Source organism: Papaver somniferum, unplaced genomic scaffold (genome assembly GCF_003573695.1).
Source record: "Papaver somniferum cultivar HN1 unplaced genomic scaffold, ASM357369v1 unplaced-scaffold_11, whole genome shotgun sequence".
NCBI lineage: Eukaryota > Viridiplantae > Streptophyta > Magnoliopsida > Ranunculales > Papaveraceae > Papaver > Papaver somniferum.
In genome coordinates this window covers 591,175-663,263 of record NW_020619936.1, presented here as the reverse complement: position 1 = coordinate 663,263, position 72,089 = coordinate 591,175, and the positions used below count along the sequence as shown (strand labels likewise).

General features: G+C 38.1%; 5 protein-coding genes, 1 long non-coding RNA gene and 1 pseudogene across 7 annotated transcripts in view; 6 read left to right on the top strand and 1 right to left on the bottom strand.

The window, feature by feature from the left end:
- The window catches only part of LOC113328547 (L-type lectin-domain containing receptor kinase IX.1-like), a 13,900-nt gene extending 6,168 nt beyond the window's left edge, over window positions 1-7,732 (top strand). The window contains exons 3-4 of the mRNA XM_026575627.1: window positions 132-190; window positions 6,918-7,732. Coding sequence (XP_026431412.1) covers window positions 132-190; window positions 6,918-7,611 — 753 coding nt within the window. The 3' untranslated portion in view covers window positions 7,612-7,732. The remainder of the gene's footprint in view (window positions 1-131; window positions 191-6,917) is intronic.
- A 4,284-nt stretch (window positions 7,733-12,016) lies between these two features.
- Window positions 12,017-14,247, top strand: LOC113328592 (L-type lectin-domain containing receptor kinase IX.1-like). Its single transcript, XM_026575662.1, has one exon. It carries the CDS (start codon window positions 12,098-12,100, stop codon window positions 14,069-14,071), a length of 1,974 nt encoding a protein of 657 aa, XP_026431447.1. The 5' UTR covers window positions 12,017-12,097; the 3' UTR covers window positions 14,072-14,247.
- A 791-nt stretch (window positions 14,248-15,038) lies between these two features.
- LOC113328546 lies at window positions 15,039-16,940 on the top strand (annotated as a pseudogene).
- Window positions 16,941-23,765: 6,825 nt separating this feature from the next.
- On the top strand, window positions 23,766-24,800 carry LOC113328545. Its single transcript, XM_026575625.1, has one exon. The coding sequence runs from the start codon at window positions 23,766-23,768 to the stop codon at window positions 24,798-24,800; it is 1,035 nt and encodes a 344-aa protein (XP_026431410.1).
- An 8,346-nt stretch (window positions 24,801-33,146) lies between these two features.
- LOC113328543 lies at window positions 33,147-34,103 on the top strand. Its single transcript, XM_026575624.1, has one exon. The coding sequence runs from the start codon at window positions 33,147-33,149 to the stop codon at window positions 34,101-34,103; it is 957 nt and encodes a 318-aa protein (XP_026431409.1).
- A 30,581-nt stretch (window positions 34,104-64,684) lies between these two features.
- Window positions 64,685-67,834, bottom strand: LOC113328505 (kinesin-like protein KIN-7A). 2 transcript variants are annotated; one of them, XR_003349448.1, is made up of 6 exons: window positions 67,298-67,834; window positions 66,981-67,062; window positions 66,825-66,891; window positions 66,306-66,369; window positions 65,747-65,818; window positions 64,685-64,767 (listed from the first exon to the last, which is right to left on the bottom strand). XR_003349448.1 is itself a non-coding variant. In XM_026575586.1 (5 exons), the coding sequence occupies exons 2-5, from the start codon at window positions 67,039-67,041 to the stop codon at window positions 65,786-65,788; spliced, it is 225 nt and encodes a 74-aa protein (XP_026431371.1). In that variant the 5' UTR covers window positions 67,042-67,062; window positions 67,298-67,834; the 3' UTR covers window positions 65,718-65,785. The 2 variants fall into 2 exon arrangements, 1 of the variants encoding a protein (XP_026431371.1); XM_026575586.1 differs by lacking the exon at window positions 64,685-64,767 and having other exon boundaries at window positions 65,718-65,818.
- A 3,475-nt stretch (window positions 67,835-71,309) lies between these two features.
- Window positions 71,310-72,089, top strand: part of LOC113328507 — a 7,407-nt gene continuing 6,627 nt past the window's right edge. The window contains exon 1 of the long non-coding RNA XR_003349449.1: window positions 71,310-71,525. This is a non-coding gene — a long non-coding RNA (uncharacterized LOC113328507). The remainder of the gene's footprint in view (window positions 71,526-72,089) is intronic.

Sequence of the window (72,089 nt, the reverse complement as noted above, 5' to 3'; positions counted from 1 at the left end):
CTTATGTTAGAAATGAATACTATACAGGCCATCTCTTATTGTGAGTTAGAACAGAAATTTCAGTTGCACTTGCAAAATTAAGCAATTGTTGTTATTGTATGTGTCTAACATTGTTTAATTGAATGATGCAGGTACTGCTATTAGTTACCGTTGCAGTTGTTGGATCTGGTGACAATAATGTAGTTAATGGGTAGTGGTGGTGTTGTTTTGATGATGGAGAAACTGGTTCTAGTGATGTGTCAGGTGGACTGGTTGGTATTGCAATGGAATGATGCGGGAGACGACATTACAGATGTGCAGGTGATGGCAATTGTGGTTGGCATGAGGCAGAGATGAAGGATCTGCAATGTTTCACGCACTCTGTTTTTTGCTCTGTTTCACGCACTCTGTTTTTTGCTCTGTTTTAATTCGTAAAACAGAGCAATTAAGTACTCTGTTTTTTTTTCTCTGTTTTTATTTGATCTGCAATGAAATATTCTGTTTTTATTTGATTACTTTGTTTTTCTTCAGTCCAGTAGCTATTTGAAGAAGATAGGGACATATTTGTCTCTTCGAGTTAATAAATAAAAAAGATTCTGGGTCAAATATCCATTTTGACTAAATGAACAGTATTTTTCTGTTTTTTGGCTATATGAACAGTATCTAAACCTAAGAATATATTTCACCCAGGATTTGTTGCAATTGGTATTTTGGTATTTTTGACCAATTTTGTGTTTTAGAAAACAAAAAATTCACTGAGCATATCCTATCTATAGTCAAGTGATCCATTGACTTCGAAGAAATTCTCATTCCTTGTTACCAATTAGAATGTTTTTGTATGTCATACTTCTTATCCGTTCTCAGATGTTATCTTTAAGAAATTATTTTCTGACTTGTATGATAATACTATAATAATTTTAAAAGCATTAGTTAAAGGGAGATGTGCATATCAATCAATATCATTAGAAATTAATAACGAAAAAAATGTCATTGGTTACAATTGCTGGACCGACGGTTCTGCAGAGTTTCTTAGGATTTTCTGCGAGCGTGCTAAGTTAGTTCTCTATTCATATCGGAATTTTAGCTTATAAATAGAAAGGAAGAACAATTAGATTCCTCAAACCAAATCTCTCTGATCTGGTTTTTTAGCTACACTTTAGCATTAATATCTCTCCTTCTTCCGAATCTCCCGTGTTCTGGCATAGTCCACTGCCATGTCATTATACGTAAACTTCTGCAACTCTTTCTTAATTTTTCTCTGCTTTCTCATTCCTACAATTAACTCAATCTCCTTTAACATACCTCGCTTTGAACCTCGAGCCAGAAACCTCAGACCTCGTGAGAAAGATTATGTTTCTTTTTTTATTGATTCCCATACTTGTCTCTCATTATTTTTCTTTAAAAAATAATCTGTTAAGAATACTTATGAATATTTTATTTTATCACGTGATCTTATTTTTCCTTCCTAATTAAAGGTCTTATTATACCACCTCTTATCATTGCGACAAAATCGCAGGACGTCCTTGCATTTTCATGCAAAAACTCATTGATCTTGCCTTAACTTTTTCTTTTGTATTATTGCCTCTTCAGGAATGTTGCGACAATATGACAGGCCTAAATATTCTTGCGAAAATAAAGACCCATGACATTGCCGTCTTGCGACGAAATCGCAGGACATCTTCGCACTTTTATGCGAAAACCCATTGATCTCGTCTTATCTTTTTCTTTTGTATTATTGCCTCTTCAGGATTGTTGCACAAATATGACAAGCCTTAATACCCTTGCGAATAAAAAGCCTCATGACATTTGCGTCTTAAGACACTTATCAGCTCCCTAATGGAGGGTGTCTCCCTTATCTCCCCCTGGTTGTCCCTTCAAGGAGGCGTACTTCTACCATACAAGGTTAGCTCCTCCCATCCGGTCTTAAAAACAACCATTTGTTTTCGCAGCATCTTATCCCTTTTACCTATAGGGCTTATGGTTACGAGACTGCACCCTAAGAGGGGTTTTCTTCAGGCCGAGTGCAATATAAGCCAAGACTTCTCAAGAATGGCAAGGTGCGCTTCAAACGCCTCTGGCACTCTTGACTCAACCGTGTACCTCGGCTCCTTGATCAGATCTTCACTCCTTGGGAGATTCCTTATTACCTTAGTCGCCCAACCTAAGTCATATGCTTAAGCTGAGAATCCAAGGTGCCACTCCCGGATGGGCTTTATTGACCCCAAATCTCCATGACTCAGGTTCCGGTGGCGGTGTAGCCTTTCCCTGATCCATGCAACAGGTACCCCCTTATATGACGTACTTTAGGTCTTACATTTGCCTCTTGCGAAATTTTATTCGCGAACTAGGGTATACGCTAGAGCTGGCAAACAAGTTGAAACCCGCGGGTTGACCCGTGCCCGGACCGTAAAAACCCGAACCCGGACCGGCTGGTTACAAAACAAGCCGGGTTCGGGTTGGAGAAATGGTGACCCGTCAATAAACGGGTTAACCCGGACCGGACCGTACAATCACGGGTTAACCCGTTAACCCGCAGTTCATTTTTGTCGGGTGTCACTAACTCACATACGTGTCTCCTATCCTGGCTATCTGTCATGCAGCCATGGTATAAAAAGAAAAAAACCCTAGTTGCTTCGTCTTCTTAGTCCGCAAGCGGCAGCCTCACTTCACAGACGAAGTTCTTTCTTCTTCTGCGTCTTCTACTACTTCGATCTTGAAGGATTTGAGAGTCGTTTGACTGTTGAGTATTCTCTAGTTCTCTGTGTAAGCAAGCGGGGCTCGTGGGAGAAAGACTGAAAGTGAAAGAGGGGAACTGGAAAATCTATAAACCCCTTTTCTCATACCCTATTTCTCTTCGTATCTTCAAAAATCAAAATCCCCTTTCTTCAAATTTGATTTCAATTCTCATCAGGTAATGTTATGGTTTTCGAAAGTTGATTTATTTTTGTTTTGTTTTCAATTTTTTGGATGTTAGGGTTTGAATTTAATTTTTTTTTTTGAATGTAGAAGTCCTTCAGGTGCAGATTAATCTTCAGGTCATTTGAATTTCTCCATCACTTTGATTCTATTTGAATTGTTAGAGCCTTAGAGGTTAATTTCTTGATAGATTGTCCAATAACTCCTTTCTTCAATTTCTCTGCTAAGGTTTCAATTGAAGTTCCTTTCTTTTTGATATTGTGTGGATTTTGTGGAAGACCTCCAGCCTCCAGGTGCAGTAATTTCTCAAAGATCTTCAGGTTACAGGTATAAGCAACTTCACAAATCTTTCTCTGGAGACTTCTTGTCTTACTCTTGAAGGGTATTTTTCTTTGTTCAACTTCAAGACTTCACTGTTAGTCTGTTACTAAATCAACTGAAATGATTCTGATTACTGATGAAGTATTAGACTACTAATGATCAGTAAGTATAATTTATGAAATTGTAATTGTGTTCCTTCAGAAAATATAATTTATGAAAATGTAATTGTGTTTTTTGTAAATATAATTTATAATTTATAAGAGTATTGTTAAGTTTTGGTGTGAAATTGTGAATGTGGCCGGAAATGGATCAGAAATCGGCTTCCGGCGAGTTGAATCACCAGAAACGGGCTAACCCGTGAACCTGCAGGTTTTACCCGTTACGGGCACGGGTTGAACAAATGACTACCCGTGAATAATATCAACCCGCAGGTTTTGACCCGTGTTAACCCGAACCTGTGTAACCCGTTACGGGCCAGCCCCGACCCGCCCGTTTGCCAGCTCTAGTATACGCCATAAAGGTTCGCCCCTTTCTTTTATGTCACTGTTCTTTGATTATCCCTGCGAAAGTTTCGCACATCATGATCTTGTTTTGATATGAATAATCTTGCAATTATTCTTTCAGAATCCATAATTTCTCAAAGCTTCTTACGGATAATATTTTTTTAAGTACAACCTGTTCCATGGTCTGTCAAGTCTATGACCAACATCTCTACCTTCTGGATCCATTAATGTATAAGCTCCTGTCCCAACTATCTCCTTAATGATGTAAGGTCCATCCCATTTTTTCGCTAACTTTCCACCATTTTCTCGCTGATATATTGGCGTCTCTCGCAGAACTAAATCTCCTGGTTGAAATTCGCGTACTTGGACACGTTTATTATATTCTCGGGCTAATCTTCGATGTTAATTCTCAATATGTTGTAAAGCTTTTTCTCTTCTTTCTTCATTCATCAAGTTTGTTTAAGATCAAACCCGCACTGAGATTTTTCTCCCAAGCTTCTCTCTTTGTTGTCGGCTTGTGTTCCACACTATGTTTAGATCTTAGTATCTCTTCCTTTATTCTTTACAGCCATACTAATCTAATCTTAGAACCCTTCTATTTATCTCGTTATGCTTCTCTCCAATAATCTTGTAAATGTGTAAGTTCCGACTGCTACCAACCGACAAGACTTAAATACATCGCTTATACTTCCTTGACACTCACAAATTTTTCTTTGAATCTTTAGTAGCTAAGAAATTTGAATCTTTAGTAGCTAAGAAAAGTATGATTTCGACATATAAAATTAAACTAGGTATTTCTTATTTTCCATTTGTTTTGTTTTTTTAGTTAGCTAGATATTTGTCATTGTGAAAAAAGAGTCTAATTTTGTATTTTAAAAAATAAGTACATATCTAAATTATCCAGAATCTTCGAAATTTTAAGGTAATGAAATTCTCACTAAGAGTATAAGATTCTGATTACTTCAATCAAGAAAGATGTTGATTTATTGTCTGTTGCACCATCATTTAAAAAATGGTTAACTCCATTCCATCATTGAAAAATAATACTACTAGCTACTTTCTTTGTATTGGAACTTGAGAAGTATTTGGTGCTAGGGCCTAGTAATAGTACTCTAGGGTAGCTTCTTCAAAGAAATTCTCATGCTTAGCTAGACGCATGGTGCAATTCTAAGAGCATATATGTTTCCTGCTGACTCGGGGTCTGGATCTGATTCGACCCCTGACTCGGTCCGAGTCGATGTCAGATCGTTTGGTTTCTATGTTGAGACAAATTTGACTCGCGATCTGAGTCAGACCGAACCCCTGACTCGGACTCGTTTGAGCCATGTAATAAAATTCTCCTGACTCATGGGAACAAACCACTGACTCATATTTTTGAGTCAGATGAGTTGTATCTGACTCAAAAAAAAAACAAAATTATTGAGTCAGATCCAGATGAGTCAAATGATTTCAGTCAGATCCGGACGAGTCATGTGAGTCGAGAAAACAAACATGTTCTAAGTTAAGTTACAAGGAGAGCTGCACCATATATCTACTTTAGCAAGGAATGAGATGATACGCAAGTCCTCAAATAGGATATATCTGGATTTCTTCTAGCTAGGAGAGGATGTTGGTCAATATGAAGAGTTGCACCATATGTTCTAAGTTACAAGAAGAGTTGCACCATATATCTACTTCAGCAACATGATTATATGGTCACCCAATATAATCATGTTGAGCATCTCCTTCATAACAAAATGGGAGTGCTAGAACATGTTTTATATATGATATTTCATATTTGACTTCTGTGTTCATGTCTTCTAGCTAGGAGACGATGTTGGACTTCTGTTAGACTATTCCCTGGCCATTGGCTCATCGGTAATCAATTTTTAACACCCACTAGAGTTCCTTGATGATTTCATGTCTAGAAAATAAATGGCTAAGATTTCCATTTAATTACGTATACACTTATAAGTGCACATTGACTGAATAAGTGCCAGACTCTAGCTGGAGATATTGTTGGCAAGACAAACAGTTTGAAATACACTTGAACACAGAACAGAAAACCAGTGGCAGCTACTTTGCATAAGTTTCATATTGGGATGATTTAGTTACACTGTACAATTTTATGCATCGTGATGGCCATTAGAAACTAAAACTCAAGATCACAGCATGATGACATTATGGACAGCAAGCGGCACCATTAAATTAGTAACAACGAAAAACATAAATAGATCATGTTTAATTAGCCAAGTTTACAAATATTCCAAGAATCCCAGTTCACAGTTCTATGTTATCTGGCTAGTTTGCAAGCGATTTTGTTGTGTAAATTCAGCTCCTATGTAAACTTCGATGTGAATTACTAATAGTATTGCTTTACCTATTTTGCTACTATAGCATGAAACCTATAATCGAGCGATACAACCAGTCTAAGGAGGACCAACATCATCCAATGATGAATGCAACTTCAGAAGGCAAGGTACTCTTACAGAAGCGCCTTCAACCCGTTATTTCCTTCCAGCTTTTCCTGTTAGAAATGAAGGCATACTGGATTTCATGTTCATTTATGTATTATATATATGTTAGGCCAACTCATATTAACAGAAAACTTGACATTTTAGCCATAGGAAATATGTTAGGCCAACTCAGAAAACTATGCATTCATACTAGTAACTAGATTTCATCCTGACAGACCATATTCTTGCAATATACGAACATCAATCTCACTCCATGCAAAGATGTATTAATACCCTACTCATTTTGCTTGCAGTTCTGGAAAAGGGAGGCAGCGACCTTGAGGAATCAATTACATCGGTATGTAATTTTTACTTATAATTTAGACTGCTATATGAATAAATACAGAAAAAAGAAATGCAAACTAGAAAAAAAAAAAAGATGCAAAGATTTCCATGTGAATTGTGTCGATATCTTAATCTCTATAAGTACGATTAAGTGAGAAGAGAATAGGTTCCCTGAAAAGATTTACTATGTCCACGTAAATATTTACTTAGAAGTTAGAAACAAAACTATGTATGACAAACGCTAAGATCTTACAAGTCCTACAAGTATTCCTTAGCCTTAGGACTAATAAAAGATAAACATTAAGCATAAAATAAAGGTCATAAAACAAAAGACCTTATGAGAAAAGATATATGTAAACTAATGTTGTTTTGCAGGGATAATAAAGATCTGCAAAATTCATATACTTGTTTCTTACAGTCTAGATTCTCATCTGTTCGGCCGAAGAACCCCTCTTACGTGGGCTGTCAGATACAAAATAGCACTCGGGTTGGCCTCGGCACTGCTCTACCTTCATGAAGAAGGAGAGCAATGCGTAGTCCATCGCGATATCAAATCAAGCAACATAATGTTGGATTCATATTTCAATGCAAAGCTCGGTGATTTTGGTCTAGCTCGTCTTATGGATCATGAACTAGGTCTTCAATCCACAGGTCTAGCTGGGACATTAGGCTATTTAGCACCAGAATACATAAGCTCGGGCAAAGCTAGTAAAGAATCTGACGCCTTTAGCTTTGGGGTAGTGGCTTTAGAAATAGCTTGTGGGAGAAAATCAATGGATTATATGGAAGAGGTTGCTGATGTTGGGTTAGTAGAATGGGTCTGGGATTTATACGGGAGAGATGCGGTGTTGGCTGCGATAGACCATAAACTGAACCTGGAGTTCGATGCAAACCAAGCCGAATGTTTGATGGTTGTTGGGTTATGGTGTGCACACCCTGATCGAAGTTTCAGACCTTCAATCAGACAAGCAATTCAGGTACTTAACATGGAAGCAAGTATTCCAACTCTGCTTACAAAAATGCCGGTTCCCTCATATCATGTACCAGAACTGGAGATTATTTCAAGTGAACGAAATTCTATCACTGCTGCAAGCATTGACATAGGTCGCTAAACTCTGAATTTCAGCTTGTTAACTGAATTTGTCCTTGTTGTTGATTGTGTTAGTGTTCATTTGCTTTTTATGGTTGTTGTATTATTGTTATGCATGATACAGTATAGAATTTGTCCTTTGTTGAGTTCTTCCGGATGATTCTAAGCAAAATTTTACCTACTGCTCAGTATGCTTAAGTTAGAACTGTTTGTTCTATTATTTGAACTCTTTTTGAAGTACTTCTATTGAGGGCAGCAAGTCCCCTTATTGTTCTAAATCCACCATTGTGGTATGAACTCCAGATAAAGAAGGGCTACTAAAAAAGATCTATTGTTACGGAGAACACAATCTCATGCTTGTTATTGAAATGCGTGATTCTTAATAAAACAATAAAATTATGAGGTTTTGGAGGCGCACTTAATCTACAGTAGTTAGTGATTTTTTTTACCGGTTTGGTTGTTTGGGATTATGAGACACTGGATGGAATATGTTATTTTTAGCTTGTGTGAGCATTCTGATTCTAAACAAGACCACGTCCAAGAAAGAAAAAGCAAAATCCTAAATAGTTTGGAACCGTTTTTTTGGGGACCATGGTTTATTTGGGAGAACATGATTTTATTTTGGGTAAGACATTAGAAGTAAATGTAGGTCACTCCTTATCTAGAATATTTATATTAATATCTAAATTATCCTCCTGATTAATTTTGAGAAATGATTAGTTAGTGTTAATAATAGTTAGTGTAATGATCAGTGGGATGATTAAGTTAAAGATAATTAGTGAGATTAAAACATCACATGAGTTTTTTTTTTTAAAAGAAGTAGAATTAGAGAAGATGAACAAGGAAAACATGAAAAACGATGGATTTTACCAACCACAACGTCACAGGGGGAAGGGTATTTGGGTACCCATGTACGCTTCAAAGTTGGATAATGTTGGTTGAATTGCTCCAGATTTTCAAAAAACTGTAAATTTTTAGAGTAGATTTGGGCTTGTTCGGTTACCTTATGTGAAGAACAGGTTACCGAACTCATCTGAAAGTGTAGTTTGGTTAATTTTTCCAAACACGCAGGTTACCGAACTCGCTCTTTAATGGAGGTTTTTACTCGTTCGGTAAACAAATATGTTATCGAACTTTGTTTATAGGATTTACAGAGTAATGTTCGGTTGGTTCGCAAACTTTGACCCAATAACATATCAAACCGAACTCCACATGTATGCAATTAGTGAAGAGTTTGGTTTGTCAAGATTTTTTGCGAACAAACCGAACATAGTGTGACAAGTTCGGTTAAATTGAAACAAAACATAGTAGGAAAAATAGGACAGTTTGGTTACATTGGATTTTTTTTTCTTTTTGTAATATGTGTAGAGTTCGGTTACTAGATAGTTTTAGAAATTTTTGCGAACCAACCGAACAAAGTAGGAAAAGTTCGATTAAATCATAACTCAGCATAGTGTGAAAAATAACACAGTTCAGTTACATTGTTTTTCTTTTTTTGTATTATGGGTGGAGTTCGGTTACTAACTAGTTTTAGAATTTTTTGGGGACCAACCGAACACAATATATTGGTTTTCAATGAGGAGTTCGGTTAAAACTATTTTTTTCGAACCAACCAAACTCGGAGTTCGGTTACGAAAAATTAAATTCGTGATAACCGAAGTGTTCTTTGTGTTCTTGGTTTCAGAATGTTCGGTTACAAAACTAGTTTTTTTAAAAGTATTCCTAACCGAACGTGCCACTTTAACTTCCATTTAAACCATATTTTGATGATTTCTACTCAATTTTCCCAATCAAAAAATGAATTAAAAAGATTGATGGATTTTTCAATCCAACGAGGAACGTCAAGGAAAGAGAGAAGAAGAAGAGAATAATTTTTTTTTTTTCAAAAATAAAAAATTTCGATTCCCCTCCTGTTTTTGTTTTTGATTTTGATTTTCGTTAATAAATTCATTTAGATTAGTTGTATATGATTAGATTTATAATATTATTAAGTTAGTTTTAATTTAAATTAAAGTAAAGTAAAGAGTAAATGTGTATTTACCTAATTTTAGGACACCCCTTTTAAGTATAGGGAGGTTGGCCTAATAAGATCATCGTCCCCCAAAAAAAATCATGGTGCCTAAAAAATGGATCATAGTTTGTATTTGATGGGACTATGTCTCCACTTTCCAGATTCCTAATTTAGAGCAAGTGTAGTATGGGCAAATGGGATGATTTGTCGATTTTCACCACAATGTTGGACTGGGAGAAGCAAAATCCTCAAATAAACAGGTTTGACCATCGCGTCTCAGGTTGAGCTGAGCGTCTCAGGTTGAGCTGAGCGTCTCAACATGAGACGACCGCATTACTTTGAGTTGGTCGATTTTAATTGGGCCGATCTTCGTCTCACACTGAGACGAGCGACCTAGACTGAGTCGAAATCAGCGACTCTCGTTTAACTTCTCTCGTTCTACTCCTTATAAATTCAACCAATTTCAACTCCAAATTCACATCTCCAACTTCTAAACCCATACATATATTCTTATAATTTTACTTCAACTATGTTTTCAAACTCAAAATCTATCGGGAAAAACTTCCCGATAAAAATGTTCCCAGAGTTCGAGTTCGTGGTCCTACGTATAGTTAAGAAAAGGATTTAGTTATTTCCACAACTTATGCTTTTCAAACAAGAGATAATATCCATAATGGTAGGATTTTCCGCAAACAACTTTTTGGCAAAATGTTTTGGCAAAGCTCGCTGCACAAACGAGAAATCTGAGAAACCGTGATGCTCATGGACTGTCTACTTTTTTTCAAAAAGTTTACTCATGTTGTGAACCAATTTATTGGTCTGCTAATGAAAACGGTCCGAAATAGATTTAACAGTGAAACTAAAAATGAAGTAATCCAAATAACTCTCGCGGTATGGTAGCACACTAATGGTAAACCTTATCGTTTCTCAGCTTGTTTCAACATCCTTTGAGATCTTCACAGGTTCAACCTATTCTGCCATCTAGAAGCTCCACCAGCAGCTCCGTGAATGAGGATGTTAACTACCTTGGTTTTATGGTTTAGTGGTAATTGAGTTTAATTTAATTTTATTTAGTCTAAGTTAATTACCTCGGTTAAGGTTAATTTACTGTCGAACCCTACCTGATCTGCTTTCCACAAAACAAAAATCCAATTTTCGTTTGCCATTGGAAAAATAAATCTATTGAACAATAGTGTATAGAGTTCCATGGAATAATTATTGATTTGCTCCCCGAATTTGGGAATATGGAAAGTTTGTGGAGATTTGATTCCCGACTGGGGAATGCTGATGAACATTAATTCGAATGCTCATTCCCCAGTATGTTGATATACAATTCTTGTAAGATTAATTGTGTTTTATGAGTTCACAATTTAAAATTGTTGCGATCACATAATGTTTGCAACTAATTACTTACGACGATCTTTATTAGGAGATACGAATATCTTTGATATATGGTTAAGAAATATGTTAGTTAGGAAAGATATTATTTTGTGTAATTCCGTTTTGGGTTTGTCTACCTATTTAGTCAGCCGGTTTGCATAACCAAGTTTTTGATAATACAAAATCTTTATCTTCTCTACTTTGTCGTTACTTTGTCGTTACAATCTTGGATGAAATCATTTTGTTGTTCTTCTCATAAGCTTTCATATACCCAGAGCATTTAGGTTTGTTTCATGGTGAATTTTGTGAAAGAAAATTTTAGTTACTGAAATAGTTGTACAATTTTGGACTTCCAGTGGAGAATGGAATGTATGTTATACCCCTTTCACTGCCTCAAGTCTCAAGAGACGCATTCCGCTTACACGGAATTTATACTTTCTACCTGCTTCAGAATGAATGAGATTAAACCTGCGAACCACCACATAGAGATTCCTGGTACTGTATAATATAATCATTTTCTGTTATAACGACTCAGCATATTTCTGGTACCAGGTCTCTTATCAGCGGTGGAAACAAAACGTATATACGAGGATCTAACTTAGGGTTAAGCCTTAAAAAATGAAAGCTTGGGTCGTTTAACGAAAAACTAATGGTCGAGTATATATCAACAGTTAAGTGGAAAAATTCTTATTCCTTATCGTATATCAGAATCTTATCTCTTCTTAGTGGTTAGCTTTAAGAAATTTTTTTCTGGTTAATATCATAATAATATATTACTTTAAAAAGATTACTAAAATGGAGATGTGCGTAGCACACAATGTCATTAGATGCTGACAAAAAAAATATATCATCGGTTTTGATAATTTTATGTTTTTATGTCTGACTTTTGTGGAAACAATTGCCGGCCAAGGTTTTGCAGAGTCTTTTGTGCAATGTCTGCCAATGTGCTAAGTTAGTTGTCAATTTATATCCAACTTATAGCGCTTATAAATAGATAGAGACAACAAGTTAGATTCTTCAAACTGATCGGGTTTTCAGTTCCACTTTAGCATTCATTTTGCAATCATTTCTCTTCTTCCCATCTCTTCCAAGTCTCCAGTGTTCTTGCAACATTGCCATGTCATTATACAAAAACTCGCGTAACTCTTTCTTTATTCTTCTCTTCCTTCTGGTTCCTCCAATAAACTCAATCTACTTTAACAAATCTCGCTTTGAACCCCAGGACAGTGAAATCATACTGGAAGGTGATGCCGCTACTGCCATAGGTACCATTGAATTGATCAACAGAAATAGTTACACTTGTCGTGTTGGCCGAGCTACTTATTTCGATCAGGTACCCTTGTGGGACTCGGTCACCGGAGAAGTCACACACTTTGTCACTCATTTCACCTTTTCCGTTGAAAAAACAACACCGAAATATGGTGCTGGACTTGCCTTCTTTATTGCTCCTGTTGGTTATCCAATCCCTCCGAATTCACCAGGTGGATTTCTTGGCCTTTTTAACACAACAACAACTGATGATACTTCTCGCAATCAAATCATCCATGTGGAATTTGATTCCTTTCCAAATGAAGAGTGGGAACCAGATTTTACACATGTTGGGATTAATAATAATTCCATCAAGTCTGCTGTTTCAACTTTTTGGAAGGCTAGCTTGCATAGCCAGGAAACTGGTAGCGCGTGGATCACGTACAATGCTACTGCTAAGAATCTCAGCGTATACTGGACATATGATAATAATCCTGTTTATCAAGGAGAATCTCTTCTATCATACCAAGTCGATTTGAAGCAGATTTTACCAGAACGAGTTACCATAGGATTCTCCGCTGGTACCGGTATGTTTAGTGGGCGGCATATTCTTTTGTCATGGGATTTCAATTCAAGTTTGGCAGTTCAGGAGAAAAAAGTACCAAATGAAAAGCCGAATGAAAAGCCATATGAAAAGCCAAATGTCAAATTGATAATTGGATTATCTGTGGCCGGAACTGCTTTGGTAGGATGCGCTCTTGCTTTAGTTCTGGTTTGCCTGATGAGGTCGAAAAGACGGCGAGCTAGAAAAGAGAAATTAAACTTCACATCTGACTTTGAAAGAGGTACTGGTCCAAGGAGGTTCTTGCTTAGGGAACTAGTTTCAGCTACAAACAACTTCTCGGAGGAAAGAAAACTAGGAGAAGGTGGATTTGGAGGCGTCTATAGGGGATTTATAAATGAAATGGATTTGGCAATTGCCGTGAAGAAGATCTCTAGTGGATCTAGACAGGGTCAGAAGGAGTATATAACTGAGGTCAGGATCATCAGCCGGTTGAGACACAGAAATTTGGTGCAGCTCATAGGCTGGTGTCACGAGAGCGGCGAGTTTCTGCTTGTTTATGAATTGATGCCTAATGGTAGTCTAGATGCTCATCTCTTCGGACGAAGAACCCCTCTTATGTGGGCTGTCAGATACAAAATAGCACTCGGGTTAGCCTCGGCACTGCTCTACCTTCATGAAGAAGGTGAGCAATGCGTAGTCCATCGTGATATCAAATCAAGCAACATAATGTTGGATTCAAATTTCAATGCAAAGCTCGGTGATTTTGGTCTAGCTCGGCTCACGGATCATGGATTAGGTCTCCAATCAACAGGGTTAGCTGGGACATTAGGCTATTTAGCACCAGAATACGTGAACACAGGCAAGGCAAGTAAAGAATCTGATGTTTTTAGCTTTGGTGTAGTATGTTTAGAAATTGCTTGTGGGAGAAAATCAATTGACTATATGGAAGAGGTTTCTAACGTAGGCTTAGTAGAGTGGGTTTGGGATCTATATGGGAGAGATGCGATTTTGGCTGCGACAGACCACAAACTAAACCTGGAATTTGAAGCAAACCAAGCTGAATGTTTGATGGTTGTGGGTTTGTGGTGCGCACACCCAGATCGAAGTTCTAGACCTTCGATCAGACAAGCAATTCAAGCACTTAATATGGAAGCAAGTATTCCATCTCTCCCTACAAAAATGCCGGTGCCTACATATCTTGTACCAGTACCTGAACTTGATATTATTTCTAGTGAACGAAATTCTATCACTACCACAAGCATGGACATAGGTCGTTAAATATAGACTGAACTTTCATCTTGTTAGGTGCCCTTATAAACTGTTGAGTCTGAACTTTCATTTGCTTGTTAGGTTTTCAACTTTTGTTTTTCGGTTGTGTACTTTTCAATAATGTTATGCATTTTTTGGTGTTGAACTTGTCCGCTCTTGTGTTCTTCAGGATGATTATAATGCAATTTCATCTACTGCTCTCATAATTCAACTTATTGATTTCTTGATTAATCGGTGTATAGTGTATGCAAAGTATGTCATAATTCACGTGTTGTTAGTATGCTTAAGTTAGAACTGTTAGTTGTTCTATCATTTGAACTTTTTTTTGAAGGTCCCTTAACTGGTCGACCATATCCTAGTTGGACGAGACTGGATCAAGTCTTTTCTTCTTCGGCATATGACATAATCTAAGTTAGCTAGTTGCAGACAAAAACTAGAAACTAGTTGCAGAGAATTTTTGACAGAAGCCTGTAGTGACATTTTTTTTCATCCAAGTAGACATTGATTAGAAAGTTTTACAGTAATTAATCACAACCACAACATAAACAATCCAGAGCTCAGGAATGCCTGATATTGTTGGCACACTGTCAATGGTTCCACTGACATAATTTACCTGACGAATTCTATGGGGCTGGAAAGACAAGGTCAGCTTAATGCTGTCAATTTAACTGGCCTTATTATTTTAGTATAATTGGGACCAGATACAATGTTAATTCAACGATGCCAATGAGAGTGGCAGAGCAGATTGATAGTTGAAATGAGTTTATTCTTTTCTGACTAATTTTGTGGAGAAAATTTCAAGCAAAACGGACTTGCAAGTTGTTCTTTAATATTATTTCCAGCTTGATATTATGTTCTTAAATGTGCAGCCCACAACTAAGAAGTAGAAATGTATTCTCCAGCAGCATTCTCTGAAAGCTGTTCTTCATTCTTATTATGATATCTAACCCAATCTTCTTACTTGAAAGTCATGTCCATGGCGTTATACTACAATGTATTGATTCCTTGTTTCTTTTTTGTTCTTTGCGTTTCCACGGTAAATTCAGTGTCTTTCAATATCTCTAGCTTCGGACCAGATAATATTAATTTAGATGGTATATCAAGATATTTTATGGGAAATATTGAATTGACTGATCCCAATTTCAGAGACAATGCTGGATGGGCTACTTTTACAGAACCTGTGCCTCTTTGGCACTCTGGAAATCTCACAGACTTCACTACTCATTTCAGCTTTTCAATTAACGGTCTGCGTGACTACCATGGTGAAGGTATTGCATTCTTTCTTGCTCCATTCGGCTTTAAGATTCCACCAAATTCACTAGCTGAACATATAGGTCTCTTTAATGTAACAACATATAAGTCGCCATCACTGAACCAGATTATCGCTGTTGAATTCGATACTCATCATGAGAATGAAAATTGGGATGTTCAGCATGATCATGTTGGAATTGATCATAATTCCCTTATTTCTGCTGTTAATACCACTTGGAATTTTACTTTAGGAGAAACTTAGCATGCTTGGATTACTTATAACTCCACCACTAAGAACCTCAGTGTGTACTGGACTTATGAAAATAACACAATTTTTCGAGGAGATTCTCTTCTTTCCTACCTGATTGATTTGAAGGAGGTTCTACCACAAAACGTTATGGTCGGATTCTCTGCTTCTTCTGGTTTTGTTAATGGAACACATACTCTTCTATCGTGGGAGTTCAATTCAAGTTTAGCAGCCAAGAAGAAAGAAATAAACACCAAATTGGTGGTTGGATTGACTGCTCCAGGTGCTCTTATTTTGATCTGTGGTATTGTTGTAGCGTTGATTATGTTGAAAAAGGCGAAGGATTAGAAACCAGAGGATGACACGGCCAGTCTAAGATTGTCAGATGACGGTTGGATTGAAGTAGATGGGCCAAAAAGCTTCTCTTACAAAAATCTAGTTTCAGCTACAAACAACTTCTGTCAGGAAAGGAAATTAGGAGAAGGTGGTTTCGGAGGTGTTTACCAAGGCATGTTGAATGATACAGCTCAGCCAGTTGCTGTAAAGAAATTTTCGAGGGGATCCAGTCAAGGTAAAAAGGAATATATAACTGAAATCAACATCATTAGCCGGCTGAGACACCGTAATCTACTGCAGCTTATCGGTTGGTGCCATGAGAAAAAAGAACTTATTCTTGTTTACGAGTTGATGCCAAACGGGAGCTTAGATTCTTATCTATTTGGTAAGAAAGCTCATCTAGTTTGGTCTGTTAGATACGAGATAGCTCTGGGGTTGGCCTCTGCATTGCTGTACCTCCATGAAGAGTGGGAGAAGTGTGTCCTGCATCGGGATATCAAGTCGAGCAATGTGATGCTGGATTCAAGCTTCAACGCCAAACTTGGGGACTTTGGTTTAGCTCGGTTCATGGACCATGATCGCTTCTCTCAATCCACTGGTCTAGCAGGAACTTTCGGATATTTGGCACCGGAATACATCAGCACCGGAAGACCCAGTAAAGAGTCTGACGTATTTAGCTTTGGAGTAGTGGCATTAGAAATTGTTTGTGGGAGAAAATCTTTTCTTTCCTTCGGCGAACTATCTCAAATGGGGTTGGTAGAGTTGGTCTGGGATCTCTATGGAAACGGAAAACTCTCGGCTGCAGTTGACAAGAAACTAGGTAATGATTTCAATGACGAAGAAGCAGAGCGTTTGATGATTGTTGGGTTATGGTGTGCGCATCCGGATCGCAGTTTCAGACCTCCAATAAGACAAGCAATTCAGGTGCTGAAAAAGGAGTTAAGTTTGCCAATTCTTCCACAAAAGATGCCTGTTCCGTTATACCATGTACCTGAAATTATTCTCACCTCATTTAGTTCAAGTCTTGATGAAATTGGCCGGTAACTGTAACCATATGCAGAATATAATGCGCTTAGGAATCTAAGTATTTTTCAAACGGAAAATGAGTCATTTGTCCAAATATTTTTAAAACATGGTTCAAATGGACGAGTAAAAATTAATACGGATGAAATGGACACCAAAAAAAAACAAGGATGAAACTGGATTCATCCTGACTTAAACTCAAAAAATAGGAAGATGAAACTGTTTACATCCTGGCTATTTTTACATTTTTATCCATATAAACAGTACCAAAATCTAAATGTTCTTTTCACCCAACAATTGTTGATTTTGGTCTTTTTAACCAATTTTGTGTTTTTCAAACACTATAAATACATACCCTCTTCCTATAGTTCAATTCACATCCCATAAGGTCATCATATACCCTTTCTCTTATTAATTTGATCTAAACACACTATTCTCTCTAAAACAATTCGTTTTTTTTTTTGCAATGAGCTCTTTAAATTATTATGGAAACCATAATAGTGGTCAATATCAATATTATTATGGAAACTATGACGTCTATTCAAGTAAACTCTACATCTATTCAAGTTATTGATAAGGAAACAGACACACATCACTCCTTCAACGTCAGTTTCTACAACGACACAATCCGGACAACAGTAACACACACCATCCATTGCCGATCAATGGATTGGAGATGTATATGCCCGTTTCGGCAGAAAAATCGAAAACCACAATCTTGTCGTGGGTCTCCACATCGAATGGGTACGGTTACGTGAAACTAGTCAGCATAACAAAGTTGCAGTGTTGCAACTATGTATGGATGATCGATGCTTAATATTTCAGTTGTTTGGTCGTGATAAAGATCAACTCCCTGAATCCCTTTTCGATTTTCTCAAGGACGAGAGAATTAGATTCGTTGGAGCTGGGATCGATCAAGATGCATATAAGCTTTGGGTTGATTACGGGTTTAATGTTGCTAGAACCTAAGATCTTGCGGGTTTGGCTGAATATAAGCTTGGAAGATAAATGGTGCATTCAAGGTCCACTTTGTGCCCTTTGCCCTAGTCTTTACAACATTTCTAGCACCAAAAATACTTGTATCCTCGCAGCTTATCATGATAGTGCAAATGGCTTTTATTGGGACTTGGGGCTTAGTCATAGAAGACGTCTGTACGATAACTTTCAGTTATGTTGCCTTTGTTGGAGTCGATTGTGTTCCTACCTAATCAAGAGGATCAATTGGTTTGGTTGGGTGACAAGAAAGGAATGTTTACTCTGTCAAGGCGTACGCACATCTTTCTCAAGGTACAAACTCTCCTATTTATTTTCATAGCTCTAAAGTGTGGTCCAGGGCCTGGCCACATCGTGTTGGTTTCTTTCTTTGGCAAGTGTGCTTGAATAGACTGCCACACTCTTAGTAATCTTCATCATAGGCGTACCGCACTGAACTCTCCCAATCTATGTTATTTGTGTGGCATTGCCGAAGAAACCGAAGACCATTTACTCCTGCAATGTCCCTTTGCCTTGCGTGTTTGGAATTACTTTATTGGTTTGGCTGGTGGTGGGACCTTGCTTCGAACAGTGAACGATGTCATTGTGGGTTGGAAAAACTCCCCCTTTTCTGCTCAAGGTCTTCAACTGTGGAAAAGACTCCCTGCAGCCATTCTGTGGAGTTTATGGAAAGCTCGGAATGATATCGCTTTCGAAAGAAAACCTTTCAAGTTGAATGATGTTATTAGAAACATAAAAATCGATGCTTTCAATTGGTCTAGGGGTTTAGATTGTTTTAAGGGTATTAATACCTCCACTGTTATTGTTGGGTGGGCGCTTTTCTTTTTAAATCCTCCCTAAGTTGTTCTTTTCTATTTAGGTTTGTAGTTGGGATTTTCCATTCATGTTGTTGGGTTTCAGTATGTTTTCCTAGCCTTCCTGGCTAGTGGGTTATGTATTCTTTCATTCTTTGAATATATTATCTTTCTTTGTTGAGAAAAAAAAAAAAGCTTGGAAGAAAAGATATTATTCTTTATAGAGCCGGGTTGAAGTCTTTGATGCGGGACGTACTCGGAAAAGATCTCCCCAAGCGTAGAGGGATTACCTTAAGTAGATGGGATATGGATTTTTTAATGGACGACCAGGTTGAATATGCTTGTTAAACCTAGACCAATTTCAGATCATATCCCTCTCATTCTAGATCTTTCTGACCCTTCTTGGGGACCTTGTCCTTTTAGATTTGAGATCCTATGGTTTTTGGAAAATGGTTTTGTTGAAATGGTGGAACATTGGTGGAACTCTTTTTGTTTTGCAGGTACACCTAGTGGGACTTTTTGGCTAAAGTTAAAGGAACTCAAAGAGCTTCTCAAAGTGTGGAATAAAGAAATTTTCGGGCATACAACAACAAAACTAAATAACATCTTGTATGACATTCAGGTGATTGGTAGTACATCTGAAGTTGTAAGTCTAACTGAAGAACAACTCACAGATAAGATAAACCTAAAGGCTGAATTTGAAAAAGTAACTCTTATGGAGGAAACTTCTTGGAGAATCAAATCCAAATCTAAATGGATTAAGGAGGGAGATAGGAATACAACTCATTTTATGAGAATTGTTGCTGCCAAAAGGAGGTACAACAAGATTTGACAATTATATATAGGGTTAAGAGGTAAAATGCCCCAAAATGGACCACAAGGTTGTGAAAATGCCCCGGACGTTAGGCAAAATATTAAAATGCCCCATTCCGTTACTTTTACCTTAAATAGTCAAAATTGGTCAAAATTAGTCAAAATGCCCCAATTTGACTAGTCAACTATATTATGAATTTTTGATTTTTCCCTTCTATGAAAATGACGGTAGACATGCGACACATGTGCTAATAATTTCGTGAGACAGTGGCAAAATAAACAGTTGACACATATGCAATGTAAAAAGTCGACACGTGGACTATGGCAGACACCTGTACCACATGAGTGGGTTCGTACGTGTGCTTCTAGTCTTATCTTCAACCTGGTCGTGTTTCAACCACAGAAAAAAAAAGCACCAGAACGATAGAGAGAGAAAGAGATCGAGAGGCAGAGAGAGATCGAGGGACGGAGAAGAACAATGAAGAACCAGATCGAGAAGAGAAGATAGATGAGACGGAGAAGATAAGATCCGCGTTCGAGAACAGGTAATTTCCCTTTCCTCGTTAAACCCTAATTTTGTTTTACGATTTATGATTTTCGATTCGTTTGTTGTTCTTGAAAATCAACCTTGTCAAAATGGTATATGTGATTTACGAACTTAGGTTTCAGAGACTTGAAATGAAATTGGGTATTAGGGTTTCAAAAGCAGTAATTAGGGTTTCAGAAGCCAAACTGTAATTAGGGTTTCAGGGAAACGAAATTAGGGATTATAATTTGGGTTTTTTCAATAGCAGATGAAATTGGTTTATATGATGATTTATAATTGTGTCTTTGTGTCTCTGTCTCTCTTTCTCTAAATTCTGTCCATCTCTTTTGCTTTATAACCATGGCATGACTAAGAATGAATTTACTAAATGAGATTTTTAATGTGTTGATTAATTTTGATTACTGCATTATAACCTATATCTTATATGTTTCAAATTGTATCCACATAAAGATTTACTTAGTAACTTGAACTGCCCTGAATTGAATGTGCACTAGTAGAATTAAGGGATAGTATAAACAAAACAGGTAGCTCAGGTTTTGATCTTACTTGTGATAGTATGAACAAAACAGTTCTACAACTACCATTTTCGGGAGATTTTTTTGTTGCGGACATTTATTATACGTCGAATGAGATAGAATTGTACGACCCTGAAAATTGTCTTGCAAAACGGCTCATAAATTTAGATCTTTCAAGTTCACCATTTGAGGTTGACTCTTATCAATACTATACGTTTCTTAATTGCTCTTTGGCAGTTGTTCGTTATCTTATGCCACCTCCTTTACAAATGAAGCCCAAAAGTTGCATCAGCAACTTAACACACACAATGCTATTTACAATTGTTATTATTTCAGATATTATTTTAAGGTTGCCAATTAGTAGTATTCAAGCAAATTGTGAAACAATTGACACCGTTTTTGTGCCAATCCCAATACCTGTGTCTTTATATGGTGGTCATGAACTTAAAGACAATCTCATTCTCACTTGGAAAAAATTATTTCATAAACTCTATTTTAATTGGAATGCAGACACCATTGATATAAAGGATTTCATTATGAAAATATGCATCAGAATACCAGCCTCCGTGAGCTTTCTTTATTGATGGTGTTCAGCGTTCCAGGACTGTAAAAAACAAAATACAAGATCCAATAGAATGTGCACTAGTAGAATTATAGCCTATATCTTATGCTATTGCAGAATGGAATAGTAATAAACAAAATACAAGATCCAGCTAGCTTATTTTCATGATTCAGTTGTTTTTTTATTGGTTCATTGTGGTGTGGTGTGTTAACCATTATATTGTTATAACTGATTATTGTTTCATTTTTGTTAAATGTTTCAGAATGGGTAGTGAGGATAGGAATTTCCGGATAACTGATATAGGTCTCCGGTTTAGGGACTTGTATTGTTTTGGTTGTAAAGCTGGTACAAATGGAGAATCTTTCATGGAATTTCCGGATAACTGATGTTAGTTCACTAGTGGACAAGGCAGATAATATAGCTAAGAAGATCATTAGACCTCAGTTGCAAACTGACATACCAAAATGGGTTGCTAATAATGCAAAGGGTATAATTCTGATGCTTGTTTTGGTTCCCTTTTGTTTGTTTATTTGATAACTTATGATATGAGTGAAATGCTAATTTTTGATTTGTGTGTACATAGAAATTGGTGCTAGCAGCGAGGAATGGAAGTTTTGAGAGTTCTTACACAAAGGCACCACAATTGCTCATAGCTGCCACTTCTTTGAACCCAGTTTATGTTTAAGAGTGTTAACAGTTTTTTATTTATGAATTTGATGGCGGACATACTAGTAGCAAGTTTATGTTTAATGACAGACCTTACTGTTTTCATTTTCACCCTTGAGCAAGCAGCCATTATCCAAAAACAACCCAATAAGACACGCTGGTCATTTGAAAAAAAAAAACTACAATTTCCGTAAAACATACCCCTTCATCTGCGACCGTCCATTTTATAGAGTCGACACGTGTCTAAATCTCACCTATTTAGTACACGATGGGCAAATTGGCATAAGCCAAAACAGTTAGCTGCATGTCAGCTAATTTGTCATAAGGGTATAAATGTCATCTTATCACACGTGCGAACCACGTGCATGGACTTTTGACCATTTAACCATCTCTAACGGCAAAAGTAACGGATTGGGGTATTTTGATAAGATTTTGGGGCATTTTAATCTTTTGCCTAACGTCCGGGGCATTTTCACAACCTTATGGTCCATTTTGGGGCATTTTTCCACTTAATCCTTATATATAAATGGTGTCTTGGTTTCTGATAAATCAATTTTGCAGGATCATATAGTTTCTTTCTATCAGTCTTTATTTTCTGAGGAAATGATCATTAGACCTGAACTTGAAGGCATTCAGTTTAATCAAATCAATAATGAAGAAGTTGCAATTCTAGAAGCTACAATGACTGAAGATGAAATCTTTTCAGCTATAAAAGAATTGGGTCATGACAAAGCGCCAGGACCAGATGGATAACCCATAATGTTCTTCTTAAAATGTTGGAATTTCTTGAAGCAATATTTCATGGTAGTAGTGCATGAATTTTTTTCAAATGGGAGTATTGATACAAGACACAACTCAACTTTTATATCTTTGGTTCCTAAGAGAGATTTTATTGAAACAGTCAAGGACTGTAGGCCAATCTGTCTTCTCACTAGTGTTTACAAAATTATTTCAAAAGTGCTTGCTTCTAGATTGTGTCTGGTGATGGATAAAATCATATCTCCTGTCCAGTGTTCTTATATCCAAGGAAGACAAATCATAGATGGTACTTTAATTGCCAATGAGATGGTAGATTCTAGACTCAGCTCAGGTAATTCTGGTTTAATTTGTAAGATCGATTTGGAAAAGGCATTTGACAGGGTAAATTGGGCCTTCTTAGAAAACATGTTGAAGAAGATGAGTTTTTGTCAAAAATGGTGCAAATGGATGAGGTTTTGTTATTCTACTGCTTCTTTTTCCGTTATTATTAATGGTTCTTCTTTTGGTCACTTCAACAGCTCTAAAGGAGTAAGGCAGGGAAACCCTTTGTTCCCTCTGTTATTCAATATTGCAATGGAAGGCTTTTCTAGATACATAGACAAAGCAGCTGCAATGGGTCATTTCAGTGGTTTTTCAAATGTGCCTAATGGAATTGTGATTAATCATCTACACTATGAAGATGGCACAATATTCTTTCTCAGAAACTCAAAAGATGAACTTCACAATCTGTTTTATTCTTTGAAGTGTTTTGAAATGGTTGCAGGTTTAAAGATTAATACAGCAAAAACAAGACTTGTACCAATTGGTGTTTGTCCTGATTTACATTCTTGGGCTGAAGAGCTTGGATGCATGACAGACAAGTTTCCTTTCATTTATTTGGGTTTGCCACTTAGAGCTAAGGCAAATTCAAAAGCCATTTGGGATGTAGTACTTGCGAAAGTTGATGTCAGACTTTCTCAATGGAATAAGATTTCAGTTTCTAAGGGAGGTAAACTTAGAATGTTGAAAACTATTCTTTCATCACTTCCTCTTTATTACTTCTCTCTTTTTAAAGCACCGGCATCTGTGATTAACCAACTAGAAAAGAAAATGAGAAATTTCTTATGGGGAAGTTCAAATACATCTCATTTGATTAACTGGAATTTGGTGATGTCCGACAAAAGTAGAGGAGGTCTGTGAGTCTTAAATCTCAAACAAATGAATATTGCGCTTTTAGCAAAATGGGTCTGGAGATTTGGAGTTGAAAAAGAACGACTTTGGTGTAGGATTATTTCTGAAAAACATGGTGCAATGTCTTCTCATTGGTTACCTGGTAAAGTTTTTAATCCAAGTGGGATATCTTGTTGGAAAATCATTGTAGAAACAAGTTCTCTGATTAATACTTGTTCTAAATTCACTATACATTCGGGTATAAAAGTGTATTTCTGGTTTGATAGGTGGAATGGTGTTGATTCTCTTAAATTTTCTTTCCCAAATCTTTTTAGATTGGCAAAGGATAAATTTTCTTCAGTCATATCTCATATTGACAATGGTAATTGGGTCTTTGATTTCAATAGGAGATTACTAGATAAAGAGGTTACTCAATTTGCATCGCTACTTCTCAGAATTGGTTCCTCACCTCCACCTCTAAATAACATGCCTGATACAAGAAGATGGAGCTTAGGGAATAATGGAGTTTTTTCTGTCAAGACCCTTTACTATGAGCTAGTCAAACTAGTTAGCGTAAGTGATTTTCCTCCCAAGTTTGTCTGGAATTCAATCATTCCTCCTAAAGTCTTTTTTTTTGTTTGGTGCGCTGTACATGGAAAGCTCAACACTAAAGACCTGTTGCTTCGGAAAGGAATGACTTTGGATCAAGAATGCATCATGTGCGGAGATGCTATAGAAACTTCTGGTCATTTGTTGCTTCACTGCAAAGTGACTTATAAGTTATGGTTAAATCTAATTCCTACAGGATGGTGTTGGATAATACCGAACTCTTTTTTGGACTTGGTTCAAGGTTGGCAGCAGCTGAATCAAAGTAGTAATTCATTGTATTGGAACTTGATACCAGCAGCTGTGGTGTGGGTTATTTGGGGAGAAAGGAATGCTCGAACTTTTGAGAGTTCACACACTTTCAAAACAGATATTGATCTCATTATTGAAGCCAAATCTCTGATTATTTCTTGGGCTTCAGTTTTTGGCCATATTATTGTCTCTGCAGGTGACAATTGGGATGCCATCTTTTCGTAGCAGTTTCATGTTCTCTGCTACTGTTTTATGTAGTTTTGATTTTGTCTGTTGTTTTTTTATTCTGCTACTCCTTGTAGCTTCGTTTGTAAATTCTCTTTTCTAATAATATCTTTCTCCTTTCGATCAAAAAAAAAAGAAGGTTGAATATGCTTGTTTAGATGCTTACGCTTCGATCAGGCTTGGTGTTGATTTGATAGGTCTTCCAGCTGCAGCAAATATGGGGTATTCCCAAAAGGGTATTAAGAATTCTTCCAAATAAACTAACCAGGACCAAGTTGTTAAGGCAACTAACCAAGTCCAAGGCGCTAGGGAAACTACCAACCAAGTGAAATGTGAAACTGATAGTTAAATTCTCGGTTTCAGGAACTGTTTAGATAGGATATGGTTTTCTTGCTTTAATTGTTGTATGGCTGATGGGGTCGAGAAGACGGACATTCAGTAAGGCAAACAGTATTCAGGTGCTAAAAAAAGGAGTTAATTAAAGTGATGAAGAGTGTCAGTTACCTCAATTAGTATAAGTCTCGACTCCATTTGCTGGTAATCAGAAGATACAATGCTTATACCACTATAAAAACAAAGGTATGGTGCCTTCTTTTAATGTAATGTTGGTTAGTAACTTGGTATGCTTAAGTCGATTAGAACTGTCTATTACTCCCTCAGTTCTTTTTTAATAGGCCAGTTTTGTTTTTAGCGAAATTTAAGGAAATTAAGATAATTAATCATTGAAAGTGGTCCTCATGACACTTGTCAATAAAAGAAGTGACATGAAATGGTCCCCATGACACTTGTTAGCAAAAGAATTAAAGTGAAGTGGTCCACATGACACTTGTCGAAGTTAAGAGAAAAGTGGTCTCAAAAATTAAAATAACATTTGACTTTCCCAATTAGAAACTGGCCTATTCTTTTGAAATTTTTATTTATAGAAACTAGCCTATTAAAAGAGAACGGAGGGAGTATTATTTTTCAGTTTACGATTTAGAACGGATGAATGGGTTGGTTCTTTTTTTTATAGAACAAAAGAACCAAGATGTATTTTTGTTTTCAATGGACTTTTCCAAAGCACGAGATGATATTTACTGTGTTGTTTGAATTAAACTGAATCTGAACTCTCCACCACTAAAGAGTAAAGACACTTCCAATGCCAAATATGCAAGAGAAAAGGGATATGCCAACACACCTTAACCCATGCATCAGGCATTGGATCTCAAATGCAGCTCAATATCGCGTTTGAAGAGTAAAACAGAAAAGGCTAACTTCAATTGCAGACGAAAACTTTCAACTGCTTGAACTAATTGTCAATAATCTTCACCATTAGGAAATGCTAGTAAATGGGAAACCTAAGGAATGGCAGGGTTATCTAGACCAGTTAGCAGCTGCCTGCTGCGTGTCAGGTCTACTTGGGTATTGCCAGGCAGTTAGTTCCCTGGCAGCAAAATGTTATAGGGTGTGTCTGAAACTCTAAATAGGAAATTGTTTTGCTCTAAGCCGGATATAAAACATTTCAATCACATGACAAGATAAAAGCAAAAGTGCGAAAATAGAAATTACCCATGGCAAGAGTAAATTTTTACCTCATTTAAATAGGTTGTCTTCAGCACCATTATTAGAACAGGCAGCCAATTGTGAAGTACATGGAGTTACCAACCCAAGTCCCTGCCCCAAGTAATAATTTCAAAAAATGTAATAGGACATCAGACAATGCATCCCAAAAAGAGGGCTCTTGCGGTCTCTCAACAATCTATAGTAAACCAATTGAAAAATGGCCTAGTTGGTCAAGACTCGTGAGGCAGTCTGTGAGGGCAGTAGTTCTAGATGCCGTACTTAACATTCCGAAATAATCCAAAATGAAACTCTTACAAAAAAACAAAATTAACAGCAATAAAAAGAACGAATGTGAAATTTACCAAAAAATAGATGACACGAAATCTGCCAAGATATGCAGGTAGTACTGGAAGCATGATTGCAACAGTCGTACAAAGAAGTAAAAACAAAAACCAATTAGTAAGATTGGTGTTACCCGATTACTGGAGGTAAGCATAAGCATAGCATCCAAGCGGGGATGCCAGTGGGGGTGCGCCCCATGGACGCTTGGTGCCTCATTCTTCAGATCCAAGCGGGGATGCCAGTGGGGGTAAGCCCCATGGACGCTTGGTCAAGGAATGGCTCCAAGAGTAATCAAGTTTCCAAGCCTTACCAATTGGCTGATAGTATGTCCGATATTTTTTGCTTATAAACTAGATTAACAAACATTGAATTACCGATGTGGGATTATTACCATTGTTAATTCTATCTAAAAAAGGAAATAGGGTTATCGAGCAGGCAAAACTCCGTTGCTACACGGGCTGTAATTAAATCTGCATGGTACGACTAAACTAATATTAGTAGAGGCCCAATAAAGGTGAGCAACATCATTCGACGAAACACAAAACAACAGAATCACCAAGGTGAAATTGGCAATACATAGATTGACTACCATAAACGCCATTATCAGATCCTGCAGCAGACTGAAAGAAATAACCAAAGCTTTACAATTGAGGAGCATGACCAGCTCGCCAAAACCAACCCACTGATAAGGAATCCAATATATTACATGACCGATCTGATTTGTGAATACATTGATCAAATTCTGAATGATGAATGCTGCTAATCAAATCGGTGGTAAGTTATATTGCTGAGCCGCCAAACCTTGTTGCAAACAGGACGGAGAAGAAGAAGATGATTAGGATTTAACTGTCGAGATTTCCTCAGACACCCTATAAATTAACCTCGCTAAATTGGGGCCTATGCCACTTAATTGGGGCATATGGATTTCTTCATCCACCCAATATAGAATGATAAGGGGTGTTTAATGATTATAAAATTACTAAATTAACCTTATAAAACTTTAATAATTCTAACACAAATACAAATACAAAATCATAACTTAATTAACAAATATAAAAATTATTAATCAAAACTCAACTTCCATCAAAATTAAAACTAAATCCTAATCAATCACAAACAACAATTATAATCTAATTTACTTTTGGTTTTCCAAAAAAAACAACAACCCAAGAACAAATAATTCAAGATTTTGAGTTAAATCCCTTTAATCCCTTCCTTCTAAGAGATACTCTACAATGATTTACCTCTAAAACTTTGAAATTCGCTCATCAAGGTATCTGAAAATCACCCAGAATAAGTTTATATATAAACCATAGTAATCTGATTGTGAAAAGAATCGATATTTACTGTGAACCTACATACCCCGATTCTGGGTTGATGTGATGAACATCAACTATAATCGGATTACGTTAATACACAAATCAACCGATTCTTGATTTATGTTCGGATCATTTTGGACCATATGTAATCCGATTGTTTTAGTTAAAAATCTATGTATCCAATAATCGGATTGCATTATACTTCATATAAACCGATTTTGTAAAAGGCGCAACAAACTACTTCAGGAATCGGACTTTATAAATAAACTTAAAGTCTGATTCTGGAACAAAATTCATAATTCCAAGTTTCCCAAAAAAACAAAACCACTTTCATTCATTAAGCTTTTGCAAAATACAATATAAGAAAGCAACAAAATATAAGCATCCGATAGGTCAAGTTTTTAACATAAGGAAAATACTCATTCCAACAAATGGAGACCCTCGAATTGATCCAGCTCGATCAATTCCTCCCATCGTTGGCATCGTATTTTTTAAGCCACTCCTTGGTGAGCTCCGAGATAACTTATGTACCGGTGGTAATGGAAATCATCACGTACTCTAAGACCGACATAATGTATGTTTTTATGGTTGAATAAAACAATTCTCCGATCCTTAAGCGATTCATCCCAAATGGTGTATTTTGGTGCGTATGTATAACATGATCCCTTACCAAATAGATGAACAACGCAACTCCACGTTTCCGCCAAGACATGACCACATAGAGGCATTTGCATCCAATGCTCTCGGGTAATTGGTCCATTCCCCTTTGGTATTTCTTCAAAAATCACTTCTTTGTCTTCTCTTGTTTTTCCTTCCTTCATCATCGATATGTAAAATTCCTTATCTTCTTGTAGGCGCAAGGCCATCATCTTTCTAAAATATTGACATTGGGTTAGGTTCTCATCGTCCGCCAAACTTATATGGCCTATTTGTTCCGATGCAACGTGATAACCACAATTCCCATCGGCATCCACGTCGTCGGTGGATAACACATAGGGCTTAGTCATTTCAGGAAGTTTCGAGTAATACTCCTCAAATATGGTGTAACAAGTTCGATGGGGTCTACCTCGTTCATCCCTAGGAGTGCTTCTATCACTAAGAACGGCCCTTAGAGTCACCATAGAACCCTTTTGTCTTGCTTCTCCCTTCCATTCATGTAACCTTGATACTCGTGTTGTACTCGATTGACTCTCTTGAGAAGGAACGAATAGATTGTTTGGCGCTTGACTCTCTTGAGAAGGATCGATTGGATCCACATGTTGCGAAGGAGCACTATTTGTCCCACTTTATCCCTTCTTTGGTCGACTCCTTTTCCTCTTAGCCGGTGCCTCTTCATTATCAATTTGTGAAGGAATGCTTGAAACATTTGTATTGGCTTGTGCACTATTTGTCCCACTTTCTCCCTTCTTTGTTCGACCCCTTTTCTTTGGAACCTTCACCTCTTCATATTTATCGTCTTCATTCTCATGTCTACAAAGGATTCTTTTATGACTCAACAGCGGGTTTTTTCCAGTACCCATTGCAACCTTAAACTATTTCCTTTCTTCCTTCCAATCCATGTTGGTAGGTGGTCTTCCCGTCGGCGGTAGCACCGTTGGTTCTCCGACCGGTACCATATGGGGGTTCGCGGCTATTTTTAAGTCGTACATCAAAACTTTTCTTCCCAAGCCATCCTTTTTTGCGAATTTCTCGATGATTTCCCTTCCAATATCCGTGTCCACAAAGGATTCGAGTGGTTCTTCGGTTGGGGGTGGTTTGAAAGTAAATTGCTTCCAAAACGGATTAATGATTTCAAAAGGAATTCCTTGTTGGTACTTTGCGATCATGCGACGAAACGGAAATCCGAAGGTCGTCATCGTCATACATTTGCATTCAATTTTTCTTCTCCCCTTCTCCTTATCCACATAATATTTTTAATCATTCATCATAGAAATGATTGCCCAGTGAGACACCCTATAATTTAAATTTCTAATCAACCGATGGTGTTCCTTGTAGCTTGTGATGATTTTCATCGTACTCTCTTCCATTTGAGCGGTTATCTTGATAATATCGGCCTTGGTATATTCATGGATGGCTTCTTGTAATGTAACCACGGTGTTTTGGCTCCCTCAGAGCAAGCTTTTCAAACGTCTATGAGATCCTTCCGCGATACTTGTCGCCTCATTCTTGTAATGCATGTGTTGGTACATGTAAGCATACACAAATTTTTTCTTGTACGGATCCAACAATTCCTTCAAGCACTAAAACACACACTTCTTGTAATCTTTCTTTCATAGCCCAATATAACTCTCCAAGTAGGATTCGAAGTCGGCCACGGACATTGAATATACCATTAAATCCCAATGATGTGGTTTCAACCCTCAAACGGCCGCGTGTCCATCAAGAGATTCCGGATCATCATGATTGTGACAACCATTCATCACTTTATAAAACTTGTATACCTTACTACCATCGGTTCTCTTGGGTCTATTAACTATAATCTTAAACGGGCAACCATACTTCTTTGATTTAGTAATGTATTCCCTTGTTGTTTTCGTCACGTACAGTCTTTCCTTTGCCCAATGACTTTCTTGCTTTCCACCTCTCTCACAAACAATTTCCAAACGATCTTCACTTGAATGATGGCCTAAAACTAAGGCGCATTTGATATCTATTCCCTTGTCTATAAACCATTGCTTTGCATCGTTTCTATCTTCCCATTCCAAATCGGTGTAATAGTGGGCAGAGGTATCAACACCTACGGGTTTGGGATGATCTTCGTCAAACACCGCAACAATCTACAACAAATATCAACAAGTTGATGATTCAAAATCGGTTTATATGTTACAGTCGATTAAACCGATTTTCTACAATCAGTTTATATGTGCAACTATAAAGTACGATTAAAGAGTTGTCTAAAAAATTCCAAAGTCCACAATCGGTTCACGTCTCGTGTCATATAATCCGATTTTCGTTCACATTTCTCCTGGAACTTTAAGAATCGGATTACATATACACGAAAATAAACCGATTGTCGAATTACGTGAATATTCATGTGAAGAAATCGGTTATGAACATCACCAACAAAAACCGATTCTGGTCGCGTACTCATCGTGCCAAAAGTTTACTACAATCGGTTCATATGATGATGAACAAAGACTGATTTTTGTACCCAATTTGGGAATTTAACCCATAATCGGTTTATGTAGTGTTATAGAATAAACCGATTCTGGAAAACGATTTTGAATTTTTTTTCCTTTTGGGCGATCGAGAGTGCGAATACATGTTTGTAGATCGTTATAACTCATACCTGTTTATTAGAAGCATCATCACCTTCTTCTTCCCGACGAATTTGTTCTTGTGCTTGAATAATGTCCTCAAGCATTCTTTAGTTGACATCCTCTTCTTCCTTCAACAAATTATCCAATTCGGTAGGATCGAAACCATGATAATCTGATGCACCCACTTCTTCATCACTACCAGAGTCTTCATCATCACTATAAAGTTTCATTTTTCTAAGAAAATCACAAACCCTAGTTTTTTCTTTTTTCCCTCTACTTCTTCTTTCCCTCCAAACCTTAAAAGAAGAAATGGATTTCCACTCTAATCCTAACACTATAATCAAACTCAAACGCTAATTAATTTAACTAATACTAACTTAATTAATCATCACTAATTTAATAAGGGTATATTAGGTATTAACAAAAATGGTGGTTAATGGTGGTTAATGTTCATTTGCTTTTGTATGTTTCTAATTCTGGATGATTAATTTCAAATTCTATCTATTGTTCTCATAATCTAACTTGCTTGTGTTACCGATTTTTTTGATTAATTGGTGTATGCAATGTATGTCACAGTTTATGTGTTATTTAGTATGCTTAAGTTGAACTATTTGTTATCCAACCCATTTGGACTTCTTTTGTAGGCCTCTTAAATTGTTGACCATATCCTATTTCAACGAGAAAGGATCAAGTCCATTCTGCTTCAACGTATGACATAACCTAAACTAGTTGCAGAAAGAAACCCCAAAAAAAAAAGAAGTAGTTGCCGAGAATTGTTGACAGGAACCTGTAATGACCTTTCTTCGATGCAGGAGGTAGACATTGATTAGAAAGTCTAACAGTAATTAATCACAACTACAAAACATAAGCAATCTAAAGGTCAATGGTTCTATTGCCATAATTTACCTGACACATTCTACGGGCCTGCAAGGAGAAGGTCGGCATAATGCTGTCAATGTAACTGGCCTCAGAAGTATGATAAATTGGAACCAGACACATTGTTAATTAAACGAGTTCAATGCAAGTGGTAGAGCAGATTGATTGTTGAAGTGTGTAAATTACTAAATTCTTATTTCACTTATCTTGTGAAGAAGATTTCAAGCAAGCTGATTCGCAAGTTGTTGTTTAATAATTAATACTATTTCCAGCTTGATATTTTGTTCTTAAATGTGTAGATGTGCAGTCCACAACTTACAAGTAGAAGCGTATATTTCAATAGTAGTATTTGATTCCATCTTGCATTCTTTTCAAAGTTGTTCCTCGTTCTTATTATGATATCCAACTCGACCTAGTTACTTCAAAGTCATTACCATAGTGCTTTACTACAATGTGTGGGTTTCTTGTTTCTTATTCTTGATTTGCTTTTCCACTGTAAATTCAGTTTATTTCAACATCTCTAGCTTCGGACCAGATAACATTAAGAATATTAATCTGGCTGGTACATCAACAAATTCTCTGGGAAATATTGAATTGACTGATCCCAATGTTTTACACTGTGTTGGATGTATTGGCGTGTACATAGTAACAAGTCATGTACAGCTGCATATCTTCTGTCAAGAGTGATTGAAGTTGTGTAATTGATATCATATATTTTGTTTACTAAAATAGTTGTGTAATTGATATCATATATTTTGTTTACTAAAATAGTTAGCGTTGATATACGTTAGAGTCAATCAAGGGTCAATCATCTTAATTATAATTGATTCCCTAGATATTGTATCTCCATGTAAATATAAATAGAGGTTCTTACCTCTCTGTATGATTATCAAAGAAACTCAATTCTTGATGGTCCAGAGCAAGAACATCTGATTTTGAGTTGTTTGATCAAATTCATGTGGGAATTTTTTTTTTTATCATTTTTTTTCCTCTTTCGTCTTTTGATTATGGAAGGAGAACAAAGTCCTAATGCTTCAAGCCCTACTAGGCAGTCAACTTCAATTTCTTTGGATACTGCTTCTTATCGTGATCCATTTTTTGTCCATCCATCGGACAACTCCAATGTTGTTCTTTGTAACCCTCCATTAAACGGTGATAACTTTGCATCGTGGAAGATAGGAATGATGAGATCTTTGCGTGTGAAGAACAAGATTGGTTTTATTGATGGATCTATTTCCAAACCAACTGATCCGGCCAAACTTGCAGAGTGGATGCGGGCAGATGGTCTTGTCATCGGTTGGATTCATGCTGTTATTCTTCCTAGCATTAAAGATAATGCTTCTTATGCTCCTACTGCTTATCTTCTCTGGAAAGATCTCGAGAACAGGCATGTTGAGTCTTGTGCTCCAAAGCTATATCAATTGAAACAACAACTTGCCTCTATTAAGCAGGATGGTTCATCTGTGATGGTTTTTTATGGTCATCTTCGTGCTATTTGGGATGAAATGGATGCTATAAGACCTGTAAGTACTTGTATTTGTGCTAATGCCAAGGATTCTATTGATCATCTTAACCAAGATAGAGCCATGGAGTTCTTACAAGGCCTTCATGATAGGTATGCTGGTCTCCGTTCTAACATTTTGCAGCGTATTGAGTTTCCACCCTTGTTAACTATTTATAATTTAGTCCGACAAGAAGAGGTTCAACAATTTTTGGCTAATACCATTCCGATTGTTGAATCGGCTACCCTTGTTGTTGCTCGCCATGAAGGTGATAGCTCTTCCAAAACTAACAAAAAGAGAAGTTATTATTGTGATTATTGTCATAAAGATGGTCATACTAGAGACCGTTGTTACAAACTAAATAGTTATCCACCAAAATATAAGCGCAAGGATGGCACAACTTTGGCTACCACTTATGTTGTTCTTGAAGGTGTGCTACCACAACAGAGTGATGCATCATAAGGGATGATCCCTCCACCAACTACTGCTGGTCCGCTTTTTCCTGGATTATCCGCTGATCATTTGGCTCGCTTGGATGCTTTTGCTGCAACACTCCCTGCTACAGCAGACGAACAACCTAAAATGAATCTCGCTGGTACGTTTTTATGTCCCTTCGATACTGAATGGATTATTGATAGCGGTGCTACCCACCATGCATGTTCATCTCTAAAAATATTTTCAACCTATAAAATTGCCCCGCCTAATATGGGTGTTTTATTACCCGATGGTACAAGTGCTTTGATTTATCATATTGGTATTGTTAATCTTTCCCCCACTTTGATTTTAAGGGATGTTTATTATTTACCATCCTTTAAATATAACCTCATTTCAGTGAGTAGGTTATGTTCTTCATCAAATTGTGAAGTTATTTTTTCTCATAATTCTTGTCGTTTTCAGGACCGATCGACGAAGAAACCTATTGGTCAGGGTGATTTGGTTTCAGGCTTATATCAATTGCGCTCTTCTTCGGTGCTTTCTTTTATGAAAAATAAGACTTTTGATCTATGGCATTTTCGCCTTGGGCACCCTAGTTTAGGTCATTTTCGCTTTCTAGTTAATCGTTTTAATTATATGCATTCTACTTCGGAACACAAATGTGTAATCTGCCCTATGGCAAAACAGTCTCGCTTACCATTTAATAAAAGTATTACTTTTAGTACATCTCCGTTTCAATTAATTCGTTGTGATATTTGGGGACCTTTCTCGGTTCCTTCTTTGAATGATGATCGTTATTTTTTGACGATTGTTGATGATTACACTCGTTGTACTTGGGTTTTTCTGATGAAATTAAAATCATAAACCTTAAAATATTTATTTTATTTTTTTAACCAGGTTATTACTCAATATAAGAAACCTGTTCGTCATGTGTCTACCGGGTCGAGTTCATTTATAATTCCTCATCTTCAAAAATTTTGATCCGATAATGGATCTGAGTTCTTATCAAAGGAATTTCAAGCTTATTTTTCTAAAATGGGAATTGCTCACCAACAAAATGGTGTTGATGAAAGAAAGTATCAACATTTACTTGAAGTAACTCGTGCTCTTCGTTTTCATTCCAACCTTCCTATTCAATTTTGGGGGGAATGTATATTGGCAGCAACTTACTTAATAAATAAAATGCCAACACAACTTTTAAATCATATATCTCCACATGAAAAATTGTTTGGTACACCACCAGATTATTCTGCTTTACGTGTTTTGGGTTGTCTTTGTTTTGGTCGCAATATCAACATTAAACTAAATTTGATCAACGGGATACACCTTGCATTTTTCTTGGGTATCCTTTTGCTCAAAAAGGATATATTGTTTATGATATTGAAAGACGTCGAAAGTTTGTTTCTCGTGACGTTGTCTTTTATGAAGACATTTTTCCTTTTGATGAGACTAGTTTCTCAAAACCATCTACAACTACGTCATCTACAGATGATGATATTTTCTTTGATTTTCCACCACATTTACATAAAGATTCATACCCTTCAGATTCCATTATTAATCGTTCACCTGCTTCCGTACCTATTTTGTCTACGGCATCACCTTCTCCCATTTCACATACTACAGCAGACCAACACAATTCACCACTTCAGGACTTCCCAATTAATTTTAACACTCATGCATCAGCATCCCCTTCCCAAACAAGTGTCCACATCCATGAACTTCCACCTGATTCTCAAATTAGTAATGTTCATGAACCCACACTTAATTCTGATCACACAGCTGATCCTGTTAACTCTTCTAATCTTGTTTTACGACGATAAGAAAGATCACACAATTTACCTTCTTACTTAAAAGATTATGTTTGTTCTTCTGTTGAGTGTTCCCAATCTCAACCTTATCCTCTTACAAATTATTTATCGTTTGATAATTTTAGTCCTTCTCATAAATTTTTCTTGACCACAGTTTTGAACACAGCGGAACCAACTTCTTTTAAGGCTGCTATGCAGATTCCAGTATGGCGCAATGCTATGGTTGAACAAGTTCGGGCCTTGAAGGACAATGACACTTGGATAGAGATGGATTTTATTCCTCCCGGTAAGTCTATTGTTGGTTGCAAATGGGTTTACAAAATTAAATACAAATCTGATGGTAGTATTGAGCGATACAAAGCTCGTTTGGTTACAAAAGGTTATACCCAACTTGAAGGGGTGGACTATCATGATACGTTTTCTCCTGTTGCAAATTTAGTTACCGTTAGAGTTTTGCTTTCTTTAGCTTGCATAAAAGGTTGGCATTTACACCAACTTGATGTTAACAATGCATTTCTTCAAGGTGATCTTGATGAGGAAATCTACATGCGTCCTCCACCTGGATTTGGTGAACCTAACCAAGTTTGTCGTTTAAAAAAATCTATTTACGGTCTTAAACAGGCCTCTCTCCAGTGGTTTGCGAAATTTTCGTCCTCCCTTATTGCTGAGGGTTTCCAGCAATCTACTGATGATTATTTGTTGTTTACTCTTCATCGAAAATCTTTATCTCTATATGTTTTAGTCTACGTCGATAATATTGTGATTACCGGAAATGATTCTACTGCTATTTCTCGTCTAATTTCTCGTTTAGAAACTTTGTTTTCAATTAAAGACTTGGGTCGTTTACAATATTTTTTGGGAATAGAGGTTTCCCATTCTTCTGATGGAATTTTTCTATATCAACGCAAATATATTCTTGATATCTTGCGTGAATCTGGTCTAACCGGGGCAAAGCCATCAACATTTCCTATGAAACAACATATAAAGTTATTACCCACGCATGGTGCTCCACTTAAAGACCCATCACAGTTTAGGCGCCTTATTGGTCGCTTACTTTATCTTACGGTAACGAGGCCCGATATTAATTATGCGGTTACCTATTTAAGTCAATTTATGTGTTATCCTCGAACTACATATTTTGATGCTGCGATCCGAGTTCTTCGATATCTTAAGGGAACTTTAGGACATGGAATTCTTCTTTCTTCCCTAGTTCTTTACATTTGACAGGATTTACTGATTCAGACTGGGCTGGTTGTCCTACCACCCGTCGATCTACAACGGGCTATTTTGTTTTACTGGGTGATAGTCTCATTTCTTGGAAATCAAAAAAACAGCCAACCATATCTCTTTCCTCTGCTGAGGCAGAATATCATGCTTTGGATACTTTAACCGCTGAATTGCAGTGGTTACGTTATTTATTCAATGATCTTCGCATTCCTTCTACTTCCCCTATTTCTGTTTACTGCGATAGTCAAGCTTCCATTCACATTGCAGAGAATCCTATCTTCCACGAACGAACCAAAAACATTGAGATAGACTGCCATTTTGTTCGTGAGAAGATCCAAAGGAAACTTATCAGTCCACGCCATATCGCTTCCGCTGCACGACTCGCTGATGTCTTTACGAAGCGTCTTGGTGCAAACCAGCTCACGAAGTTAGTAAGCAAGTTGGGCGTTTGTCAAATTTCTGCACCCGCTCCAACTTGAGGGGGGTATTGGCGTGTATATAGTAACAAGTCATGTACAACTGCATATCTTCTGTCAAGAGTGATTGAAGTTGTGTAATTGATATCATATATTTTGTTTACTAAAATAGTTGTGTAATTGATATCATATATTTTGTTTACTAAAATAGTTAGCGTTGATATACGTTAGAGTCAATCATCTTAATTATAATTGATTCCCTAGATATTGTATGTCCGTGTAAATATAAATAGAGGTTCTTACCTCTCTGAATGATTATCAAAGAAACTCAATTCTTGAGGATGGGCTACATTTACAGAAGCCGTGCCTCTTTGGAACAAAGGCAGTCCCGCAGATTTCACAACTCATTTCGCCTTTTCAGTTGACACCCGCGCTGATCCTGAGCACAATAGTGAAGGTATGGCATTCTTTCATGCTCCGGCCGGCTGTTGAATTTGATACTTCAATTGATGAATGGGATCCTGGTTATGAGCATGTGGGGATTAATGATAAATCCACTGCTTCAGATGTGAATGCTCGTCAGGAGAATAAATCCAATAGCAATAGAACTTGTAATGTTTCGATTTCTTATAGCTCCACTAAAGAATTTTAGTGTGTACTGGACTTATGACAAGAACACGAGTTCTCAAGAGAGCTTCTTCTATTTTACAAGGTTGATTTATGGAAGGTTCTACCAGAAAGTGTTATGATTGGATTCTTCAATATTTTGTTCAAGCCTTGGCGACATTGGCCGATAACTGCACCATATTCGATGATTCGTACAAGTCTTGCTATAGTGCCTCATAACTGCACCATATTCCAAAGATATATTTCTCTTGTTGTTTTATTTTAGTTGGTTCAGTAAATTTATAGAACTGTCTTTACCATTGTCTTGTAATTTTCATGCGTGTTGCCGTGTTGGTCATGGTATATATACTGCAAACTTTCTATGGCGAATGGTCAAGTTCGCAAGCCCGTGAAATTCCCAGCGGCTTTTGCTTTAACAAAATCCGATATTCAGGCCAACTTTTAAATATTGATAGCCTGACTCGAGTCTGGGTTAGATATATAATATCTGACTCAAATTTTCCCCAAGTCATGATATTTCGCAAACAATTCTAGTAGGTTCCAGAAGTTTCTAAATATTACTGTATTCATTAGTTACCTAATTGTACTAGGTTTTGCTTTCCTAATTGTACTGATTTCCTTAATTATAGTTTAAGATACTTGGGAATCAAGTATTCGAAACACTATAAATACGCACCCTGTTCTTGTGTTCAATTCACATCCCTCCCCATAGGTCAAATATCCTGCTTCTATATATTTGATCTATCTATACACAAATCTCGTCTTGTCACTTTTCTCTTTAAATTTTCTTTTCTTGAATGGCTGGTGCAGTCAATACAGCCAAGAATGGCAATTCCGTTAGCACTACCACCACCAGCAGCAAGAACGGGAATGCCATGAGCAGCTCTACCAGCAATGCTGACGGTAATGGTGGTCCATCTTATTGGCAGAAGGCAGATATTTTTGAACTTGATGTGCAAACCGTAAAACAGCAAACTTACAATGTCAAATACTACCCCTACAGAAACACCACCGAGACAATCTACACAACAGTAACGAGAAACGCAGACAGTGTCGATAAATGGATTAAAGATGTAGAACAAAGTTTCGCAAGACAGCTCAAAAACTACAACCTTATCGTGGGTCTCGACATCGAATGGGTACGGTTAAGTGAAACTGATCAGCGTAACAAAGTTGCCGTGTTGCAGTTATCTTTGGCACATCAATGTTTAATATTTCAGTTCTTTGGGCTCGTTGGTGAAGGTAAAAGCAAAAGCAAAAGCAAAACCAAGAAACTTCAGAAAGTCGACGTCCCCGAGTCTCTTTTCAAGTTTCTTAACGATGAGAGAATTATATTTGTCGGATCTGGGATCGATCAAGATGCGCGTAAGCTCATGGTTGATTGGGGGTTGAACGTTGCTAGAAGTGAAGATCTTGCAGGTTTGGCTGAATATAAGCTTGGCCGAGAAGATCTTTATAAAGCTGGGTTGAAGGATTTGATGTGGGAGGTGCTCCGGCAAGATCTGCGCAAGCCTAGAGGGCTAACATTAAGCAGATGGGACCTTGGTCGTCGGGATGATGTTAGTTATTTAACGGACGACCAGATTATTTATGCTTGTTTAGATGCTTATTCTTCGTTTAAGCTCGGTATGGATTTGATTCACAGGACAGTGGCGTTTAACAGGAATCCCCGGAAGGATTATAAAAACTCTCCACAAGAGGCTAACCATGGCCAGGGTCCTAAGGCAGCTAACCAAGGCCAAGGGCCCAGCGGGTCTTACAAAGAAGCCACCGCGAGCAAGCCTACGTAAATGAATTATGCGAAATAATGTTTCTTTAGTTTTTAAATTGGTGCATCACCAAATCGATTGTTCTTTTTTTAGTTCAAAAAAAATTTAGTATTATTTTTATCTAAGATTCTCCTGACATTACTTCTCCTGACATTACTTCCGATTCAACAATAATCTCTTTAAAATCATAGAATTCTTTGGTGCGACTAGGATTAGTACTGAGTTTTTGGTCTCCCTAGTTAGCTAAATTGGTATAATAGTGCTAAAACTTGCAATGGCAGAAGGGATGGTCACGGCATTCTCTAGTTCACATATATACCATTACCAAACAAGTTGCATATTCTTACTTCGTATTTCTTTGTCTCAAGTCGATTTCAAAATTGAATTGGAAAGCAGAAATTCTCTTGCTTTTAGTTAAGCAAAAGCTTACCGGGATGGCTTGACATTTTATTTTATTTTTTGATGTCAAATAATTGATAGATCAAATAATTATTGATGTCAAATAATTGATAAAACAGGTACATTGTCTGCTAATAAAGACCTTTCAATAATACTAGGGGGTTTATCAAACCATATCCTAGTGACTCCATTTTTCCTGCTGAATTAGCTAATTTATCAGCAGGTTTATTACAAGTTCTAGGAATAAAACGACACTCCCAACGTGGGATACTTCTAAGACTATCTATGGCATCGAGCAAAATATCCTCACTTTACCAAGCTATTACTGGTGCCTGCTTACTGATATAGATTTCAATCCCTTTTAGATCTCTCTCCAAAAATACATGTGTGTGTTGTAATTCTTTGCTCCATTTAACAGCTTCGAAAAATTTCAAACATTCCGCTTGTTCTGAGTCTTTCACTCCTGCATAGCATTTTGCATAGATTCCCCTCCGTTGTCCTGCAAAATCATGTAAGATGAGACCAATACCTATTAGTCCAGAGTTTGCATCATAAGAGGCATCGCAGTTTATAGTGAAAAAAGGAAATGCAGGTGGACTCCAATGTCTAAGAGTTGTGTGATGATGAGAGTTTTCAGTCCCTACTTTTCATTTAAACTTTATATATAGGTAGCAAAGCTTATTACTCCGTTGGCTACTGTTTGTGGATTGGCTTGCTTGTGTTGAAACTGCACTTCGCATCTTTCTGTCCAGATTGTCCACGAGACTATCATTGCCAAATTCATCCATTTAGATTGTGAGTTATCTTGTTTGGCTGATTGAATCCAGGCTTCAAAGAGTGAAGCTATGTAAGTGAAGACCCCTGTCAAAACACTCGAACCTCCAGGTATGAGCATCTAGACATCCCTTGAGAAAGGGCACGTAAATAGAAGATATAAGATCCTCATCGTATTGTTTGCAGAGAGGACAGGTTCTATTGAAGTAGTTGCATGATCTGGAGAGTCTTTCATTTGTTGGTAGAATGTCAGAAAGGAACTTCCACCAGAAATGCTTGACTCTAGGCCATGTGTTGATATCCCATAACTCCTTCCAATTTGTTTTTGTGTTCTGAATTTTCACCGAAACTTCAGCATTACCCGGACTAATCTCATGATGTTTGTTATACGCAGATTTGAGAGTGAAATCTCCATTTTTCGTGAGATTCCAGATGAGCTTGCGTTCAACAGCTACTGGTATTCTAATGCTCAGAATAAGGTTTCCAGTATCATCTTCGAATAGTTGTTTCTTAGGGATTGGAGGTTCTGTCATGCCAGTAATCCAGACATCCAACCATATCTTAATTTTGTCTCCTTTACCAAATCTCTTACGACTATTAGGCATAATAAAAGAGATTTGTTTTTGTACTCCCTTCCAATCTTAGGAACAGTTTGATTTAGGGATAGCATGAAACATACCGGTACTGGGAAAATATTTGGACTGTAAAGCTTTCACCCATGGTTCATCTGGATTGCTACATATTCTCCAGGCTGCTCTTATGAGAAGAGTTTTGTTGAGAATCTTTAGATCTCTAAAACACTGACAACCCAAATTCTTATGCAAACCAAGCCTTTTCCATGAAATAGTGTACGTTCCTCTATTCTCTGTGAAACCCCACCAGAAATCTCTTTGTAAAGAATCAATTTGCTTGATGGTTTCCACAGGCATTTGAAGACAGCTCATAGTATAAGAAGGTATAATATTGGTTACCGTTCTTATCATTGCGACATAGATTCCCCATTCCACTTTGATGATCTACTTTTAACTCGATCCACCATCCCTGTGAAGCAATCGATCTTCTTTCCAATGAGCAGTGGGAGTCCCAAATACCTTTCATGAGAATTCATTCTAGGTACTTTCAACCTTCTTGTGAGCAGTCTACAAAACCTCTGTGGAACATGAACACTGTAATAAACACTGGACTTGTGAAAGTTTACTAATTGGCCAGAGGCTTGAAAAAAATCCTTAACAATATCAAGCAGATTATTAACGTTATGAATATCAGACATTTATGAATAAGAGGTAGTCGTCAGCGAAGAATAAATGGGAAATAGGAGGGGCACCTGCAGCAATCTTGATACCTTGAATCTGAATACTTTGTTCTGCATGAATTAGTTGTTGAGAAAATGCTTCCATGACAATTATGAACAGGTAGGGTGATGACGGATCACCCTGTCTGATTCCTCGAGTTGGTTTATAAGCATGACACGGAGCACCATTAAGAAGGATGGAGATCTGTGTAGTACTTATACACTGCATGATTAAATGGCACCACTCCTGGCTAAATCCCATTTGCTCCATAACATTCATAAGAAAAGACCACTCAATTCTGTCATTAGCTTTCGACATGTCCAGTTTTAAAGACAAAAATGTAGACATCTCCTTTTTGTTATTCATTGTGTGTACTATCTCCTGAGCTAGATGAATATTATCTGATATTTTTCTTCCTGGGACATATGCTTCTTGGAGGGGAGAGATGATTTTCTTCATAACTTTCTTCATTCTTGACACCAGAATCTTTGATACCAACTTGTAAGATGTATTACAAATAGCAATTTGGCGCAAATTCTTTGGAATGAGAGTGACATTGGTGGCATTCATGCTTTTGAGAATATATCCAGTTCTAAAAAACTGTTTTACCATATCCATCATATCACTGCCAACAATATCCCAGTGTGATTTAAAAAATCCAGGTAGAAATCCATCATGTCCTTGAGAGCTTTGATGATTTCAGCATTATCTGGGGTATGAGTTAAGTCCATATTGTCTACAGCTGTGATTACTTGCGGAATTCATTGAAGAATAGACTCATTTCTTTCTGGTGAAGTAGTGGTATGCAAGGTGTTGTAATGGTTAACCAGTAATTGTTCAAGCTCGGCTCTTGTTGTGCACCAGTTCCCATTGTTGTCTTTAAGGGCATCAATATTATTTCTGGACCGCCTTTTGTTAGCATTTGTATGGTGGTATTTGGTGTTTCTATCCATTTCGAGATAGTACTCATCTCTAGCTTTTTGCCCCTAGAACTCGCTTTGAATTTGATGCCAATGCTCTATTTGGTTCTCCACTTGAATAATTTTTTTGTTGGTATCATGGCTTGGAGCTTCTTGTTGTAATGCCTCCAATTGTTGGTGAAGTAAAAAGATATTACTTTGGATGTTCCCAAATTTTTCTCTATTCCATTTCGAAACATGTCTTCTTGTAGTGATCATCTTAGAAGAAACTTGAAAAGTATGTGACCCATTTATTGGTTTTTCCCATGCAGCTGCGACTTCTGTCTTAATAGTTTCATCCTTCATATAGCATTGAAAGTATTTCCAGTTTCTTCTATTATTTCCATTAGAAGCTACGTCTCTAGCATGATTGGGCAATGGTCTGATCCCAATTGTGGGAGGTGAAAAAGTTTTGCGTCTGGAAAATGGTTCATCCATTCCCCATTTAAAAGAGTTCTGTCAATTCTCGATCTTCTAACTCCAGTGCCATGAACATTACTAGACCATGTAAAATATTTACCCACATATCCAAGATCATCTAGACCCGCTTCATAGATTAGTCTTACATAAGGTGCATCTCTTGAGGAAGTAGCCACAGATTTAAAAGTATTAGAAGTACTTGAGAAGTTGTTGGAGTTTCTTGCTCTGTCTTCATTATGGCTGCACAACGGGTAGGGTGGGTAGGATATGGCCTATACCCGCCACCCTACCCGTTTATTCGCGGTTAAGAAAATCTTTACCCGTCACCCTACACGCCAGATAGTGGATAGGGTAGGATGCGGTTAAAAAACTGGCGGGTAGGGTAGGGTTGGCAGGTATGGGTAGGGTATGTGCACCCCTAGTAGGAATTGCTCGAAGACCAGTAGGGTAGGATAATTTTGAGCTTTACTCGCCACCCTACCCGTTTATTGGCGGTTAAGAAAATCTTCACCCGCCACCCTACCCGCCAAATAGTGGATAGGGTAGGATACGGTTAAAAAACTGGCGGATAGGGTAGGATTGGCGGGTATGGGTAGGGTATGTGCACCCCTAGTCTTCATTATTAAAAACCAAATTTAAATCGCCAATAATAACCCACGACTGTTTAATATATTGTCTTTGGTTCTTGATATAATTCCACTGTATCTCCTTTTTATTGGGATATGAAGAACCATACATGCATGTAAATAAATACTATGGTTTCGATGGATCATCCTGCACAACACAGTTAATAATCCAAGACTCTGCATGCATGATTTTAAAAATGAAACCTTCTTTCTAGAGGAGTATTAATCCTCCAGCTAGACCAACAGAAGTAATAAGTTTACTGTTAGGATATTTATAAGGTTTAATCGATTTCCTCATTTTATCCTCACCTATTTTGGCCTCTGAAATGAATATGATATCTGGGTCATAACGATGCATTAAATATTTAAGATGTTCTCTAGTGGTCTTACTAGTGAACCCTTGACAATTCTATGCAAGAACTCTCATGATTATTGCAGTTGAATAAAACTTAACAAGAAATTTTATGTAGCTATGCTTTATAACTATATGACTACTATTAACTATAAACAATAAATCAGAAACAAAATTAGGAAAATGATATGGGAGATTGATTACCTCAATTGCATGACCCTTTTGATTTTGCATGGAATCAACTATTGTGTTTTCATTTCCAATATCATTAGCAGGTAACTCAACTACATCCATACGTTCAGCATGACCGTTCATTGAACCATCACCATTAGCAACCCCTCCATGAGAAGCAAGAATATGGCCTTGAATTGAAGGATTAGACCCATTGGTCTGTATAATTTGGTTTCTAGATCTTTTGGTGGTTCTATTTTCCTCAGATTCATCTGCTATGACAGTATCTTTGTCAACCTGAATGAAGTTATCATCCATATTTTCCTTGTTTTCAATCTGTTTTTCTGCAGCATTCTTCTTAGCTAGACAGTGCGCTTCATATTCTTCCTGAGTCATGGCTCTTTCCTTTACTTGTTCAGCTACTTCCTTGCACATCTCATCATTATGATCAAAGGTATAGTAATCCTCACATAGGCTATGAGTTTTCTTTACCCAGTAATATCTAATCCAGACAAGTTCTCCTGAGTTTGAGTTCCACCATTCTCCTCTTTTAAGGGGCTTCTTCAGATCTATCTCCATAAGTATAGTAATCACGTTTCCAGATCGGGGCCTGCAGTTTTTGGGATCAAGTCTATTCTGCTTCAACATATGACATAACCTAAATTAGTTGCAGACAAAATCTAGAAACTAGTTGCAGAGAGATGTTGACAGATGCCTGTGAAGACCTTTTTTCAATCCAGGTAGACAATGATTAGAAAGTGTGTAATTTATCACAACCACAAAACATAAGCAATCCAGCGGTCTAGTAATATCTGACGGTGTTATCACACTGCCAGTGGAACCATTTCCATCGTTTGTCTGACAAATCCTATGGGGGCTGCAAAGACAAGGTCAGTTCACTGCTGTCAATGGAATAAACTTCATATATTTATAGTATAAATAAACGGGACCACTGACAATGTTAATCTAATGTTCTCTATGGAAGTACTTGTGAATATATATCTCTATACATGGATAGTTGAAGTTCTTATTTGACTTATTTAGGGAAGAAGATTTCAATCAAGTGGATTTGCAAGTTGTTTCTTGAATGTGCAGTCCACAACCACAACCTACATATTAAAAGGTAAAAGTTGAATTGTATTCTTCAGCAGCAATGTGATTTTCGAATTACACACTCTGAAATCTCAAATCCGTTATTTGTTGTTTTTTTTTTGTAATCCAACTCAATCCCCGTACTTCCGAGTCATGGCAATCCCACTGTACACCTGTTTATGGTTGTTTTTAGCTTAGGGTTAAAGTCGTAAGACCATACATCTGACATGACGTCACTATGACCACTAGCGCATTTATTGAATCAATCAGCATGCCTACGTAAGAATTACCAGGGTACCTTTTTTTTATACATGTGTCATGTTCCACGACAGAACCCTTAGTATTGACCGACATCATCTTCGTACATACCGAACCCTAATTCTCATGCTACCGCGCCAAGGCATGCAAACTATGCAACCGCACCACTGCGCCAATGCCAAACCATGCCAGCCACATCTCCGCGTCGAGGCATGCCGACCATGCCATCCGAACCACTTTGCCGATGACAAACCATGCAAGCCACATCTCCGCGCCGAGGCATGCTGACCATGCCAGCCGCACCACTGTGCCAATGGAAAACCATGCCAGCCACATCTCCACGTCGAGGCATGCCGGCAATGCCAGCTGCACCATTGTGCCAATGGAAAACCATGCCAGACATATCTCCATGCCGAGGAATGTCGACCATGCCAGCCGCACCACTGTGCCAATGGCACACCATGCCAGCCACATCTCTGCGCCAAGGCATGCCAACCATGCCAGCCGCACCACTGTGCCAATGGCAAACCATGCCATCCACAGCTCCGCGCCAAGGCATGCCAACCATGCCAGCCGCGCCACTGCGCCAATGGCAAACCATGCCATCCACGTCTACCGCGCCAAGGCATGCCAACCATGCTATCCGGACCATGCGCCAATGACATACCAAACCCTTTGCCCGACCATGCCAAGCTAACCGCACCTTTCCTTGGACCTAGCCATGCTGACCGCACCATGCGCCAATGGCATGCCAAACCCTTATCCCCACCATGACAAGCCTACTGCACCTTTCCTTGGCCCTACCATGACAAGCCATCCAAACCCTTGGCCCCACCATGCCAAGCCAACCGCACCTTTCCTTGTCCCTATCCATGCTGGCCGCACCATGCGCCAATGGCATACCAAACCCTTGGCCCTAGACATGCTGGTCGTACCATGAGCCAATGGCATGCCAAACCATTGGCCCTAGCCATGATGGACGCACCATGCGCTAATGGCATGCCAAACCATTGGCCCCACTATGCCAAGCCGTCCGCACCATTCTGCCTTGGCCCCACTATGCCAAGCCGTCTGCAGCGTTCTGCCTTGGCCCCAGTATGCCAAGCCGCCCGCACCATTCTGCCTTGGACCCACTATGCCAAGCCGCCTGCACCATTCTGCCTTAGACCCGCTATGACAAGTCGTCCACACTATTCTTCCTTGGACCCACTATGCCAAGTCGCCCGCACCATTCTTCCTTGGCCCCACTATGCCAAGCCGTCCGCACCATTCTTCCTTGGCCCCACTATGCCAAGCCGTTCACACCATTCTGCCTTGGCCCCACCATGCCAAGCCGTCCAAACCCTTGGCCCCACTATGCCAAGACGTCCGCGTCATTTTCCTTGGCCCTACCATGCCGGCCTTACCTATGCGGCTACCAAAACGAAGGCGTGCGACGATCAGCGACCACCCTTCAATCCGAGATGCAAATCCTAGTCGTCCATGGTCGCCAGACTACGCATGGTAACCTTTGGCCCAAAACCCTAGTTTTGGCCACGCCAAACCGCGCCAAGGCATGTCATGCCACATGTGCCAATGGCATTCCAACCACCTTGCCGTGTCGTACCATGCCGGCCTTCCCTATGCGGCTACCAAAACGAAGGCGTGTGACGATCAACAACCACCCTTCAATCCTAGATGCAAATCCTAGCCGTCCAAGTTCGCCAGACAAGGCATGGTAACCTTTGGCCCAAAACCCTAGTTTTGGCCACGCCAAACCGTGCCAAGGCATGCCATGCCACATGTGCTAATTGCATGCCAACCACCTTGCCGCGCCACGCCATACTGGCCTTCCCTATGCGGATTCCAAAACGAAGGCCTGCAACGATTAACGGCCACCTTTTCATCTAAGATGCAGATCTTAGCCGTCCAAGGTTACCAGCTAACGTATGGTAACTTTTGGCCCTAGTTTGGTCGTGCCTAAACAAAGCCAAAACCCTAAATTTTGGCTACGCATAAACCAGGACATATTAAAGCCGTAACGAGCATGTTTTCATGCAAATGGCTACCAAACGAAGGGTTTCAATAATCAACGGCTACCTTTCCTCTTAAGATGCAAAATCTCGACCGTCGAAGGTCACCGAGCCGGCAATTCTCCCAAGCTCGACTTTCCAGACGACAACAACATGCTACATGTTTTCCATGAAAACACTCGAGACATCAACGCATGTCACAAACTGGGGGATGCTCATTGGGAATTGGTTTGGCGGTTTACAACATGCGGCGTAGATTACACCCGTTATAATAAAGTATCATAAGGATGAGGCAGTTAGTAAATACAAGGAGTAATGGTGAAATGCTTTATTTTATGGAACATCAATTCCAGGCGTTACCGGTTACCACCTCCTCCCATTTACTCACCTGTTTTCCGTTTCTTAATGAGACCAGACTACGTTTCACTTCGACTTGTATAAATAGGCATTACCTATTTCCACCGAACAATAAGTTCAGGTCAGGATCATGCAACACTCAAAAAACATTTGCTAGATTTCCATCTGTTAGCTTCCCACTTTCTGATATATGTCGTAGAAAACAACTACTCTTCCAGAATCAACTATTCTGGTCTCAACACTTTCTTCGCTTCCCTCCGCAAAACCAACCCTTCTCCTTCACTTTGTGACCGAAGAAAGTCCGGAACGGCTATTTCTTGGTTTAGGCCGGATTTGTACAGATTGATGTCTCGAATCTAAAGTACTCCCTTGCAGTACATTGTTTAGGGTTTAAATTCGTTTCTCACCCACACAACCGAAATTACCGAAATCAGCAAAAACTGTTTTCACCCACAAACAAAACCATTGTGGTAATTCCATGTCTCTTATTCTCCTTTTACATTTCTACAGCATATTCACTTAAGTTCAACATCCCTCGCTTCAACGATGATAATAATGACATTGTTTTAGATGGTGACGCGGAGATATCTTCAGAAGGAGCTATTGAAATGATCAACCAGACCGATTTTAGATTCCGAGTGGGTCGGGTAACTTTTAAAGAACCTTTGCTTCTGTGGGATCCGAAAACAAAAAAACTCTCAGATTTCAGTACTCATTTTACCTTTTTAATCAACACCTACAATAATTCCTCCCCCTATATTGGTGATGGATTGGCCATCTTTGTTGCTCCGGTCGTGTACCAAATTCCACTAAATTCGTCAGGTCTATATCTAGGCCTTTTCTATTAGATGCTAGCTAGTTTATAGGACACGGTATTTTGTGTGAGAGTCCAAATTATGTGGAACTCCAAAACCGCGTGTAATTACTAAGGTCGGTAGCTTTGGAAGAGTCGGTGAATAATTCCTAACTTATGGGAATTATTTTGAAGTCTGCTAATATCCTAGTTTGTAGGAAACTCAAGAAGACCTAGCTAACTAGTATAAATAGGGATCCTTGGTAGAGTTTGGAGATATCTCGTAGAGTTCTTCTAAAGAGTGGGGAAAGCTAGGGTTTTCGGTATCTTTGTGAGCTTCTTGTTTTCAGGAAAGGGTGAGAGATGTGTGAGAAGGTAAGAGTTCTCTTTGTAATCACCTTTACGGTTAATTGAATAAATCGTGTTCTTGTCCGTGGTTTTTACCCAGTTTGGGGTTTTCCACGTAAATCCTTGTCTTGTGTGATTGTTTATCGTTATTCTCTTGGTTATTTGTTTTCTTCTTCGTTTAATCCCAAAGATCGAAGTGTTGTGGTGTGAATCCCAAAAATTGGTATCAGAGTTAGGTTTAGGGAAAAACAAGATGACGACAAAGGTTTATGCGGGTTCTACGCGGTTCGAGGTAGAATAGTTCGATGGTTCTATAAACTTCGGTTTGTGGCAAATCCAAGTTAAAGATGTTTTGATACAATCAGGGTTAGTCAAGGCGTTGAAAGGACAAGCTGAAAGAGGTATCAAGCATGAAGTCTGGGAAGATGTTGATTTAAGAGTTGCAAGTCAAATACGACTATTATTAGCAAAGAATGTTTTGACTAATGTCTCAAAGATTACTACCGTAAAGGATTTGTGGAGTAAACGTGAAGATTTGTATATGAAAAACACTCGTTTGAATAGATTGTACTTGAAAGAGGAATTTCATACATTGAAGATGGCTGAAGGTACATCTATTGCTAATCATCTCAGTGTTTTGAATTCAATTGTTTCTGAACTGGAAGCGTTAGAAGTAACTGTTAATGATGAGGATAAGGCACTTTGTCTCATATTGTCACTCCCACCATCTTATAAATACATGGTAGCATACTTAAAGCATGGAAAAGATGCTTAGAGTCTTTCCGAAGTTACAAGTGCTCTCTTGTCTGAAGAAAAGGAGATGAGGAGTAGTAAGGGTAATTCGTTGGAAGAGGATGTTTTATATGCTGGCGAGAAGAAGAAACACGGTAAGAGTGTTTTCTGGAAGCGTCGCAAACCAGGACATATTAGGCGTGATTGCAAGTGGAAAGGCAAAAGGACTGGTCCGGAAAAATGTCTCAAAGGTCAAGCTAACCATGCCAACTATGCTAGTTATGAAAGCGATTTCTCTCTTTTGGTTACTGCTGATTTTAATCAAGAGAAGGGTTAGATTTTGGGTAGCGGTACCACGACACATATATGTTCACACCGATCATATTTCGATAGGCATGTGGGGTATAGTGGAAAAGTGTTTACTGGCGATGACTCGGAACTATCGGTTAAGGGAGTAGGTGATATTCGCATTAGGATGTTTGATGCTAAATGTCGAACAATCCGTGGAGTTAAACACGTGTCGGAGTTAAGGTGGAATCTAATAAGTCTTTCCCAATTAGATTCTGTGGGTTTTGGTTATTCCTGTTATGGTGGAGTAATTAAGGTTTATCAAGGGTCTACTATGATCATGAAAGGAAGTCGTAGTAGCGGCTTGTATACTCTGAAGCAGTCAGGGATAGGTGGATCTAAGGATGTACCTGAGTCAAATTTTGGGAATGTTAAGTATCATGGAAATTTGGCATTAGGTGGAGTTCCAAAGGCTCGTGTGGTCAAGAATTGGGTTCCAAAGATTGGCAAGTCCAAGCATAACTTGGACTTTGTTGGTCATCAACATTGATGATTAACGGCCCGTAAGGGAATGTAGAGAAGAACACGATGGACGTCAGTTGTTTGAAGAAGCAAGAAGAATTTGAGTGAACTACAGTCGGTTTGATTCTTTGCAGAGGATACGTAGGCATCCTATGGCGTAATCGACGTTAGAAAACGAAGGAAATTTCGTGCATTGATCGTCTCATACATGAATGCATGATCCGGGATGGAGAATTGTTGGATGCTAGCTAGTGTATAGGACACGGTATTTTGTGTGAGAGTCCAAATTATGTGGAACTCCAAAACCGTGTGTATTGCTAAGGTTGGCGGCTTTGGAAGAGTCGGTGAATAATTCCTTACTTGTAGGAATTATTTTGGAGTCGGCTGATATCCTATTTGGTAGGAAACTCAAGACCTAGCTAACTAGTATAAATAGGGGTCCTTGATAGTGTTTGGAGATATCTCGTAGAGTTCTTCTAAAGAGTGGTAAAGCTAGGGTTTTCGGTCTCTTTGTGAGCTTCTTGTTTTCGGGAAAGGGTGAGAGATGTGTGATAAGGTAAGAGTTCTCTTTGTAATCACCTTTACGGTTAATTGAATAAATCGTGTTCTTGTCTATGGTTTTTACCCAATTTGGGGTTTTCCACGTAAATCCTTATCTTGTGTGATTGTTTATCGTTATTCTCTTAGTTCTTTGTTTTCTTCTTCGTTTAATCCCAAAGATCAAAGCGTTGTGGTGAAAATCCCAACATTTTCAATATATCAAATTATAATGCATTTAATAATGAGATTATTGCTGTTGAATTCGATACAGTCGTGGATTTTTTGGATCCATTTACTAAACATGTGGGAATCGATGTTAACTCTTTGAAATCAGCTGTGAATGCTACTTGGGATGGACCGGATGGTAGTTTGCATAATCGGGATCCTTGTAATGTTTGGATTACTTATAAAGATTCTAGAAGAACCTTAGTGTATACTGGACTTACGATAAAATCGCAGTTTATGATGGATATAGTTCACTTCTTTCACTCCAGCTTGATTTAAGGAAACATTTACCTCCGAGCGTAATGGTTGGATTCTCTGCTTCTACTTATGATCGCATAGGTCAAGTCGCTCTTTTTCTTGGGACTTTCATTCAGGTGCACAACAAGAAGGAATTAATGCAAAATTGGCGGTTTGGTTGTCTGTTTCTGGTGCTGTTTTCATCTATGGTGTTGTTGCAGCTGTAGTGTTTTTGATCTTATCAAAGAAGCCAAAGGATGAGATACCAAAGTTTGAAGAAGGAGACGGGCCAAAAAGCTCCTCTTACAAAATCTAGTTTCAAATATAAACAACTTCTGTCAGGAAATAAAATTAGGAGAAGGTGGTGTCAGAGGTGTTTACCAAGGCATGTTGATTGATACATCTCAGCCAGTTGCTGTAAGGAAATTCTCGAGGGGATTTAGTCAAAGTCAAAAGGAATACATAAATGAAGTCACCACCATAAGCCAGCTGAGACACCGTAATTTGCTGCAACTGATCGGTTGGTGCCATGAGAAAAATGAGCTTATTCTTGTTTACGAGTTGATGCCAAATGGGAGCTTAGATTCTTATCTATTTGGAAAAAGAAATCCTTTAGTTTGGGCTATAAGATACAAAGTAACTCTTGGATTGGCCTCTGCATTGTTGTACCTCCATGAAGAGTGGGGGAAGTGTGTCCCACATCGTGATATCAAGTCGAGCAACGTCATGATGGATTCAAGTTTCAACGCGAAACTTGGGGACTTTGGTTTAGCTCGGTTCATGGACCATGATCGGTTCTCTCAATCCACTGGTCTAGCAGGAACTTGTTAGTTAATCGAAGACTAATTATTTCCTAAGTTAGCCGTGACTGTTTTGGGAAAGGGATTTCCTAAAACGGCTAGAATTCTTGGTGGCCAAGTTTGTAACCTATATAAATAGGTAATTAGGCCTTGTAGAATTGCATTGTGTAGAAAACGATTAAGAGATCGGTGAGAAATTTCTTGTATAGCTTTTATGGCAAAAGCTAGGGTTTCGTTGTGATAGCATATTGGTGAGGAACAAGAGACAAGGTTATCGTCTCAGGTAATTGTTGCGGTGTAACCAAGGGTTTGCTGGGATTCGCACGATATTGTAATCGTTTTTCTTCATAGTGGATTTGAGTTGGTGCGACTCAAAGTGGATGTAGACAATATATACAAGTTGTATGTATTGATCGAACCACTATAAATCTTGTGTCTTGTGAGTTGATTTATCTTTCTCGTATTTTCATAGTTTCTTGTGCTTGGTTTACTTATTATTCATCATAATATCTCAAGATCCGTTATTCCGCGGTTGTCAGTGATTTCCTAAGAAAATCCTGACAACTGGTATCAGAGCTCGGGTTAGAGCTTTAAGGGTTTATCGTAGTACGATTGGAGTAGGAGTTATGGGTGATAATAACGAAAGTACGGTAGCTAGGGTTAAAGTTTTTAATGGGAATAACTTTGCGATTTGGAAGTCTCATATGGAAGACTACCTATATGAGAAAGACGTTGATGATCCATAGAGTGAAGTTGCGAAAATGGGAGAACGCAAAGACTATGAATGGAATACTCTTTATCGCAAGTGTGTAGTCGTTATCCGTAGACGTCTAACGGAGGACGTCTACAATAACGTAGAAGAGGAAACTAGTACGAAGGATCTTATAGATAAACTTGAAAAGTTGTATCAAAAGTCATCCGTCTCGGGGAAGATTATGTTGTGTGAACAATAATTTAATCTGAAGATGCAAGAAGGCGAAGCTATTTCAGCACACCTTGGGAAGTTTAAATCGATTATTTCTCAGCTTTCAAAAGTTAGTATTACTTTTGATGATGAAGTTCAAGATTTATGGTTGTTGTCGTCATTACCAAAGAGTTGGTAGACTGCAAGGATAACCGTTAGCAATTCTGCAGGCAGCGAGAAGTTGAAGCTTGATGATGTGCAACAAAGGTTAATTGCTGAAGAGGAGAGAAGAATAGAACAAGGTTATGTTTTTAGTTCTTCAAGCTCGGCCTTAAGTATGCATGAAAAAGATAGAGGCAAGAGTTCAAATAGGAACAACAACAAGACTAGATGGAAGTCTAGCTAGAGGGAAGTCTAAGGGGAGATCTCAATCCCGACCTAGAGGTGTTGTTGAGTGTTGGGCATGTAATAAAGTAGGACACTTCAAGCGCGATTGCCCGGAAAACAAAGGTGCTAATAATGGTGGAAATAAAGGTGATCAAGAAGAGTCAACGTAGTTGCATCTGCGGAACCGGTGAAGGTCCTTGTTGATAACAAGAAGGTGATTACACAAGGTTTTCTACTACTCTATGAGGACAAGCAAGATGAGTCTTGGATTATAGACTCGGAGCTTCTTTCCATGTGACAGGTGATAAGAGTATTATGATCTCTTACAAAGAAGGATACTATGGCCAAGTATTCTTGGGTGACGGTGAAGCATGCGGCATCATCGGTTTGGGTGATGTGATATTGAAAGTAAATGGTTCGACATGGAAATTGAAGGATGTATGACACGTTCCAAATTTGAAGAAAAACTTGGTGTCTGTGGGCCAAGTTTGTGATGATGACTGTGAAGTTGTGTTAACGAAACACAATTGGAAAGTGAAGAAAATCTATGGTATTAGCTCGTGGAGTTAGAGTTGGTACTCTATACCGGACTTCAGATGGAACTACTTTAGCAGTGGCTAGTAGTGGTGAAGACACTAACTTATGGCAAAGAAGATTAGGGCACCTGAGTAAGAAGAACATGAAGATTCTATGTTCGGGAGGATATCTACCTAAGGTGAAGTCTGTTGATATGAGTTTTTGTGAAGATTATGTTCTTGGAAAGCAAAAACGAGTTAGTTTCAGCAGAGGAGGAAGAGACTTGAGAAGTGCAAAACTTGATTTGGTTCACACAGATGTATGGGGACCAGTTGATGTTGCATCTCACAACGGGTTCCAATATTATGTTACCTTTATTGATGATCACTCAAGGAAGGTGTGGCTTTACTTCATGAAGAATAAGTTCGAGGTGTATGAAGTGTTTAAGAACTGGAAAGCTTTGGTTGAAACAAAAACTGGTCTGAAGTTGAAGTGTCTAAGGTCAGACAACGGTGGTGAGTATGACAAAACAGAATTCTTACAGTTGTGCGCTACAAATGGAATTCGTTTGGAGAGGACAGTTTCAAGGACGCCACAGGAGAATGGAGTAGCAGAACATATAAATTGGACGTTGAATGCACGTGCTAGGTGCATGAGGTTGCATTCTGGTTTTCCCGAGACCTTCTGGGCACATGCAACGGAGACGCCTGCTTATCTAATTAATAGGACACCTAGTATTCCATTAGACATGAAGATACCAGAGGAGGTTTGGACCGGAAAAAAGGTAAATCTTTCATATTTGAAAGTTTTTGGTTGTTTTGGTTATGTTCATATTGGTCCCAGTGAGAGGTCTAAGATAGGTGCTCAAGCAAAAAAGTGTATATTTCTTGGTTACGGAAATGACGCTTTTGGGTATAAACTTTGGGACTACGAGGGTCACAAAGTTGTTAGAAGTAGAGACGTCACTTTTAATGAGAATGGGTTGTACAAGGACATGAATAAAACACTAGTTCAAAATGTCGGATCAAGCAACGTCGATAAGGAGTTGTATATCGATATTGATGATGTTTCTGGAAAAAGTGTGGTACAAGAAGGGCACGGTGTTGCTGATGGCAGAGAAGTACAAGGTGAGGAGACTTCTGCTGCAGTGGGAGTTACACCTATAGTTCCACAAGAAATACTAAGATCATCAAGAACTCCAAAACCAAACCCAAGGTATGCTCTCAATTATCTATTACTTACGGATGGAGGTGAACCAGAAGATATTAAAGAAGCACTAGCGGCTGATGATTCAGGCAAGTAGAAACTGGCTATGAAAGATGAGATGATTTCACTTGAGGAGAATAACCCTTGGGTGTTAGTAAAATTACCAAGAGGTAAGAAGGCGTTGCATAATAAGTGGATTTATCGAATGAAGTTTGAAGCAAATGGAGAAAATCGCTACAAGGCGAGGTTGGTTGTGAAAGGTTTTCAGCAGAAACCTGGTGTTGACTACAACGAGATATTTTCTCCAGTTGTAAAGATGACTACTATCAGAGTAGTGTTAAGTCTAGTGGCTTCTGAAGATCTCTACCTTGAACAGTTGGATGTAAAGACAACTTTTCTTCATGGTGACCTAGATGAAGAAATTTACATGAAGCATCCAGAAGGATTCATAGTAAAAGGCAAAGAAGAGATGGTGTGCAAGCTAAAGAAGAGTTTGTACGGTTTAAAACAAGCCCCGAGACAGTGGTATAAGAAGTTTGATAACTTCATGCATAGAAGTGGTTACTCACAGTGTAATGCAGATCATTGTTGTTACTTCAAAAGGAATGGTTATGCCGACATCATATTACTACTGTATGTGGATGATATGTTGGTTGCCGTAACATCTCTACAAGAAGTTGAGAATTTGAAGAAACAATTAGCAAGTGAGTTTGCTATGAAAGATCTTGGTGAAGCAAAAAAAATTCTTGGTATGAGAATCATAAGGGACAAATATAAGGGAACTCTTATGCTTAGTCAGGCTGAATATATTGAACGAGTGTTGAAAAGGTTCAATATGGAGAATGCTAAACCAGTTAGTTCTCCACTTGTAAGTAAGATTCGTCTTTCAAGTATGCAGTGTACGAAGACAGATGAAGAAATGGAGTACATGACTAACGTACCATATTCTTCAGCTATCGGGAGTCTAATATATACTATGGTGTGCACGAGACCGGATATTGCACATGCAGTGGGAGTAGTGAGTATATATGCAAGCAACCCAGGAAAACAACATTGGGAAGCTATGAAGTGGATTCTCAGGTATTTGAGAGGTAACACAAACGTACCATTGTGTTATGGAAGAGGTGGTTCTATCTTGAGGGGTTATGTGGATGCAGAATTCGCAGGTGATGTAGATAAAATGTGAAGTACGACATGTTATGTTTATACTATGGGGTCAGCTGCAGTGAGTTGGAACTCAAGGTTACAGAAGTTGGTAACATTGCCTACTACGGAAGCGGAGTACATAGCAGTAACAGAAGCGAGCAAGGATATGATTTGGTTACGAGGTTTGTTAGATGAGTTGGGAAAGGAACAATGAGATAGTGTTCTGTTTAGCGGCAGTCAAAGCACTATACATTAGCCAAGAACTCAGTCTATCATGCTAGGACGAAGCATATAGATATTCGTTATCATTTCATTCGTGAGAAGATTCTTGGTTCGAAGAATTCGGCGGATATGGTTACCAAGGGAGTTACATCAGACAAGCTAAAGCTCTGCAAGGCTTTAGTTGGTCTCTCACAATGAGGATCTGGGAGGGGAGCCACACTGACATGAAGATGTTTTAGCACCGTCAAATCAAAAGTTGAAGAAAAGGAGAATTGAAGATAATAAATGAGTCTTCAAAGTGGGAGATTGTTAGTTAATTGAAGACTAATTATTTCCTAAGTTAGCCGTGACTGTTTTGGGAAAGGGGTTTCCTAAAACGGATAGAATTCTTGGTGGCCAAGTTTGTAACATAGATAAATAGGTAATTAGGCCTTGTATAATTGCATTGTGTAGAAAACTATTAAGATATCGGTGAGAGATTTCTTATATAGCCTTTAGGGAAAAAGCTAGGGTTTATTGTGATAGCATATTGGTGAGGAACAAGAGACAAGGTTATCGTCTCGGGTAATTGTTGCGGTGTAATCAAGGGTTTGTTGGGATTCACACGACGTTGTAATCGTTTTTCTTCATAGTGGATTTGAGTTGGTGCGGCTCAAAGTGGACGTAGACAATATATACAAGTTGTATGTATTGGTCGAACCACTATAAATCTTGTGTCTTGTAAGTTGATTTATCTTTCTCGTATTTTCATAGTTGCTTGTGCTTGGTTTAATTATTATTCATCATAATATCTCAAGATCCGTTATTCCGCGGTTGTCAGTGATTCCCTAAGAAAATCCTGACAGAACTTTCGGATAGTTGGCACCGGAATACATCAGCACCGCGAGGCCTAGTAAAGAATCTGATGTATTTAGCTTTGGATTTGTGGATTTAGAAATTGTCTGTGGGCGAAAATCTTTTCTTTCATTTGGCGAAATATCTCAAATGGGATTAGTAGAGTTGGTTTGGGATCTCTTTGGAAAGGGAAAACTCTCGGATGCAGTAGACAAGAAACTTGGTATTTATTTTGATAGCGAAGAAGCAGAACGTTTGATGGTGTGCGCATCCTGATCGCAGCTTCAGACCTTCAATAAGGCAAGCAATCCAGGTGCTGAAAAAGGAGTTAAGTTTGCCAATTTTTCCACGAAAGATGCTTGTTCCGTTATACCATTGTTGATGGTGGTTTTTAGACAAGGGGTAAAATCGTAAAACATAGCATGACGTCACCGGTGACGCTAAACACATTTATTAGAACATTTAATGCACTTATGTAAAGAATTACCATGGTATCTTTTTTCAAATGTTAAACTAGGGTTTCGACACACAAACCCCTAAGCCGCACAATCGCTGCGCATCATGGCAACTATGCCAAAACCAAAGCCGGACAATCGATGCGCATCATGGCAACCATGCCAAAACCAAGCCGCACGATAATTGCGCTTCACGACAACCGTGCAAAATTCGAGCTGCACAATCATTGCGTTTCACGGCAACCGTGCCAAATTCGAGATGCACAATCATTGCGCCACACGCGCCATTGGCACATGTCAAGCGACGCTTGCGACCTAGCATGCCAAGCCGTGCAAACCTAGGTCCAAGACGCCACACGCGCCATTGGCACATGCCAATCGACGCTTGCGACCTTGCATGCCAAGCCGTGCAAACCTAGGGCCAAGCCACACACGCGCCATTGGCACATGCCAAGCGACGCTTGCGACCTAGCATGCCAAGCTATGCAAACCTAGGGCCAAGAAGCCACACGCGCCATTGGCACATGCCAAACGACGCTTGCGACATAGCATGCCAAGCCGTGCAAACCTAGGGCCAAGACGCCACACGCGCCATTGGCACATGCCAAGCGACGCTTGCGACCTAGCATGCCTAGCCGTGCAAACCTAGGGCCAATCCTCCACACGCGCTATTAGCACATACCAAGCGACACTTGCAACCTAGCATGCCAAGCCGTGCAAAATTAGTGCCAAGCCGCCACACGCGCCGTTGGAACATGCCAAGCGACACTTGCAACCTATCATGCCAAGCCGTGCAAACCTAGGGCCAAAGTTGCTACGCGCGCCATTGGCACATGCCATGCAACCCTTGCACTTTGGCGTGCCGCGCCTACATCAAAGGCCACGATTCCTCTCAAGATGCAAAATCTCGACCGGCGAAGGTCGCCACTGAGCCGGCACATCTCTCAAGCTCAACTTATCAAACACGAGCAACATGCTACACGTTTTCCACGAAAACACTCGAGACATCAATACATGTCACAAACCGGGGGATGCTCTTTAGGGCTTTGGTTTGGCGGTTTACAACGTGCGGCATACACAAGTGCCCGTTTCAAGACAGTGTATTGAGAATAAAACGGTTAGTAAATGCAGGAAGTAATGGTGAAACGCTCTTTCATTATGGAACATCAATTCCGTCAAATTCCATCAATATCAGGCTTTACCACCTCTTCCCACTTAACTCGTCCGTTTCTTTTTCTTACGAAGCCAGAGTACATTTCACTTAGACTTGTATAAATAGATCTTACCTATTTCCACCAAGACAACAAGTTTTTGGTCAGGATAAATACAATACTCAGAAAGGCAACTTTGCTAGCTTTCCCACAAGCTTTCACCTTCTGATACAAGTCAAGTACTACTCTTCCAGAACTGTTTTGGTCTCAACACTCTCTTCGCTTCCCTCCCTAAACCAGCCCTTCTCCTCCTCTTTATGACCGAAGCAAATCCGGAACGGCCATTTCTTGGTTTAGGCCGGAGTTGTACAGATTGATCTCTCGAATCTAAAGTACTCTCGTGTAGTACATTTGTATAGAGTTTAGATCTGTTTCTCACTCACCTACCGAAATTACCAAAATCAACAGAAACGATTTTCACCTATAAACAACCATGTACCTGAAATTTTTCTCACCTCATTTAGTTCAAGTCTTGATGAAATTGGCCGGTAACATATGCCGGAAATACAGGCTTGTCCCCCAGTCTCTAGCTTAATAAAATGTGTACACTGCACACAAAGATAAAGCGGTTTTTTCATGTACTGTTGCTATGCGTAGGAATATCAGTCAACTGAGTTTTTGTATCATGGTTGCAATCTATTATTACCAGCAATATATATCACCTAGGAAAACTGTAACGATGCTAAAATGTAATTATACGTTTTTGAGTTGCACGTTTATGCCGATTGATGCAGTTTTCCCAAGCAAAAATGTATGTTGTTCACATATTTGCCTCTATTCTTGTAGAAACAAATCGTTAAGAAGAAACAGGAAAAAAAAGTTCCAAAAATTAATGCTGCAAAGCAACCAGAAAAAAATGGCCACAAGTAATAAAATAAAATAAAATGGACAGAGACACAGGCCACGCACGATGCATGCTCACGGGTATGTAGAACGCTAAAGTAACATGATCTAATCTTAGACTGTGGGACTAAACATTCTCGAGGTCACGAGATGAAATCTCTCCATTCTTCTTGAAGGAATTTCTTTTATTTCTTTTGAGTTTGAAGATTTAACTCATACACCTCGTTTTTTTACAAGTGACTCATCTGATTCGTCTGACCATTGGATCAGACAGAAATCATCTGACCGAGTCAGTCTGATTTGATATGTTTGTTTTTTGAGTGATATTTGAACTAACTCAAAAATATGTGAGTTTAATAACTTGGTCCAATGAGTATTTACAAAGAAGGATATTTTACAGGAGGATATTTGAGTCAGGGGTATTTATTTTTTTTCATAAAAGAAGAATATATTGAAAAAGAAAAAGTTATGTACATAGTATTTGCAAAGGCATCAGACCTATAAGAGAATAAGACTGATATGTTACCAACTCATAATATCCTCCCAGCTAGTTATAATCTGATTCGCAGTGAAGTTCTTAAAGGCTTCTGTTGAAAAACTCCACGGGTAAATCCATTGTTTAATAGCAATTTTCAACTCATACACTGTCTTGGGTCTTCCTCCATGCACCCTCCTATTGCGCTCGTTCCACACCTTCCAACAGATTGCAAAAGGGAGCAATTGCCATACCGTCTTCATTCTTGTTGAAGCTCTTTCCAATATCCTTCCCTGAATACAAGAAAAGAAATGGAGAGGCATAACCCAACGAACTTTCAGCGCTGCTATAAAGTACTCGCACAACTGATTAATCACACTGTAATGAATGAATAGGTGATCCATCGTCTCCACCGCTGCGTTGCAATAAAGGCATAAATTGGATTAAACTGTTACTCCCATGTGTTGCAGCATGTTTCTCGTTGGGATTGAATCATGTAGCAATGCCCAAAACAGAAAAATAACTTTAGGTGGCACAAGTTTGTTAGTTAACAGACGATGTCCTTCCCGGTCAGGGTCAGTCTCATACAACTTCAAGTAAATTGATTTTGCAGACGTTTCCTCATCCAAACAATCAGCCTTTCCTTGAGTCAGGTTAATTAACCTGATTTCATACTTTAATTCCAGCAAATCAATGCGTTCAGCTGGAACTAGTTGTCTGGTAAACTGAAAATTCGATCTCGGATTAAAAATCGTTGCCTTTGAGTCCATTTTTTGCACACTAATTTTATATAATCTTGGATAAAGTCAGGGATATTTTATTACCTTGCTGAAACAGATCCGAATCACTTAGGTTTGAGTCAAGGATTACGACTCAAAATTCAAAATAAACAGTCTAACTCGTGACGTGTCAGGGATTGACTACATCCAGATTGCGAGTCAGGTGCAAACAAAACATGGTGTATCTTCTAATTGCTAACCACTTTCCTAATCGAGCATTGCTTTACCCTTTCGGTATAACTTCTAATTGCTAACCACTTTCCTAATTGTATTTTATATCCTTAATTATACTTAACAAGCTTGGGCATCAAGTACTCCAAACACAATAAATACATAGCCTCTTCCCATAAGGTCTATCTTATTATTGTCTCTATAAAATCCCGTCTTTTGCATTGTGCACTACCAGCAGCAGCGAGTATAGCGATGATTTAATGAGCTCATTGAGCAGTTCTGATTATAGTAGTAGTATTAATAATGGTGGTCACTATCAATATTATTATGGAAACCATACATCTATTCAAGTTATTGATAAGGAAACAGAAACACACCACACCTTCAACGTCAGTTTCTACAACAATAAAATCCGGACAACCGTAACGCATGCAGCATCCATTGTCGATCAATGGATTCAAAATGTATATTCAGGTTACGGTTACGTGGATCTTGTTGTGGGTCTCGACATAGAATGGGTACGTGAAGCTAGTCAGCGTAACAAAGTTGCCGTGCTGCAACTATGTTTGGGACATCGATGCTTAATATTTCAGTTGTTTAGTCGTGATAAAGATCAACTCCATGAATCTCTTTTCGATTTTCTTCAAGACGGGAAATTACATTCGTTGGAGCTGGGATCGATCAAGATGCGGATAAGCTATGGGTTGATTACGGGTTGAACGTTGCTAGAAGTGAAGATCTTGCTGAGTTGGCTGAATGTAAGCTTGGAAGGAAAGATCTTTCTAGAGCCGGGTTGAAGTCTTTGATGTGGAACGTGCTCGGGGAAGATCCACCCAAGCCTAGAGCGATTACCTTAAGTAGATGGGATATGGATTTTTTGACGGACGACCAGGTTGAATATGCTTGTTTAGATGCTTACGCTTCATTTAGGCTTGGTGATTATTTGATACGTCGTCCAGCTACAGCAAATAAGGGGTATACCAACCAAGGCATACATGGCCAGCATCAATATAATGATTACCATAGGCATACATGTATTAGTTTGTTGATTGTAAAACAGAGACGGATCATCAACATCAATCCTTCGACGTCATTTTCTACGACGACACAATCCGAACAACAGTAACGCATACAGAATCGGTTGCTGATCAATGGATTGAAAATGTATATTCAAGTTTCGCCAGGAAAATCGAAAATAACAATCTTGTCGTGGGTAACGAAGTTGCTGTGCTGCAATTATGTTTGGCACATCAATGTTTAATATTTCAGTACTTTGGGCTCGTTGGTAATAGTAGAAAACTTCAGAAAGTCACTGTCCCTAAGTCTCTTGCCTATTTTCTTAACGACGAGAGAATTACTTTCGTTGGAGCTGGGATCCATCAAGACGCACGTAAGCTTTGGGTTGACCGTTGCTAGAAGTGAAGAACTTGCAGGTTTGGCCGATTATACGCTTAGAAGAACAGATCTTTATCGAGCCGGGTTGAAGTCTTTGATGTGGAACGTGCTCGGGGAAGATCTACCCAAGCCTAGAGGGATTACCTTAAGTAGATGGGATAATGATATTTTGAGCGACGAGCAAATTGAGTATGCTTGTTTAGATGCTTACGCTTCGTTCAAGCTCGGGATTGAATTGATGCCTCCTCCAGCTCCAGCTCCTTTGAAGAATGAGGTGGCTTTCAACATGTATCCCCAGGAGGATCTTACGAAGTCTCCGGAAGCAACTAACCAGGAGCAAGGCGTTAAGGCGACTGAGCAGGACCAAGGTGCTAGGGAAACCATTAACCCAGTGAAATATGAAACTGGTAATTGGATTCTCGGTTTCAGGAACTGTTTTGGTAGTATATGGTTTTCTTGCTTTAATTGTGGTATGGGGTAGAGAAGACGGACCTTTAATAAGGCAAACAGTATTCAGGTGCTGAAAAAGAAGTTAATCCGAAGATATCAAAATCAATGATGTAGTGCCATCTTTTCATGTAATGTTTTATTTAGTAAAAATATTTATTGATTTTATTATCATGGTCCCAATCTAAAAAAAAAAAAAAAAAGGGAAAAATACGTTTTCGTCCAAAAATCAATTCAAAGGTTCAGTTTAGTCCAGTCCGAGTCAACTAGGTACAAATTAGTCCAAAATTATGGAAAATACACTAATAACCTTCATTATTTACTATTTAGTCTAAATATTTGCAATTTAGTCCACACTGATTCATGATGATCTTAGCAATTTTAACTAATATAAAAAATAATCAAAAACAATTTATCTTTTGAACCACTCGTCCAAAATCGACAAATTTTATATATTTGAAAAGCATTTTCCGAGAGCTACAAAAAGAATACACATATGACTATATAATTTTAATTTTAGAAAATTTTTAAATTACATTTGTGTGTACAATTATGTACACCGCTACAAAGATCCAAAAAAATCCAAACTCCATGGTAGCCAGACTGCCACCCTAGTCCGCACAGACTGAGAAAAAATATCAACCATGCCTATCCAACTGGAAAAAACAATGAACATAAGAAATCGCATTTTGAAAAGAAAGTGATTATCCTTTCACCAACATCCACATAAGAAATAAAGGAAAAAAACGATCAAAATAAAAAGTTAGTCGGTTTATGGTCAGAGATACAATCCATGTGGGCATTACTACACAAACTTAATATTGCTTCGAAATATCCTAGTACAGTGATTCATTGCACTTTACTGAAAAGGAGATTACTAACATGCACAACATCAATCATACTCACGCCCATACCTACTTTTTCATGAGAAGTATATTGGTGCATCAATATATTCATCCATGTGAAACATTCCTAAAACCAATCCTTCGTAGCCACAAATAAACCTACTTTTTCATTGGAAATACACTGGTGCACCAATGTGTATACCCCTGCAAAACATGCATAAAATCGATCATTCATATTCACACTCGGGCACACTTTTTCATGGGAATTATACATGTGCAGCAATGTGTACACACCTGTAAAACATGCATAAAAACGATCATTCATAACCACATACAAACCTACTTTTACATGGGAATGACAGAGGTGCACCAATACGTACACCGCTTCAACACATTCATAAAAATGATCATTCACAACCACACACAAACCTATTTTTTCATGGGAATTACTTCCCACAGGTGCACCAATATGTGCACCGTTGTAAAACAAGGGAAACCTACTATTTCATAAGATTTACACAGGTGCACCAATATGTACACCCCTGTAAAACATGCACAACACCAATCATTCATATTAACAATCAACAAGTGTAGAACTATATACACATTAACTATCTACATGTGTATAATTATGTATACATTAAGAATCAATATGTTATTTCATTAAACGAAGGTTGTACTTATCAAATTTAACTAAGAAAACCTAAAGCACACAATCATGTTATCAGTTAGGACCAATATTGAGGTAGGAATCATCAAGGGAACCAAAGTACACAACTAGAATAAATACCTTGCACTGCGTTGCATCATCTTGTACAATTATATAAGCCTACAAAATGATCCGGTCTTTCCATGTCTCCCCCTGAGTAAACACCACATATCACATTAAAGATGTAAACAGAAAATAACAACTAAATCTAAAATAAAAGATTCTTGTATAGTAAGAAGCATGTTTACAATTATGTACACATCAACAATTAACACGTATACAATTATGTACACATTAATAATCAATAGGTGTACAACTATGTACACATATTGTCTACACGTCTATCCAAAACATATATACCCAAATGATCATATCTTTTCATGTCTCTCCCAACTATCATTGGTGGCCAAAGAAAACTTACAACTAATGTTCATGCGGACATAATAACAATAAATTGAAGGGATGAACAATAAAAATCTCCAGCACAAGTAACACAGAGTTTTAAAAGGAGTTGATGTTAATGTGTACACACTGTTCGTTTACGAACATAACTGAAGAGTGGTCAAAACATAGAGATTTATTAACAGAAACCTAAATGTAACAAAGAAAAATAGCCACCCAAGAGCTAGGTTTTACTCACATCAAAAGATGGAAGTTGGAGCCACACCAGAAATGCAAGCTTAAAGTGATAGTACATGGGACACCTGGAAACAAATAAAAATTTACATAATCCCTATTGTTAAAAATTTATCATATTAAAAATCCCATATTGTTAATAAGATAATTTACTTCTGTCACTCACGTCAAGCACCAATACTATCACTTGCCCTTGCAGAGGTAGCATCCGAAATTACTTGAGCTAAACAATTTGACAAAATTTCCTTAACCCAAGCCCATATTTCTAAAGCTACCATGGATCTCCACATGTGTACCAGTTTGTACACTCCATTTATTTACGCAAGCATAAGCTTATGAAGTCGTTTTTTTCACATGTACACCCTAATTATTTTGTGTACCAGTTTGTACACCCCATTAATTTACCCCAAGCATAAACTTATAGTCATTTTACGAAAAATGATATTACAGGAACTGTAAAATTCAATAAAAATCCAGATTTGATAGCATCCATAAAAATCAAATACCTACATACTAAACTCACCATCTTATAACCTGGTGTGATCTTGAGCTTGTGTCATTTAAGAAAGTTACACCCACTTTCCTTTTAGCTGCAAACAAAAATAGTGGTAAATACGACAAACTTGTATATTGCCACATTATTACAAGTGTAAGTGTAATGCAAGTTGAGCTTATATACCTACACAAATATTAATTAAGCTCCTCAAATGAACATTGTCCCTCACTACTTCTTCAATCATTTATTCAACGATTGTCCCTTTCTACATTCAGAATAAAGGATAGAAAATGGTCATGTACAAAAAGAAAAAAAAGAAAAGAAATAGTGTTTTAAACTTTCTCAGATAGTATCCTAAAATTGGTACAAACCCATATTTGGTATCACAATCATGAACAAGTAGGTACACAAATTTTAATTAGTACTTGAAACATTCTAAAAACTACTCAATCTTGTAACAACAGTAACTATAAGAAACTTCAAAATGAACCATCGTATACCTCAACATCTCCGGTTTTGATCGTAGCGGAAAAAATAATCCATATTACCCAAGTTTCCTAAAATTTCAAATACTCATTTATAACTTTACCTGAAAATTCATAACATATATATATATATATATATATAAATATCCGAGGACTTTAATTGCATTCTATAGAAGAAGAAGAAGAAGAAAAAAAAGATGATTCTTATTTTATTTTCCGATCGAGAGTTTTTCTTGTTATTTTTCTCAAATAAACCCATAAAAGATGATTCTTATTTTCCGATCGAGAACTAGAATTAAGAGTGAAAATCTACCGTATAATTTGAGAAAGAAGAAAAAACCTTCTAATTCTTCTTCTCAATCTATTTTACGTCTATGTTTTATTTAATTTCTCCTTCAAAATTTCGAAGACCCAATCCAATAGTTCATTTTTGCGAAATCTCCAATGAAATTGTTGAACAGATATATTTGGTTACGCTATCTATTGGATCATATTTTTTATGATCAATTGTAATTGAAGCAGACGAAGGGAAGGAGGTAGAAGAAGAAGAAAACCTCGATCTATTTTCGCTGCAACTGATTTGTTTCTCTCTCTACAAAACATCAAAAATATTAAAAGGTTATTTAGGGTAATAACAATGACTGAATTTATCTGGATCGGTAATATTTTGGACTAACTCGTATAGAAATGGATTAAAATGTCACTGTATTTACAAATGGGAAACTTAGGGGGAGACCCAAAAAAATAATATTCTCATTGTCAAGCCCACAATCAATTTTAGGTATTGTGACACCCATAATTATTTCCGTGACACCCATAATTATAAGAAATTGTTAAAAATGTACGCATCAGGGATTATGCATCCGCATGACATGTTATGCATCAGGGGTATAATTGGCAACACAACTTGGATATAACATATCTAAAAATTCGCGCCTTGGAATTTTACAAATTTTATATCGTTGGAAATATTTTTAGGAGAGCTATGCAACGAGTACAAACAAGAATATCAAAAAAAAAAATCACGAAAAAATCAGAGGTGATCATCATTTTAGGCAAAATTTTCGAAAACTTGATACATAACCATTATGCAGCCACCAAAAAAGATGCATAACACATTCTGCAGATGCATAACGAATTTTGCAACCATTTTCTCCACTGCATAACAAATTATGCATTTGGATACCAAAGTTATGCATTGTTTTGGTTGATTTTAATGCGTACATACAAAAATTGATGCATAATGCAGTATGCATCCATATTTACGGATGCATATAAGATTATGCATTTATTTTCTCGATGCATAAAAGATTGTGCAACAATTTTATCGATGCATAATGCATTATGCAGTCATATTTTCGGATGCATAACAGGTTATGCATCTATTTTCACGACTGCATAACATGTTATGTAGATATTATTGTAGGTGCATGACAAGTTATCCAACCTTATTTTTTGTTGGTTTCAATACTAAGAAAAAAGTAGTTGCATAATGTGTTATGCAACCGTTTTCTGGACTGCATAACAAGTTATGCAACAACTTTTGTAGATGCATAACAGGTTATGCAACCATTTTCGTAGCTGCATAACAAATTATTCAACCATTATGACCAAACATCAACACCAATATGAACAAATACATATGTGGCTTCCCAACCAACAACACCAACACCTCTCAAAAACGACTAAAATTATAAAGTACCATAACAATTCTGAAAAAAGCAACAAAACAAAAGCATCCACAACAACTATTTTCCACTGCCCCTTGAAAAAAAAACCAATGAACCCATTGAAACCGGCAGCAAACCATTGTTACAGGGTCAAGAAAATATGGCAAACTGACCCACCTTTCTTCCTTGTTTTCTCGTCAAATACCAGAGCCAAATACTCATGTATTCATAAGAAACTTGTTCTTGAATCCAACTCAACTGGTAATCTTCTAAACGGACTCAGACACCACTTTAAATCGTCTCCAAAGCCTGTGCAAAGACTCACCACTCTATAGTTAAAAGGTGGCAACAAGAACTGGCCGGTCATTCAGGCATTTAGCCAAGCACCTTGTGTGCAGTTTTGAGTTGGTGACGGATTGTGTAATGGATGCATCTTGAAAACTACCAGAATCAATTTCTTACCAGAAAATGTGGATTAGAGACAAACCCATTGTCCTAAACATTCACATAAACCTCAGACATTCATCAAAATGCACTTTATTCACTGAAGTTAACAACAACAACAACTTGCCTCTCTTCCCTGGCTGATATAGCTTCTGAAACTGTTCACTATCAATCCTTGTTGTGAAGCCAAATTCGATAAAAACACATCTTCATTTTCTTCTCCGCTTCACATTCCTTGTCTTAACCTCCTCCATTACTCACCCAAATCGATGGTAGCAACTCGTTTTCTTCCTTATCTCCATCGGCCAAAACTTCCATCTCTTAAACCTTCTATTGATACCTTCACATACGACGACGGAACCACTTTCAAACTTCTGAATCGACCAACCAATTTCTGCATCTTCATGTGTTGAACTCACATCACAATTTCGAGACCATCTGCTGCCATCTTGGAATCAAAGACAAACCCAAGTTCTTAAATCTTCTCAACATCACAGAACCACCTTCGAATTCCTCTTCCTTTCCAATCAACACACAGACTACAACCCATTTTTCGCAATTCAAAATCAGCAATTTCTTCTCATCTGCTTTGATTTCAAAATTTTACAGATCCCCTTTCCTATTCTTGAACAACAACCTTCCATCTGATTGAAAAAACCCCAATCTCAGTTTCTTCTTTGATTCAACCAAAATCATAGTAGCAAACTCTCCCTCGAATCTTCGTTGTCTAAATTCTTCGATTTCCTTATCTGAGTTAAAAAGAATTGAAGATGATGAAGAAGAAAAAATAACGACAACCGAATTTTATAAATTATGGGTCTGAGAATAATTTTCTTCCAGAAAATGGGTGTGCGCCTTTAGTTTTGGGAGCGTGGGTTTCACAGTGGAAAGATCTGGGAGAATGGGTTTCCCTGTAGTTTTCACTTTACAAATTTGGATTAACGAGTATCAGGCCTGAGATGGTAGGACTAAAGCGTCCAAAGTAGAGCTGTCAATTTATAACCCGGCTTGCGGGTTGACCCTAACCCAGCTTGTTTCAACCCGGCCCGGCTTGGCTTGTTGTCTAAACGGGCCGGGTTAGGGTTGGCATATACAACCCTACTAGAAAACAAGCCGGGCTAGGGCCAACCCGCGGGTTACCCGTCAAAATTAATAAATATATCCCTCAATCCCACCAACTCTTTAAATCAATAAATAAAGCTAATTTTGGATCTACCCAAACAAATATAACAATATTTAGATTTTAAATAATCAATCAATAAATTAAATTACAACTTAGATTCATCAATCACATATTTATTCGGGATATCCTAAATTGATAAAAAGACTAGCATAATTTAAACAGTGAGTTAGTCTTACTCACATTAATTTAAACTTATAAAATGATAAAAAAAAAGTAAAATGCTTAGTTGATGTTAGGGTTCTCTGCCTAAGAAAACTAAAGCGCCGTAACCGGCTATATCGTTGATTAAGTGGCAATAAAAACGTCCACTTTACAACTCAGTGGTGGGGCTTCTAGTTAAACACCAAATTGACCTAGGTTCGACCTTTACTAAATGAATAATCCTAAACAATCCTAAATTTTAAATTTAATTTTTAAATTGATAACATTAACAAGCCAACCCGCCAACCCGTCAGGGTTGACCCGCCTAGGGCTAGGAATGGGGTTTTGAACTTGTTCGTGAATAGTACTAGGGCTAGGGTTGACCCTAACCCTAGTACGGGTTGGCAAGCTAGGACCGGGTTGACCCTAACTTGTCCGTTTGACAGCTCTAGTCCAAAGCCCACTAACTTTGGGACTAAACGTCAATTTTTATAAATAAAAAAAAAAACCTTGGCAAGGCCGACCATGGGCCGACCGACCTATTACTTATTCGCAAAAAAAAAAAAAAAATTGCACAGTCTCACAATCACACACTCTCTCTCCATAAATTCTACAACTGACATTCTTTTAACCCTAATTTTCTTTGGAAGGATTTTCTCGGATTAAGAGTGTTCTCATTGTTTCTTGTTTGACTGTGATTGATCCTGGAGGATGCGTAATTTTGGTCTATTTATTGGGAGGTGGTTTCTGACGGTAGGAATTGCAGTTGAAATATGATGGTTTCTGTCATTGCATATTATGCCAGGTAAATCTCTATCTTTAGCAATGTAATTGGATTTTGTGGTAATGAATATGAAATTTATTTTGTGAAGTTTCTTCAACAAGTTAATTTGAAGATGGATTTGAAACTGTAGTAACAGAGAATTTATTAGATCGATTCAAAATTGAATTTCATAGATAGATTCACTGACCATTGACATCTCTTATTCCAAACCTAGTTAGCACAACCAATTAGCTTTTGAATTCCATCTTTTGTGCTGGTTAATTGTTAATTAGTGTCCTGTGTAACTGTGTTTGCTTCATTTGGTGAGACAAAATCAGGTTTGAGCTATTTAGCATTGTTTTGCTCTTTCGATTTAACTTCTTGAGGTCTAGATGATGCACAAGGAGTAGGAGGGTGCTCCATCCATGGAGTTTGGTATGGCCATTACATTATAGGATTAAAGTGTTTGGGAGCCTATTTATATTCTCAAACACAAAGAAAAAGATTAATGTTTAGTTTCATAGATCGATTAACCAAGATATATCGCTGCTTAGAGAGGTACTGATACATCTCTTACTCCGAACCCAGTTAGCACAAGCAATTAGC

Bases quoted from the DNA above. Each gene is read 5' to 3' on its own strand.
- LOC113328592 (XM_026575662.1), top strand. From the start codon at position 12,098: ATGTCATTATACAAAAACTCGCGTAACTCTTTCTTTATTCTTCTCTTC.
- LOC113328545 (XM_026575625.1), top strand. From the start codon at position 23,766: ATGAATATTGCGCTTTTAGCAAAATGGGTCTGGAGATTTGGAGTTGAA.
- LOC113328505 (XM_026575586.1), bottom strand. From the start codon at position 67,041: ATGATTGAAGAAGTAGTGAGGGACAATGTTCATTTGAGGAGCTTAATT. The intron at 66,892-66,980 runs GTATATAAGCTC...TTTTGTTTGCAG, and splicing joins CTTAATTAATATTTGTGTAG to CTAAAAGGAAAGTGGGTGTA. The intron at 66,370-66,824 runs GTGAGTTTAGTA...ATTTGTTTCCAG, and splicing joins TCACACCAGGTTATAAGATG to GTGTCCCATGTACTATCACT.
- LOC113328543 (XM_026575624.1), top strand. From the start codon at position 33,147: ATGGAAGGAGAACAAAGTCCTAATGCTTCAAGCCCTACTAGGCAGTCA.